Below are 72,089 nucleotides of genomic sequence, written 5' to 3'. Positions count from 1 at the left end.
CGTTTTGTGAATTGCATCTCCGTTCCTCAATTTATTGCTTCTTCTATGTTCATTTGTGGTTATGTGACTTGCCGAAGTGGTTGGATTGGTTTCAGGAAAGTTTTGGGATGAATTGGGACACTTAGTCCCAAAGTTTGAAGCTTAAGTTAAAAAAGTAGACCGGAGTTTGACTTGTATGTAGATGACTCCGGAATAAATTTTTGATGGTTCCAATAACTTCGTATAGTGATTGGACTTAGACGTATGTATGTATGTTGATTTGGAGGTCTATAGGATGATTTGGTACTTTTTGGCGAAAGTTGAAAAGTTAAAGGTTTGGAAGGTTGAGATGTTTGACTGAGAGTTGACTTTGTTGATATCGGGTTCTGATATTTGTTCCGGAAGTTGGAATAGGTCCATTGTGTCATTTAGGACTTACATGCAAAATTTGAGGTCATTCGGAGTTGATTTGGTACGGTTCGACATGCGTTTTAGAAGTTAGAAATTCGTTAGTTCATTAGGCTTGAATTGATGTGCGATTCGTGGGCTTGGTGTTTTGGATGTGATTTGAGGCTACGAGGGAGTTAGTATTGTGTTTTAGGACTTGTTGGTATGCTTGGATGGGCCCAGGGGGCCCCGAGTGTATTTCGGATGGCTGACGGATCAAATTTGGATTTAGTAGATTGTTAAATGTTTCTTCGCACCTGCGATGGATTGGCCGTGGGTGCGAAGCTGCAGAAGCGTCGGATGTATCGCAGAAGTGTAGAAAGGTTGGCAAGGCAAGGGTCACAGATGCAGACGTGGAGCCGCAGATGTGGATGCGCAAGTGCGCTAAGTGGTCCGCAGATGCGGACATGGCTAGGAGCTTGTGAGTTCGTAGGTGCGGAGGGAGTCCGAAGAAGCGGACGCGCATATGCGTATTATTTTCTGCAGATGCGGAAGGTCGGAGGCTGAAGGGGGAATGCAGAAGCGATATTTTGGCCGCAAATGCGTAATCACTAGCAAGTTCCTATATTCGAAGGGTTTGGGTGTTTTCTCATTTTGAGAGTTTTGGAACTCGGCTAAGGGCAATATTTGGAGTGCTTTTCACCATAATTGAGGAGGTAAGTGAAGTTTAATCACTTTTGTTGATAAATATTGATTGTCCATTGATTATTATACCTAGTTTATGTGAATTTGAAGTAAACTTTGAGGATTTTACAGTATGTTATTGGAGAGTGAGATTTGGTGGTTTGGGGGTCAATTTGTGGATGGAATTGGATTAAATTAATATGGTTGGACTCATATCGAAATGGGTGTTTGAAATTTGGGAGTTTGTCGGGTTCCGAGGTGCGAGCTCGGGGTTGACATTTTGAGTTGACTTTTTTATTTACATTAAAGATCGAATCTTTATTATCCGAAATTGCTTCCTATGGCTTTTATTTATGATATTAACTTATTTTGGTAAGATTCGATCCGTGCGGAGTTGGATTTGTGCGGGAAGATCTTATTAGTGTATTGATTTAGCTTATTTCAGGTAAATATCTTACCTAACTTTGTGTTGGAGAAACTACCCCTAGGAATTTGGGTTGATTGTACTATTTAAACTATGTGGAAACCGTGTACATGAGGTAACGAGTGTGTACATGGGCTTATATGTAAAAATTGACCGGTTCAGACTCTTTGGTTACTTATAAGCATTTAATTAAAGTTGTTACTTATTGTTTTATCTTTCATTGTCAAATTCATTCTCACATGCTTTAATTAAAGTTGTTATTACATGTTCTACTCCCATTGTCAAGGTTTCCTTATATGCATTTATTAGTAGTTGTTGTTACTTGCCATTCTTTCCGTTGTTGAGTTATTCTCATGCATTTAGTCGTTGTTGTTTTTTTATGTTATCTCTTGCATTGTTAAACTTATGTTTTGCGCATGAATTGGAAGTTGCCATCTCATGAGGATTCCTTAATTTTTTGGGTTATTGAAGTTGTAGTTGTGAAAGCTATTAACACATTGTGGTCGAAGTCGTTTATTATTGGGATATCTTTCCTTGTTGAGTTATTTCTCATTCATTTTGTTGTTATTGAGATTCTTGGACATATTGTGGTTGAGCCGTGGGCTATGTGTTGTGGTAAGATTGGTATTGTTGATTTGGCAATATTGTGGCATATGGGCACGTGTTGTACGAGTGGTGATTGTGTTGTGATATTGGTACACATGCAGTAGTATAAGGGTGGGTATTTAAATACATATAGTGAGATAAGGTGAGATTTATACGCGTATTGCTAGTAAAAGAATTACTTAAAGCCACAGTGAGATAAGGGGGATAAAACGCGTGTAGCTATTTCGGAAAATATTTTTAAAATAAATGCAAGGCTCACGCGGTGACATAAAGAAGGTTGTGATTATGACTTGTGAAATGTGAATATGAGGTGTGGTACCTCGGTGGTGATTCTTGTTGAACATCCTATGTGAAAAGACTTATTGATTTGAACTTTTATTGTCTTTCCTTTATTCGTTTTACTTAAATTTGACTATGTTTGATCACTTGTTGTTCCTACTATCTCTTCATTCTTTATTGTCCTTTGTTGCCTAAATCTTTCGTTGCCATCCTTATATCATCATTTTGTTTTTTGTCATTTATCTCTTTACTTTCCGTTACTAGATTATATCAATATTCTGTTTAGGTTTCTTTTTCTAGTGGGTGTCTTGACCTTGCCTCGTCACTAATCTACCGAGGTTAGGCTTGGTACTTACTTGGTACTGTTGTGGCGTCTCATGCTATGCGTCTGCACATTTTTGTGCACATCCAGGTACTTCTACTCTTACACGGATGCCAGTGAGTTGACCCAGTTACTTCAGAGACTTCAAGGTATACCTACTTGACGCTTGCAGGCCTCGAAGTCACCTTCTTCTATTGCCTTACTACTTTTTATCTCCATTTCAAACAGAGTTGTATTTAGAGATTACTAGTGCATTTTTCTGTAGAGATTATGACTCAATTCCGCCGATTTTGGAATCATTTGATTGTCGTACCATTTGGGTTTTATTATGATATATCATTAGTTTAATTATATATCTTATTCATTAAAACTATTAAAAATCTCAATTTATGTTAGTCTTACCTAGTCATGACATCCTTAGGTGGGAATTTGGGGTCGTGACAAGTGTGTATCAAAGCTCTAGGTTCATAGGCGTTACGAGTCATAAGTAAGTTTAGTTGAGTCTTACATATAAGTACAAAGACGTCTGTACTTATCTTCGAGAGGTTACAAAACTATTAGGAAAATTCCACTTCTTTGATTATTGTCATGCGAATTTGTTGATTTCAAAATCTGAGCCTTTGTCATTCTATTCTCTCATAGATGTTTAGGACACGCACTGCTGGATCAGATGATCAGACACCCGCGCCCCCTGCTAGGGCAGCGAGAGGCCGGGACTGAGGTAGAGGACGAGGAGGAGGGAGGGGTCTTTACTTATTTATTCAATTTAAGATTAACATTTATTTTATTTAAGTATTGCAGCTAGAGCAGTGACTGAGGAGCCACCAGTAGCTCCGGTTTGGGTACAGGCACTTGAGGCACCTGTTATTACCCGTAGACTTCAGGAGATCCTAGCATACTTCCTGAGTATGTTCGACAACACTTCAGCTCAAGCGAGATTGATCCCGGTTGCTTTAGCTACATCTCAGGCTGGGGGAGGAGCTCAGACTCCTGTGGCCCGTAATCTAGAGCAACGGGTCCATGTTGATCAGGTTCCGAGAGTTTTGCCATCACAACCCATTATTCCGGTTCAACCTGAGATCAGGTCAGAGGCATCTGAGGAGGAGCAGATGAGACTTGAGAGGATCAAGAAGTATGATCCTCCTACCTTCAGTGGTGCAGTTACTGAGGATGCGTAGGGATTTGTAGAGAAGTGTCATCGTATTCTGCGTACCACGGGTATTGTGGAGGTGAGCAGAGTTGCTTTTACGACATTTCAGCTCTCAGGAGCAGCATATAAGTGGTGGCAGGCTTACGAGGAGGGTAGTCCAGTTGATGTAGCCCACTCACTTGGGCTCAACTTTCAAATATGTTCTTGAGAGAGTTTGTTCCCCGGACACTCCAGGATGCATGGCGCATAGATTTTGAGCATCTGCGTTAAGGGACTATGACAATGTCAGAGTATGCCATCAGATTCAGTGAGCCATCCCGACATGCACCTAGCTTGGTTTCTACAATCAGAGAGAGAGTCCTCAAATTAATCGAGGGGCTCAGATATGGTCTTAGATTCAGCATGGCTCGAGAGTTGGAGATGGATACTTCATTTCAGCAAGTGGTAGAGATCGCTCGAATGATAGAGCGTATGCGGGGACGAGAGAGAGAGAGAGGACAAGGAGGACAAAAGGCCTTGAGATTCTGGAGGATATGGTGTGCCCGCGCTCCAGTTACAACTCATCATGGCAGAGGCTATGTGAGTCCACCAATTCATTCAGCACTCCCAGCTACTCGCAGTTCTCCTGATATTTCAAGGTCTTAGGTCACTCATTATGCACAACCACTTTCTAATACACCTCCTGCATGGGGTGTCTTCAACGATCATTCTAGCCGACCAGGCTAGAGTCAGTTCCAGCAGCCACGCCCACAAAGTGCTTATTTCAAGTGTGGTGGTACCATACATATGGTGAGGTATTGCACAAACTTAGGAGGGGTGCACCTCCATAGACTATACATGCTTCATAGATTCCACTAGGTCAACAAGGTTCCCAGACCATGGTTGTTGCTCCAGTTGCCGCTCCACCTACACCATCGGCTAAGAGTGGAGGTCAGGCGGGTTGAGGTCGCCCTAGAGAGGGAGGCTAGACTCGTTTATATGCTTTTCTAAGTTAGACGGAGGCGGTCACATCAGATGTTATTATCACACGTATTATTTCAGTCTATCATAGGGATGCATCAGTCTTATTTGATCTGGATTTCACTTATTCATATGTGTCATCTTAGTTTGCTCTGTATTTGGCTATATCTCGTGATTTTTTGAGTGCTCATGTATATGTGTCCATGCTTGTGGGAGATTCTATTATTGTAGACCATGTTTATCGGTCGTGTTTGGTCACTATTGGTGGTTATGAGACCAAAGTTGATATATTGCTACTCAATATGGTGGACTTTGATGTGATATTGGGCATGGATTGGTTGTCACCCTATCACGCTATTTTGGACTGTCATGCTAAGACTGTGACATTGGCTATGTCAGGTTGTTGCAGTTGGAGTGGAGGGGTACATTGCATTATATTCCTAGCAGGGTTGTGTCCTTTTTGAAGGCATAACTAATGGCTGAGAAAGGATATGAGTCATATCTAGCTTTTTAGGGATATCAGTGCTGATACTCTTACCGTTGAGTCAGTTCCGGTAGTAAGAGATTTCCCACATGTGTTCCCAGCATGTCATTCAATAGGAATAGCGATTTTGGTATTGACATGGTGTCGGGCACTTATCCCATTTCTATTCCATCATATCGTATGGCACTAGTGGAGTTGAAGGAATTAAAGGAACAACTTCAAGAGTTACTTGATAATGGTTTCATCGGTCGAGTGTCTCGCCTTGGGGTGCTCTAGGTCTATTGGTGAAGAATAAAGATAACTCTATGAGGATGTATATTGATTATAGGTAGTTGAACAAAGTTACAGTCAAGAACAAGTACCCACTACCGCACATTGATGACTTATTTAACCAGCTTCAGGGTACAATAGTGTTCTCAAAGATTGATTTGAGGTCAGGTTACCATCGGTTGAAGATTCGAGATTCAGATACTTTGAAGACTGCTTTCAATATGGTCACTATGAGCTTCTGGTGATGTCATTTGGGCTGACCAACATCCCAGCAACATTTATGCACTTGATGAATAGTGTGTTTCAGCCATATCTTGATTCTTTCATCATCATGTTCATTGACGACATATTGTCTCGCAACCAGGAGGATCATAAGCATCATTTGAGGATCGTGCTCCAGACCTTGAGCGAGAAGAAGTTATATGCAAAATTCTCCTCCAAGTGTGGGTTTTCTCTTGATTCGGTGGTGTTTTTGGCTCATATGGTTTCTAGTGAGGGGATTAAAGTGGATCCGAAGAATACGTAGGAGGTTCAGAGATGGCCCAGACCATCTTCTGCTACAGAGATTCGTAGTTTTCTAGGCTTGGATGGTTATTATCGCCATTTTATGGAGGGCTTCTCATCCACTGCATCTCCTTTAACCAGATTGACTCAAAAGGGTTCCCCATTCAGGTGGTCTAACGAGTGTGAGGAGAGCTTTCAAAAGCTCAAGACTACAACTCTAGTTCTAGTTTTGCCTTTAGCATCAGCTTCTTATAAAGTTTATTGTGACACGTCGCGGATTGGCATTGGATGTGTATTGATGCAGAAGGGTAGGGTGATCGATTATGCTTCGCATCAGTTGAAGCTCCATGAGAAGAACTACCATGTTCATGATTTAGAATTGGAAGCCATTGTTCACGCATTGAAGATTTGGAGACACTATCTTTACAACGTGTCTTGTGAGGTGTTCATAGATCATATGAGTGTACACCACTTGTTTAAGCAAAAGGATCTGAACTTGAGTCAACAGAGGTGGTTAGAGCTGTTAAAAGACTATGATATCAGCATTCTCTATCATCCCTAGAAGGCCAATGGGGTGGCCGATGCTTTGAGTAGAAAGGCTAAGAGTATGGGTAGCCTTGCATATATTCTAATTGGAGAGAGAATGTTTATATTGGATGTTCAGGCTTTGGCCAATCGATTTGTGAGGTTGGATGTTTAAGAGCCTAGCCGGATTCTGGATTGCATGGTTTCTCGATATTATTTGTATGAGCGCATTAGAGTGCATTAGTATGATGACCCCCATTTGTTTTTCCTTAAGGACACGGTGCAGCATGGTGATGCCAAGGAGGTTTCTATTGGAGATGATGGGATGTTACGGATACAGACTTGGATTTGTGTACCCAATGTGGATGGATTGTGTGAGTTCATTCTTGAGGAGGCCCACAGTTCGTAGTATTCCATTCATCTGGGTGCCGCTAAGATATATCAGGATTTGAGGCAGCACTACTGGTGAAGAAGAGTGAAGAAAGATATAGTAGAGTATGTGGCTCGGTGTTAGAACTGTCAGCAAGTAAAGTACGAGCATTAGATTCCGGGCGATCTTCTTAGAGACTTGAGATTCCAGAGTGGAAGTGGGAGCGTATCACCATGGATTTCGTTGTTGGACTCCCACAGACCTTTAACAAATTTGATACGGTGTGGCTTATTGTGGATAGACTGACCAAGTCTGCACACCTCATTCCGGTTGTGACTACAATAATATCTACCAATCGAGTATTCAGATGGATTCTTATGAGGCCTTATATGGGAGGTTGTGTCGTTCTCCAGTTGGTTGGTTTGAGACGGGAGAGGGATGCATGGAAAAAGTCAAGTTAATTCAGGATCAGCTTCATACAGCACAGTCAAGGCAAAAGAGTTATGCTGATCGGAGGGCTCATGATGTAGCATTTATGGTAGGGGGAGGGTTTTGCTCAGAGTTTCACCCATAAAAGGAGTGATGAGATTTGGGAAGAAGGGCAAGTTGAGACCTAGTTATATTGGTCCCTTTGCGATCCTTGAGAGAGTCGGTGTGGTGGCCTACACACTTGCATTACCACCCAACTTATTGACAGTTCACCCAGTGTACCATGTTTCCATGCTAGAGAAGTATTATGGTGATCTGTCTCATGTATTGGATTTTAGCTGAGTCCAATTGGACAAGGATTTGACTTATGTTGAGGAGCCGGTGGCTATATTGGACAGGCAGGTACGGAAGTTGAGGTTAAAGAACAGTGCGTCAATGAAGGTTCAATGGAGAGGTCAATCTATTGAGGAGGCAACTTGGGAGACCGATCATGATATGTATAGCTATTATCCTCACCTTTTCGGTACTTTGAGTATGTCTCTATACTCGTTCGAAGACGAACGTTTGTTTTAAGAGAGGGAGAATGTAACAACCCGGCTATTTGTTTTGTGAATTGTAACCTCGTTCCTCTATTTATTTCCTATTCTATTTTCATTTGTGGTAATTTGACTTGCCTGGATGGTTGGATTAGTTTCGGGAAAGTTTCGGGGTAAATTGAGACACTTAGTCCCATAGTTGGAAGCTTAAATTGAAAGAGTTGACTGGAGTTTGACTTGTGTGTAGACGACTCTAAAATGGAGTTTTTATGGTTTTAATAACTTCGTATAGTGATTTTTTACTTAGGCGTATGTCCAGATGTTGATTTGGAGGTCCGTAGGTTGATTTGGTACTTTTTGGCAAAAGTTGGAAAGTTGAAGGTTTGGAAGGTTTGGCCAAGAGTTGACTTTGTTGATATTGGGTTGGGATTTTGATTACGGAAGTTGGAATAAGTCTGTAGTGTCATTTGGGACTTGCATGCAAAATTTGAGGTTATTCGAAGTTGATTTGGTATGGTTCGGTATGAGTTTTAGACGTAGGAAGTTCGTTAGTTCATTAGACTTGAATTGATGTGTGATTCGTGGGTTTGTTGTTGTTGGATGCGATTTGAGGCTTCGTGTAAGTTCATATTATATTTTAATACTTGTTTGTATATTTGAATAGGGTCCTCGGGTGTGTTTCAGATGGTTGACAAATCATGTTTGGACTTAGGAGATTGTTGAAGTTTTCTGATACCCGATGCATTCGCATCTGCGATAGATTGGTCGAAGGTGCAAAGCTGCAGAAACGGCGGATCTATCGCAGAAGCGAAGAAAGCCTGGTCAAGGCAGGGGTCACACATGCGGATGTGTAGCCACTTATGCGGATGTGCAGTTGCACTAAGTGGTCCGCAGATGCGGACATGGAAGAGAGCTTGAGAGTTTGCAGGTGCCGAGGGAGTCCGCAAAAGCGGACGCGTATATGCGAAATATTTTCTGCAGATGCGGAAGGTAGGAGACTGAAAGGGGAACGCAGAAGCAACAATGGTCTAGATTCAGAAATCTTGTCTCGTACTGGGTGACAGTCATGCCACCCTGCTAGAGGCACTCGAACTACCGGCGATACTCCTCTCTCAGAGTGAAAGGAATGAACTTCTCCATCAATAGCTGCGAAAAATGATCCCAAGTAAGTGGAGGTGAACCGGCTGGTCTGCTCTGCACATAATCATGCCACCACCTCTTGGCAAAACCGATCATCTGGAACACTGCAAAGTCGACTCCATTGGACTCCACAATACCCATGTTGCGTAACACCTTGTGGAAACAGTCCAAATAGCCATAGGGGGTCCTCACAAGGCGTACCACCAAAGTGAATAGGAAATAGATTGGTGAACTTATCAAACCTCATCAATCCCTAAGAAGATATCGGAGGCCTCTCCCCGGGCTGTGTAGCAATAACGGGTTGAACTACCCCAACTGCTAGAATTGCCAGATTCTGATATATAGGAGCCATCTGCTTTGAGTGTGAGTAGCGGGAGTCTGTGCTCCTCCCCCAACCTTAAAGACAGCTGGTACCATAGGAAATACCCCAGCCTCGGCCACACTCTCCAAAAGTCCAACTAAGCGGACTAGAGTGTCCTGAAGTATGGTAGTAGCAATGAATCCCTCTGGAACATGAGCGAGTCCAACTGGTGCAGTATGAACTGGGACCTCCTCCTCGTGCTCGGTCTAAGGCTCTGCAATGGGTGTTGTTGTGTGTGCTCTAGGCTGAGCTCTGCCTCGGCCCCTACCTCGGCCCCGGCCCCTACCCCTGGTAGTAGTAGAAACATAGGGCTTTGGCTCCTGCCCGGCTGTAGATGATGTGTGTTTTCTCGCCATCTGCGAGAGAACAAGAATAGAATGGTCGAAACTTCAGTAATACAATAAGTCGCGTGATAGAGAAAGAAAGAAGGAAAATTTTCCTAAAGCTCTATAGCCTCTAGAAGATAAGTACAGAAGTCTCTATATCGATCCTCCAAACTCTGCTAAGCTTGCCCGTGACTCGTGAGACCTAGGCAACCTAGTGCTTTGATACCAACTTGTCACGACCCGGAATCCCACCCTCAGGATCTTGATTGTGCCTAACGTTTCACTTGCTACTAAAGCCAATGTTAGCTAAATTACTTAACTAGTTTTAACGATTTAAGATCAAAACATTAATAATAACAAATTGTAATCATTTGAAATAGACTGAATAAAATACTAGCTGACGAAGTCTAAACATATCCCAGAATCTGGGGTCACCAATACATGAACATCTAGAGTACTACAGATAAAGTCTGAACAAAATACAATTATTTGAAGCTAAATAAATAATAAATACATAATAGAATGGGGACTTCAGGGTTGCGGACGTCGAACAGCTATACCTTAAGTCTCCTAAAGTAGCTGAATCCGAGTAGTCTCACTATGCACCGCTAGGACCCACACCAGTATCTGCACAAGAAATACAGAAGTATAGTATGAGTACAACAGACCTTAGGTACTTTGTAAGTGTCGAGCCCAACCTCGACGATGTAGTGACGAGGCTATGGCAAGTCACTTATAAATAACCTGTACGAAATAATAATAATAATAGGAATATAAATAAAGCGAATAACTCATATAGACGGACCCAAAGGTCATCTACTAGAGAACCCCAGAATAATAGTGTCTCAAGTCTAATATTACAATACCGAGGATGACTTAACAATCACAAATAATTACAACATATCAAGTATGTTGCGGTGCGTAACCCGATGCCACCATATCATCATCTGTTCATATCATAATTCGTCCTTATCCTTCATATTATTTCAATACCTTTCAATTCTGGTGCATCCTGCAACCTGCTCCCCAAACAATTTCAAATCATCAACATAAACAATTCAACAATAATATTTACAAAATATCAACATGAAGAAGGTGAATGCACAAGACAGTGAAGAACCACAGAATAATCGAAGAATATCTAAGAACTCGATTAAATGACAGGTAGCATATATGGCATTGAAGTCAAGTAAAAACATGTAATAATTTAAGCATATAACAAAATGTATCATGGAATAATCAAAACATAGAAATAAATACCCAAATCTCTCATGCAAAATCCCATGATGGTGTATATACACTCGTCACCTTGCATATACGTCGTTTCCCCACATAATTCACATAACTAGTAATTCAACAAGTCCTAATTTCCTCAAGTCAAAGTTAGACACAAAACTTACCTCACTCCGCGAACAAAGCAGTCAATCAACCATGTCTTTTCCTTTTGAACAAGCCTTCAAACCAACCAAATCTAGCAAATTATCAATCAAAGGATTCAACATAAGCTTTAGAAACTACCCATTAATGGAAAAGGTTCAATTTTAATCATTTTTTAAACAGACAACAAAAGTTAACTCTGGGCCAAAACCCGAGATTCAGACCAAAACCCGATTACCCATTCACCCCTGAACCAAGTTATGTGATTTGTTTCGAAATCTGACCTCAATTTAAGGTCTAAATCTCAATTTTACAAACTTCTTAATTTCTATCCAAATTCCTAATTTCTACCATAGAAATGCTAGATTTGATGTGAAAATCTCATGAAAAGAAATGAGGAATTGAAAGAAAGCAAATTAGAGTGACTTATCAATGATTTTGGGAGAAATGTCTTATGAAAAATTGTCTCTCAAGTGTTTAGGGTTCAGAAATAGTGTAAAATGAGCTAAGTCCTGATTTTCCCCCTATTAGCCAGTTGTAGATGTCGCAATTGCGATGTCTCTTTCGCAACTACGAGCATCACAAATGCGAAACAAAGGTTGAAAAAGTGAACATCGTATCAGAAGCCCAAGTGTCACAATAATGTGAAAACCCAACCTTCGCAAATGCGTCCAGATTATTCGCAATTACGAAGATGTCCTATTTTGCCAAGGGTCGCAAATGGTACCAAAAAGCTCGCAAAAGCGGCCCTTGCTGGTTCGCAATTGCGAACCATTTCCTCACAAATGCGAGGTTACCCAATCGTAAACCCTGCTTGTAAATGCGAACTCATACTTGCAATTGCGAGATCCGCACCAAACAACAGAAGAAACACTGCATCAGCAGTCGTCAAACTTTCCAAACTCATCGTATACGCGTATGTAACTCACCCGAGCCCCTGGGCTCCAAACCAAACATGCGCACAAGTGTAATAATATCATACGAACTCGCTCGTGCGATCACCTCACCAAAATAACATCTAAAACTACAAATCAAGCATCAAAACGAATGAAATTGCAAATAGAATTAAAGAACAAAAATCACATCTAAGCGTCCGAATCATATCAAACCAACTCTGAATCGCACCAAATTTTGCAGACAAGTTTCAAATAGCAAAACGTACCTATACCAATTCCCAACACAAAACTCCTAACCAGTTAGCCATGAAGTCAACCTACAGACAAATCTAAAAAAATTCCAAACTTTCAAATTACTAACTTTCGGCGAAATGAGTCAAATCAACCTATGGACCTCCGATTTCAATTCAGGGCATACGACCAAGTCCAAAATTACGATACGGACTTACCGGAATCTTCAAAACACCAATCCGTGGTAATTTATACAAAATGTTGACCTAGTTAACTCTAGCCTCATATTTAGTCAAAATTTCCATTTTTCAAAATTTCACATAAAAGCTTTTCAAAAATGACACGGACCATGCACGCAAACCAAGAAATATCAAACAAAGCTAAATGAGGTCTCGGAACACAAAAATAAAGGCTCGTACTTAAAACGACTTATCGGGTCATCATATTCTCCGCCTCTGAAAGAAACATTCGTCCTCGAACGAACACAAAAAAGCACCTGGACTGGCAAAAAGGTGTGGGTATCTACTCCGCATATCAGACTCGGACTCCCATGTAGCTTCCTCGATCGGTTGATCTCTCCATTGCACTCTCACTAAAGGATAACACTTAGACCTCAACTTGCGGAGCTGCTGGGCTAGGATAGCCACCGGCTCCTCCTCATAAGTCAAATCCTTGTCTAATTAGACTGAGCTAAAATCTAATACATGGGACGGATTACCATTATACTTCCAAAGCATGAAAACATGGAACATCGGGTGAACTGCCGATAAGCTGGGTGGTAGTGCATGTCTGTAGGCCACCGCACCAACTCTCTCAAGGATCTCAAAAGGACCAATATATCTAGGGCTCAACTTGCCCTCTTCCCGAACCTCATCACACATTTCATGGGTGATGCCAGCATCAAAACCCTCTCTCCCACAATGATTGCCACATCACGAGCCCTCCGATCAGCTTAACTCTTCTGCCTAGACTGGTTTGTGCGAAGCCGATCCTGAATCAACTTGACATTCTCAAAGGCGTCCCAAACCAAATCAATACCCAACAACCTAGCCTCTCCCGGCTCAAACCAACCAACTAGAGAAAGACATCGTATCCCATATAAGGTCTCATAAGGAGCCATCTGAATACTCGATTCGTAGTTGTTGTAGGAGAACTCAACAAGCGGAAGAAACTGATCCCATGAACCCCCAAAATCCATAACATAGGCGCGTAGCATGTCCTCCAAGATCTGAAAGGTGCACTCGAACTTCCTGTCCGTCTAAGAGTGGATTGTTATAGTCAACTCAACCCGTGTACCCAACTCACGCTATACACCTCTCCAGAAATGTGATGTGAACTGCGTGCCTCGGTCGGAGATAATAGATACCGGCACACCATGAAGGCGAACAATATCTCGTATATCAATCTGAACCAGCTGCTCTGAAGAATAGGTGACCTCCACCGGAATGAAATGTGCAAACTTAGTCAAACTATCCACAATAACCCACACTGCGTCAAATTTCTTCAAAGTCCGTGGGAGCCCAACAATGAAATCCATGGTAATACACTCTCACTTTCACTCGGGAATCTCAAGTCTCTGAAGCAAACCGCCCACCCTCTGATGTTCGTACTTCACCTACTGGCAGTTCAAGCACCCGAGAGACATACTCTACTATATATTTCTTCATTCTTCTTCACTAATAATGTTACGTCAATTCCTGATACATCTTAGCGACAACCAGATGAATGAAATACCACGAACTGTGGGCCTCCTCCAGAATCAACTCATGCATCCCATCCACATTGGGTACAAATATCTGACCTTGCATCGGCAACACCCTATCATCTCCAATAGAAACCTCCTTGGCAACGTCGTACTGCACTGTGTCCTTAAGGACAAGAAAATGTGGGTCATCATACTGACGCTCTCTGATGTGCTCATATAAAGAAGACCGAGAAACCATGCAAGCAAGAAATCGGCTAGGCTTTGAAACATCTAACCTCACAAGCTGATTGGCCAAGGCCTGAACATCCAATGCTAGCGGCCTACCCATACTCTCAGCATTTCTGCTCAAGGCATCGGCAACCACATTGTCCTTCCGGGGATGGTACAAAATGGTGATATCATAGTCTTTTAATAGCTTTAACCACCTCCGCTACCTCAAGTTTAGATCTTTTTGCTTAAAAAGGTGTTGTAGACTCCGATGATCTGTTCACATGACACAAGGTAATGCCTCCAAATCTTCAATGCATGAACAATAGCTGCCAACTCTAAATCATGAAGAGGGTAGTTATTCTCATGAACCTTCAGTTGCCGCAACGCATAGCCAATCAGCCTACCATCCTGCATCAATATCGGGCCAAACCTAATACATGATGTGTCATAATACACGGTGTAAGGCCATGAACATGTAGGCAATACCAACACCGGAGTTGTAGTGAAAGCAGTATGGAGATTTTGAAAGTTCAACTCACACTCGTCAGACCATCCGAAAAGAGCACCCTTCTGGGTCAACTTAGTCAATGGGGCTGAGACAGATGAAAACCCCTCCACGAACCGACGACAATAATCCGCCAAACCCAGGAAGCTTCGAATCTCTTTGTCTAAAGTAGGTTTAGGCCAATTATGAATACCTCAATCTTCTTAGGATCCACTCTAACGCCCTCGGAAGATACAACATGCCCCAAAAAGGCAATCGAATCCAACCAAAACTCACACTTTGAAAACTTGGCATATAATTGACTATCTCTCATAATCTGAAGTACGATCTGTAGATGCTGCTCATGCTCCTCTCGACAACGGTAATAGACCAAAATATCATCAATGAAGACGATCACAAAATAATCCAAATAGGGGTTGAATACCTGGTCAAAAATCCATAAATGTTGTTGGGGCATTGGTCAAACTAAATGACATTACTAGGAACTTATAATGACCATACCTTGTCCGAAAAGCTATCTTAGGGACATTCGATGCCCTAATCTTTACCTTGTGATAGCCAGATTTCAGATCAATCTTCGAAAATACTTTGTCACCCTTAAGCTGATCAAATAAGTCAGCAATCCTCTGAATAGATATTTGTTCTTGATAGTAACCTTGTTCAACTATAGATAATCTATACACATCCTTATCGAACCATCATTTTTCTTCTCGAACAACATTGGTGCACCCCAGGGCAAGACACAAGGTCTATCAAATCCCTTATCAAGCAAATCGTGCAACTGCTCTTTCAGTTCCTTCAACTCAGTTGGGGTCATATGGTATGGTGGAATAGAAATGGGTTGAGTGCCCGGAGTCAAGTCAATACATAAGTCAATATCTTGGTCGGGTGACATCCCCGACAAATCTGTAGGAAACACCATTGGGAATTCGGGCACAACTGGTACTAAATCCATAGGAAGGACCTCCACACTAGGATCATGGATATAGGCCAAATACGCTAGACACTCCTTCTCAACCATACGCTTAGCCTTCACATAAGAAATAACACTGCTGGTAGAATGGCCAGGAGTCCCCATCCACTCTAATCGGGGCAACCCTGGTATGGCTAAGGTCATCATCTTGGTATGACAGTCCAAAATGATGTGATAAGGTGACATCCAATCCATGCCTAAGTTAGCATCAAAGTCCACCATATCATAAAGTAGAAGATCTACACTAGTCTCAACGCTCCTGATAGAAATCACACGTGAGAGATAAACACGATCTACTACAATAGAATCTCCCACAAGTGTGGATACATAGACAGGAGCACTCAAAGAATCATGAGGCATAACTAGATCAAAGTAGGATGACACGTATGAATAAGTAGAGCTTGTATCAAATAAAATTGAGGCATACCTATGGAAAACCAAAACAATACCTGTGATGACGGCGTCAGATGACTCTACCTCGGGTCTAGTTGGAAATGCATAAAAATAGGGCTGGGCCCCACCACTCTGACCTCCGCCCCTCAAACGGCCTCTAGCTAGCTAGCTTCCACCTCTCGGCTGTTATGGCTGTTGAAGCTGAGATAGACCCTGACGGCCCGGATAACCAGTGTAGTATCTCTATAATGGTGGTGCATTGATCGGAGTTGAAGGTGCACTGAATGCTGGGTGATCAGGACAAGACCCATAAGAACCATGAATGCCTGAAGCATCGTGGGCTACCTGAAGAGCTGACTGAATCGACCTAGGAGTATGGCCTCTACCAAAATAACCTCTGCCTCTAGATGAAGCACCACCAAAACCACCAAAATAATGAGGCCTCTTCTCAAACACCGTCTCTATACCCTGACTATGAATCATCTCAATCCGTTTAGCAATCTCCATGGCCCTATGGAAAGAAATACCATCACCCATCTCCTTGACTATTTGTAGCCTAATACCAAAAGTAAGACCATCAATAAATCTTCTCACCATCTCCCTATCTGTGGGAATCAAAATAGCTTAATGACAGACTAGATCCACAAATCTGGTCTCATACTGGGTGACATTCATGCCATTATACTGGAGGCGCTCGAACTACCTACGGTATTCCTCTCTTATAGTGAAAGAAATGAACTTCTATAGAAATAGCTACGAAAATGGATCCCAAGTAAGTGAAAGTGAACCAGCTAGTCTATTTTGCACATGATCCTGCCACCACCTCTTGGCAGAACCGGTCATCTGGAACACTACAAAGTCGACTCTATTGGACTCCACAATATTCATGTTGCACAACACTTTGTGGAAACAGTCCCAAATAGTCCTGGGGGTCCTCAGAAAGTGTATAACCAAAGTGAATAGGAAAGACCTTGGTGAACTTTTCCAACCTCATCAATCCCTCAGAAGATATCGCGGGCCTCTCCCCGAGCTGTGTAGCAATAACGGGCTGAACTACCCCAATTGATGGAACTGTTGGAGTCTGATATACAGGATCCATCTACTCTGGAGTGTGAGTAGCAGGAGTCTATGCTTCTCCCTAGCCTGAGAGACAACTGGTGCCATAGAAAATACCCCAGCCTTAGCCACACTCTCCATGATTCCAACTAAGTAGACTAGAGCATCCTGAAGTACGGGTATAGAAATGAATCCCTCCGGGACTTGAGTGGGTCTGACTGGTGATGTCTAAACTGGGAGCTCCTCCTCGTTCTTGGTCTGAGGCTCTGTAATGGGTGTTGCTGCGCATGCTCTAGGCTGAGCTCTGCCTCTGCCTCGGTCCTTACCTCGACCCCGGCCCCTACCCCTAGTAGTGGTTGCAACAGGGGGCTCTGGCTCCTGCCTGGCTGTAGATGATGTGTGTGTTCTCGCCATCTGTGAGAGAACAAGAATATAATGGTTCAAACTTCAGTAATAGAATAAGTCGCACGATAGAGAAAGAAAGAAGTGAAGTTTCCAAAAACCCTATATTCTTTAGAAGATAAGTACATATGTCTCTGTTACAATCCTCCAAACTCTACTAAGCTTCCTCATAACTCATGAGACCTAGGCAACTTAGTGTTCTAATACCAACTTGTCACGACCCAGAATCTCACCCTCAGAATCGTAATGGTGCCTAATATTTTACTTGATAGGCAAGCTAACATTAGCTAAATTACTTAACTAGTTTTAACGATTTAAGATAAAACATTAATATTAACAAATTGTAATCAATTGAAATATACACAATAAAATACTAGCTGACGAAGTCTAAACATATCCCAGAATTTGGAGTCACGTATACATGAGCATCTAGAGTACTACAGATAAAGTCTGAACAAAATACAATTATTTGAAGCTAAATAAACAGTAAATACAGAATGGAAAGGGGACTTCAGAGATGCCGACGCCGAGCAGTTATACCTCAAGTCTCTTAAAGTAATTGAATACGAGCAGTGTTACTACGCGCCATTGGGACCCATACCGGTATCTGCACAAGAAGTGCAGAAGTATTGTATGAGTAAAACCGATCGATGTACTCTATAAGTGTCAAGCGTAATTTCGACGAAGTAATGATGAGGCTATGGAAAGTCATTTACAAATAACCTCTACGAAATAATAATAATAGAAAAACAGAATAATAATAATATCTTTCAAATTATCAACATAAGTAATTCAACAATATTTTAGAAATATCAACATAAAGAAGGTGAATGCACAAAACAATGAAGAATCACAGAATAATCGAAGAATATCTAACAACCAGAAATCTCAAACCCTACAAATTCATCAGTAGAGAACAACGAAACAACCCACATAAATGAAACAACATTATAAAGTTCATCAAATAATATAAGACCAATAAAAGCAGGTAAAACATGTGACAATTAAAGTATACAGTTACGACAAGTAAAGGTACGTGTTGTGTCTAACTTTTACTTGAGGGAATTAGAACTTGTTGAATTACTTGTTATGTGAATTATGTGGGGAAACAACATATCTGCAATGTGACAAGTGTATATTCATGTTTTTGATTATTCCATGATACCTCATGTTATATGCTTAAATTGTTTCATGTTTTTACCCGACTTCAAGGCCATATTTGTTACTTGTCATCTAATTGTTACTTGCCTTGATTTGTTTATTCCTCACATATTTTTTGCTTATTAGCTACGCAAAATGAGTCAAATCAATCTAGGGACCTCCGATTTTAATTTCGGGAATATGCCCAAGTCCAATATTACAATACGGACTTAACAAAATTGTCCAATACCGATTCGAACCGTTTACACAAAATATTGACCGTAATCAACTCTAGCCTTTTTAAGTCAAAATTTCACATAAATGCTTTTCAAAAAGCGACATATGCCATGCACGCAAACCAAGAAATATCAAACGAAGCTAATGGAGGTCTCAAAATATAGAAATAAAGGCTAGTACTCAAAACGACCTATTAGATCGTCATAGTTTCCTTTTATGCATTTATTAGTAGTTGTTGTTACATGCCATTCTTTCCGTTGCTGAGTTATTCTCATGCATTTAGTAGTAGTTGCTAATTCATGTTATCTTTTGCATTGTTAAGCTTATGTTTTGCACTTGAATTGTACTATATCATGAGGATACCTTCATTTGTTAGGTTATTGAAGATGTAGTTGTGAAAGTTATTAACATATTATGGTCTGAAGTTGTTGATTATTGAGATATCTTTCTTTATTGAGTTATTTCTTATTCATTTATTGTTATTGAGATTCTTGTACTTATTGTGGTTGATCCATGGGTTATGTATTATGGTAATATTGGTATTGCTAATTTGGCAATATTGTGGCATATGGGCACGTGTGGTGTGAGTGATGATTCTGTTGTGAAATTGATACGAATGCGGTGGTATAAAGGTGGATATTGAAATGCATGCGGTGAGATAAGGTGAGATTTATACGCGTTTTGCTAGTAAGGTAATTACTTGAAGCCACGCAGCGAGAAAAAGGAGTAAAACGCGAGTAGCTATTTCGAGAAATATTTTTAAAATAAATGCAAGACTCACGCGGTGATATAAGAAATATTGTGATTATGACTTGTGAAATATGAATATGAGGTGTGGTATCTCGGTGGTGATTCTTGTTGAAAATCGTATGTGAAAAGACTCGTTAATTTAAATTGTTAGTCTTTACTTCATTCGTTTTACTTAAATTTGACTGTGTTTGATCACTTGTTGTTCCTGCTATCTGTTCATTCTATCTTGTCCTTTTTTGCCTAAATTTTTCGTTGCTTGCCTTATATCACCATTATGTTTGTTGTCATTTATCTCTTTACTTTTCGTTACTAGATTATATCAATATTTTGTTCACGTTTATTTTATATAGTAGGTTTCTTGACCTGGCCTCATCACTACTCTACCAAGGTTAGGCTTGACACTTACTGGGTACCGTTATGGTGCACTCATGTTATGCTTATGCACATATTTATGCAAATCTAGGTACTTCTGCTCATGTCGGACGCTAATGAGTTGACCCAGTTACTTTGGTGACTTCAACGTATACTTGTTTGACGCTCGCAGGCCTCGAAATCACCTTCTACTATTGTCTTACTACTGTTTATCTTCATTTCAAACATAGTTGTATTTAGAGATTACTAGTGCATTTTTCTATTGAGCTTATGACTCAGTTTCAACGATTTTAGAAATTATTTGACTGTCGTACCATTTGGGTTTTATTATGATAGATAATTAGTTTAATTTTATATCGTATCCATTAAATCTGTTAAAAATATCAATGTATGTTAGGCTTACCTAGTCTTAGAGACTAGGTGTCATCACAACACCCTAAGGTAGAAATTTAGGAACGTGACAAGAGGAGGAGGAAGAAGAAAAGGAAGAGGGAGAGGAAGAAAATGTAGAGAAGGATGAAGAAGAGGAGGAAAGGGAATAAGAAGAAGAGGAAGAAAAAGCGGCGGAAGAAGAAGAAGGAGGAGGAGGAGGCGGAGGAGAGAATGGTTACAAGGTGGAGAATCGAATTCTCACCAACCTAGTGGATCTTTTGACAAAAAAAAAATGAATTTCACCAACAAGGTAAAAATTCAGGTAGTCGATTAACTAGACTACAAAGGTTCCCTAGTATTAGGGATATTTATTGAAAAATCCAACGACATTTCTAGGTGATGCAACATAAATCTATCAGAACCATCAGTTTGCACAAATTGATGTTGGTATTCTTTCAATCTCAAGTGTTGGAAAATTTTGATTATGGAGAATAAAAATTATCAAAGCTTGAGGAGTGTCAAGGACACTATCCTTAATGATATTTTTCCTATACAATGATTAATAAAATTAGGTGCATCCCCAGGATTCAATAAGTTCTTCCAGTTATAAACTGGAAACAAAACTAGTATAAAATTCAATAAAGAAACCCAGCATAGAAGGAGAAGAAATAGAAAATAGTGTTGGAAAATCTATGTCATTATTCACTAGAGTGCCATATGTAGGAGGACGAAGAAGTTTCAGAAAAGTTTGTCTTTAGCTTTCCAAAAATCATGTTTATATAGGTGTTGCTTCAACAGTTAATTAACGATTAATTAGTGGAGAATTTCGAATAGCTAGTTTGTAACGGCTAGTTTGACTATTTCAAGCTGAGAGAAAGTAGATAAAAGAATAAGGAACATTTCCTTTTGAGATACCCACAAATTCTAACAATCCTCCACATATCTTAAAAAAATATTTAAAAAAAATAGTTGAGTACATTTTGCTGGATTTCATATATAATGGAATTTATCTGGTGTCTTATGGGCTATGAACCAGATATAGAAAAAATAAAATTTAACTTACAAAATAATTGGTGACATTGATAACTTTTATGAACCAATAAATTCTTGTGGTAAGCATTGTGACACTTCCTTTTTCCGAGGGGATAGGGGAATGTTTTCAATTAAAGTGACATTAATCGAAATGGGATTATTTATTTAATTCAGAGTCGCCACTTGGAATATTTATGGTGTCCCAAGTCACCAGTTTATTTTAAAATCCCAAATCGAGGAAATTGACTCTATTTATGTTCCGCGAACACAAAAGACCGGGTAAGGAATTCTGTTAACTCGGGAGAAGGTGTTAGGCATTCTCGAGTTCCGTGGTTTTAGCACGGTCGCTCAACTATTAATAATTGGCCTAATTATCTAAATTATTACATGTTTTAGAACCTTTTGTGCATTACCGCTTTTAGTATTTATGGAATATATTTAAATAAGTTGCAATGTCGCGCACCTATTGTTATCATGTGGAACGCATCCGCTATTCACAATATGTTAGATTTTTATTATTGTTTGACGTTCTAGTCGAGTCACGTGAAATGCACACTCGAATTGGGATTTACGTATCGTGACCATGCCACAGGAACCATACCCATGACCACGATAATTTATTATTCGCGTCTAAAGCAAGCTACGATGTTCATGATTAATTGATACATTTGAGATCAAGCGTGAAGGGCCAAGAGTTATGGAATGATTGTTGGAGAAACATCACGTGGATTAAATATGAAAAAGTATGCTTGTTACTAAAGGAGGGATAAGCCAGCAGCATGTTATCACGAAGTGGGCCTGGCATATGACTTATTTTCCTCATCGATTCATTTATGAAATGGGATCAAACTAACAGCCAGTGCTATTATAATCCCAATTCAATTTTCTGATTTCCTAAGACTAACAGATGGCCCAGCCAACGTAAATACTAACCAAACAGCGTACTAGTTTATAAAGCAACTCAAATCAACTTAACAAATTCATGGCAACTCTCACCCAGCTTCAGTTTCAAATTTAAGAATAAAACTAATAAAATTTTATAACAAAATAAGGATCTTAAAACATAACCATATAAACACGAAAGAAACAAACTATATGGAGAACTATTCGAAGATGCTAAAATTCTAAGGTAGAACATTACTCAACTAGAACTAACTGTTACACAAATGGCCACCTTCACGTTATTTAATACAAATTGGACTCATGGTCATGTTGAAACCTTTTCTAATTTTAATTTAACCTGAGAAATTCAATTTCAGATCCAGTTTTAAATGAACAAAATATCTGAATTTCAACACACTTGAGCGCAAATTAGTTGTCTTACAAGTGAAGACTTAACAGTGATTTAACAAAGAATTTTTTGCACACGGATTTATTCTAACTTTATGCATCATAGTAGTTCAACATTAATTCAAATTTGCAATTAGCAGCGATGAACTTTTTCAAACGTATAAGGAACAATCACTGCGAGTTTTATTGCAATATAGCATCTAAACAAAACTTACAGCATTTTCTGGATCGAAATTCATACCTGAATAGCAAACAAAAATCGAAAGCCAAATAAAGGCTGAAAACCAGACGTGATGTTGGAATTCAGCTACTGGACAGCAGAGAAAACAACAGCGAAATCAGCTCATTGGAAATTCGGAACACTCTTTGAAAAATTTTCAGATCTGAAATATTTGCGTTCCAGAGTCTTTGCTGCTCCTGGGTACGCGTATGTTTTCGTTGATGAATAATTGACCGAATGTGTGTAAGTGTGTGTATGTTCTTTGTTTTTTTAGAGTGAGGCTCCGTTCTCAAAAATGGGAATCAAGGAGGGGGTCCGCCGATATCTATGATGATGATGGAGAGGGAACTATGGTGTATTTTAGAGATGAAGGGGGATATTGGGCCGGCGGGTAGTGGGCTGGGGCGAATGGAAGGAAAATGGGTCACTAGAAGCATCTGGCCCAAAGATGTAATGAGACCCCATAGCCTTCTCTTTTCTTTGTTTGTATTTTGCAAGACTAATCAATTTATTTAACACTCTTAATTCCAACTAATTTGTAAAATTAACCTAATGACCTATTTTTCTACAATAAACTAATTCATTTAGCTAACCAATGCATGTAAAGTTACTAATATATTTTTTGGTATTTTAGTGTTTTACAAATGCAATTGATTATACAATTAAAATCTAAAAAATGTAAAAATTAAAAATATTTTTGTATTTTCTTTAGGATTTAAAATACAACTTAAAAATGCATCAAACATGAATACGTACAAAGCAAACTAAGTAAGAATATAGAAAAATAATTTAAAGCTATTTTTTTGGATTTTTTAGGAGTACTTTTATATTAGGGCAAAAATTAGGTGCTCACAAGCATAGGGATCTTATTCATCATATATTACACTCGCAAATATGCCATGTGCGCAAGCCTGGTTTAAATAAATGCTCTAAATATTTTGTCACAAATTTCATAGGAGCGACCGCACTTCACACTCATATAGGTACATCCATCAAGTATATTCCGCATCGCAATACACCACCATAGGTTGGGTTACCGTGTTGATATATCTCAAATTAACAAAAGTCTCATTACCCTCGATGTTTCACTTGCAAGTCAAAAGATCGGCCAAATCCTCTTTTGACTACACATGATGTGTATGAAAAAACTCTCATCTCTAAGCAATTATCTTATCATATTTTGTCTCAAAAGAATGTGTCTACTCTTTCCATTGAAAGATGATCTATTTTCTTAAAATGGTTATTGTGCCTTGGCAATCATAATTCATCGATACAAATATTGCCGATTTAATTCCTACTAGAATACTCACCAAAAGGTTGCTTAATCGGCCTCATTGCCACGCAATTCCGATACTATAACACCTCACAAAAAGATAATCACACAATCGCTAATGAGTTTTTTCTCATCTAAATTAGAGATTCAGTATCATCACTATATCCTTCTAATACAATGAAAAATTCACATATAGAATATTCACTCATAATACTTCTCAAGTAAGGCATAAAATCATCTCAAATGGAAAAAACAAATCATGACTTGCATACAAGTGTCTTTTGAAACATCTTTCAACATATATAAGAATTTATTTTCTTTTGATATATTCTACATTCAAATACCAAAATAAAATTTTCTAAACATAGAAGCAACTTTAACTACTACAAAAAAATCTCAAATTAGTAAAAAAACGGTTCATAATTCAACAATTTCTTCACCCAAATAACTAAGAGACCCAAAGCAAAATAAGTTTTTAGAGCCAAAATTACAACATACATTTTATCTTCCAATGCAGATTTTCGCCACAAAAAAAAAACTCAATTTGTAAGGCTTCAATATTATAATTTAAATAATTTTTTCTCATTTTCCCACTTATGTTCATGCTACATAACTGTTGACAATGCATTCCTGACCCCTACAGTTTCAAAAATTTCAGATTAGGGGGATAATCTTTCCATAACTCATAAGGAGTTTTACAAGATTTTCATAAGGAATTCTATTTTATAGATGAGAAGCTAATATAGCTTCACTCCAAAGATTATAAAATGAATTAACAAGCATGCAAATTATTATTTATTTTAAAAGTCCATTCTTCTTCTCACCTATCAGATTCAGAAGAATATGAAGGTCTTATCTATCTATATTATTTCTAACCATATCACTATCATTATAGTAGTTTATCCAAATTCTACAAAAATTTAATTTGACATATCCACCAAGAAAGTAGAATAAATATTCCTAGCAAAAATTAGTTACAAGGGGAATACAGAAAATAATCATGTCACTTCAATTCAATGCAAATCTACTTGTAGCTCAACTTGTTGTGTTACTCACAAAAAGACTCCACAGATTCAAGCTTTCATCTATCTGTTATACATCTTTGCAATTCCATTGAATCTATCTTATGATGTTTTAGTGTGTGAAGAACTATTAACAAACTGTACAGTTTCATCAAACATGGTTCAACTTCTTCTTCATGCTTAAGTACTACTACCCCATTCGTACTACATAGTCGGGTTGATAATGTAGGAGATAAGGGCGTGTAGTTACCTGCATTTTATACGCAGTTTTGCATTTATGAAATTTAATTTTTAGGAAGAACATCCTAAACTTTGGAGTGAACAATGCACCTTTAAAAGATGAACTTCTATCCATACCTTTGGAACTATGCAACAAAATTGTTCCAGAGAGCACAATAATAAAGCCACATATTCCTGATATAATGCTCCCGAGTCCCAACGTTCTGGTCATATCAGTCGGTGGCAAAGCCAAATATTTCTCCAAGTGTGTTCAAACTTGAAAGAAGTAAAAAAGCAATCACCGACAAAGGGTGTTCAATATATGTTATATACCTTTAAAACCTAATATTTTAATATATGCGCAGTGTATACCAGAGTGTAGGTTCACTCCTGGACTCCCAGTCCTGCAAATAATTCAGAATACAGAGCTCAAAAGGTTTTTTTAGTCAATGTGCAATTAGCTTCACTACCACCGCAAATGTTTTTCATTAGTCAGCATTTCTGAGTAAATGGAATTGTACAAACGATAATTTAGTATAGGGGAGACAACGGCAGAGTTGAAGCTATCTAAGGGCCTGAAACATGGAAAAAGAAAAGTTTTTAAAGCAGAAAATTAAAATGGTTTAATATTAAATTACATGTTATTGCACTATGAGGGTTGAAAAGAAATAGTTCTACACAAGATATATCACTTTAATCAAGAATTAAAAAGCATGATCACCAAAATTTAGCTTTTCTACGAAAATCAAAGTGTTGTCTTTGATTATTTTTTGTGGTTTCTTGGCACTTTGAGTTACCTAGAAGCTCCAACTATCTTAACTTTGATATTCGATGACTTGTGTGTACTTTTTTGTGATGTTAGATGTTTACCCAAAAAACGGATAGAATTGAATTTATACGTAGTTCTAAGGATACGTGATATAAATTGATACAAATTGGGAAAGATATGTAAATGAATATCAAAATTAGTTATAAAAGAAATGAATGCAAATCGAATGAACTAATTAGCCTAAACCTTCAAGTTTTATCACCTTCAAATTGAGTGAAGAATGATTGGTAGAAGAAACAATATGACTAAATATCAAAAGCCAAAAAAAATGATAGTATTTGCTCTCTTTTCTGTATATCTCAAAATGAATCTGTCCCTTCTACAAATGATAACAACTCTTAATATAGTGGGGGAATCCCATTTTGGAAATAATTAAAAATACATAGTGGGGATCCCATGATAGATTAATTAATTAGTTTTTTCTTGATTCAAGCCATGATTTCTGTCGAGATTCTCCCCCTAATTGCGGCTATAACGGCTTTTTTGTTTCTTGGCTCGATCTTTATCTTGGCCGATCACGATCCTGATTGATTTCTGGGGCTTGAGCTCGATCTTGGCCGATCTCTATTTGTTCGACCTCGATGTCTCGAGCTCGATCTTGGCCGATCTCGATCTAGATTAGTTTCTGGGGTCGAGCTCCACAACCAAACTCCGCATCATAGCTCGATATTACAATGACGAACCTTGGTCTATCTTGTTCCAATCTCGAAGGGCAAACCCGATTTTGACCGTATACAGATAGTCTCCTCGTTTCTCGGAAAGAAGATAGCGGGAAACGATATGAATTTTCGAACTCCAACTAGATGGGCAATGACATCAGCGACGAGCCCGATTGTGACGCATGCGACAAACATCCCGTCGGTCCAGTTACCAAGGTATTAAATGCGCGTCAATCGATGGTCGGCCACTACCAGTTTTGAACCATCATTGTGAAACCAATAAATAGGCCCCTTCTTCATCATTTCAAACTTTTACTTTCAAAACTTTTTCATTCCAATCTTCATAGATCTTTGCCTTCTCCAAAGCTTCCTATTTCCAGGCTTTCAAATTTCTTTGCTTGTTCTTCCTAAAATACCAAATACTTCAATCTCCATTCTTCTTTGTTCACAAAAACTAAATGGCCAAAACATCTAAAATCGTTCCGCAGAAAGAGTTTGCTTCCTCATCTCGGCCGGCCAACGAGAAACTAGTGGTGGAGCCACACCTTGAAGAACTTATTCCCGGGGTATGTGTTATTGATTCTGACTTTAAGGTGGAGAAACCCTCATCGGTTGCTAGTCGATGCGAGTCGGTATCGAGATATATATGCTCGATATTCCAAAGCCTTCTCGATCTGGTGAAGAAAGATTGCAATTGGGAAAACAAAAAGGTTGTGATACCGGCATCGGAGGAAGCGATCACTACCCACGTGGAAGGGTACCTGAGTGTTTACACTTATCCTTTCATGCTGGGTCCCCTCGATCCGGTCATCGTCGATTTTTGCAAGAAATACCAGGTGACCCTCTGCCAAATTTACCCTTCTTTCTGGAGGATTGTGATACTGCTCAATTTCTTCGTGAGCAAAATTGACGGGCTTCCCTTTACCCTCGACCACCTTGTAAGATTATATAGCCCTCGACTCTACCAAGGTGGGCTGATAAAGCTTCAACATCGGGCCACCAAGGCATTCACCTCGAGTACAAATGAAGACAAAGATTGGGGCTGGATAGGCCGGTTCGTTCAGATTAAGACCACGGACCTAATCCCGGCTGAGAGCATGCCATTTCTTGAAAAATGGAATATGAAACGTAAGTATGATCCCGTCTTTAATTTCCGTTTGTTGTTTTCACTTCTTCATCCTTTCTTATCAGTGTTTTTATCGATGCAGCCATTGATTGGATGACGGGTGTGGTTCCCTACCTCGAGAACTGGGTCAGGAGCCTGGTTTCAACGTCAACATACGTCGAGCACGCGTGGCGTGATTTGTCAAAGGGCCGGTGGGAGGCTCATACTCTTGGTAAGCCTTCTTCTTGGCTTACCGATTTGCCTATCGTTCAAGCATTTTTTCAAGCATGAGTTTACTCTCTTACTCTTTTTGTAGGTCTCGAAAAGGATGCAGCTATGAGACCCCCGTCCGGTGATGAAGAAGCTTTATCGCCTATCTCGAAGCCGGCGAAGGTGATTAAGAGAAAAAGGGCCTCAAACTCTGAGGGTCAAAAACCCAAGAAGAGAGTGGCCCGTAAACCCAAGGGGAACACAATCCCACTGACTATGGAATCAGTCCAAAGACTAAGGTATAAAGAAGAAGAAGAAGAAGAAGAAGAAGAAGAAGAAGAAGAAGAAGAAGAAGAAGAAGAAGAAGAAGAAGAAGAAGAAGAAGAAGAAGAAGAAGAAGAAGAAGAAGAAGAAGAAGAAGAAGAAGAAGAAGAAGAAGAAGAAGAAGAAGAAGAAGAAGAAGAAGGTGATTCTGGGTTAGTGGCCTGTGCACGAGCTAGCACCGATATTCAGAAAACTTCGGAATCGGTGGGAGTTGATACTGCTCCGTCTAGGCTCGATGAGGTAGAGGAGGAGACTCCGGCCCAAGTTCCCGAGCCGAGGGAAACCGAAGATGCTTTACCTCGGGGTGAAAAAACCATTGAAGAGGCGGTGGATGCCGATGCAGAAACCGGGCTTGAGGCTCGTCAAGACGAAGGCGGCGCCCCAAAAGACCTACTTGGGGCAATAGAGATCGGGGATTCCCCATCTTTTCCTTTATTTTCCCAGTCGATGATATGTGACACTCAGGCCGTGGAGACTTGTCACGGGGAGGGAGCCTATGGAGAGGAAGATCATTTTCGTGGTTATTTTGTTGGGGTAGAAGATGTCACTGGTCTGAGTGAGGTGGAGGCTCCGAAGAAGAGCTCGGGTGAGGTGGGAGCGTATTGTCTTTTCAACGAAGCTCAACAGGCCCTGAATCGGGTAAGTTCATATTTTCTTTGTCAATTTTCATACTTGTATTTTTCTTTCCCTGTATAATTCGTTCTTTCTATTTTTGTAGGCCTGTGTGCTTCATCACAAGCCATTTTTCTAATCCCGGGGGAGCTAAGCCGGTACGAAGCCGAAAATGAGGGCTTACTGAGGAGAGAGATGCTTTCAAGCTTCTCAGTGAGCAGAGAGAAGGAGAAGCAAAAGGACTTCGGGCTGAGCTAGAAGCAACTCGTAAAGAACAAGCTGATCTGGCTGAGTAGGTAAAAAGAATCTTTGAAGTTAATGACACTGACTCGGGCGTGATGGCTAACAGTTCGGTCCCACAGGTCCAGCAAAAGTTTGATGTGATCAGGTAGCTTTGTGTTGAAGTGGACGCAGTGAAACCGGAGGTCGAGGAGTGGAAGAAGAACATGGACCGCCTTGCCTCGGAAAAGGAGGCTGCCCGAGCTCAACTAGCCTCGGTTGAGACCTAACTCCGAAGCTTGAAAGAGAAGGCCTTGGTGCAAGCCAAGAAAATCGAGGAGATCCAGTCTCGGTTGGCCACAGAACTTGCAGCGGCCAAATCGGAGGTCGAAATAGTCACGGCTAATGTTGATCCAATGGTGGTCGTCGACCGGTCCGATGCTGAAGCTGCTCAGCTTCGAGCAAAGGAAGTTGCCGAGGCTGCTCAAGCTCTAGCAAACTGGGTTGCCGAGCATGCTAAATTCCAGTCTCGAAGGGAGACTCTCGAGGAGATCCATGCTCGTGGCTTCGATCTTACAGCCGAGATCGAGAATGCTAAGGAGCTTGAAGCCGAAACCAGCGTGTTGGCCTTTCCTGATGATGATGATACCGGGAGTATGAGCGGATCTGAAAGCGAAAGAGGCCTCGAGGGCGAAGATGCTGCTCCCGTAGAGGACTAAGTCCTTTAGGATTAGTATTTTTTGTGTTTCTTTTAAGACCGTTTCGGTCTTTTGTAGAGAAACTTGATCTGGCCATGCTGCCCTTGTAAATGATTTTTGACATATATATAAAAACTTTCTTCCTTTCCACCTTATAAAATTATGTAGTTGTATTCTAAGATCTGAGGTTTAGACAATTTGATTGGAACTGAATTAGTATAGACCTTAGACTTTATAATCGAGTGAGTTCTTGCTTGAACTCGAAGTAAGGTAACCCTTAGGTGTTTAATTTGAGCGAGGATGGTCTCTCGAACTCAAGACAAAAAACATCCCTTAGGCTTTTGTAAAAAGATTGTTTATGGCTTTGTCCCCTTTTTGGTTTGAAAAAGATTTTTATCATTTGTATTTGCGAAACTTGTAATGCCTTGTAATGAAATAAGGAATTTTTTGAGGGTTCGAATAATTTTGTACTCATTAGAGTTTTTGAGGCTTGATATTATCGAAGCCTTTTATGATTTTATCGTGGTTGGCCTTTTTAACCGGTTTATGAAAGAATTCGAAGGCTTGTTTTGTTACGGAATTCGGACGTCTCCTACCTGTGTTAATTCGGCCGTAGCTTCTTTAGTTCGGGATTTGCCTCTTGGGCTTATTTTCCCGTTTTACTTCGAGCTTGCCCGAAGTGTCAGTCCCCGAGTGGGGTGGCCGTGGCCTATAAAATCGAGGGTTGCCTAAAAGGTCTTATTATATCGGAGTTTATATAATTCGATCTCGTTTATTTTTCGGTCGGCAGTCCCCGATTGTGGGGGTAATCATCTGAACTCCGGTCATGGTCGGCCCTTAAGCTTGGTTACATAATAGATTGAGAATATGAAATTGTAAAGTAGAAAACATTTTTTGAGGTACGAGATATCGGTAAAGAAGAATACTTCTCTTTATAAATCATTATACATGCGTACATGTTCTGTGCTAGGGCTCGAGCAAACTACGCGGGCATGGTTTTGTTGACCGTTTGGCCCTTACAATTTTTTCCTATTGAGACCTTGCTGCCATGAAGTAACTTCTTCGTATCAAACTTGATATTCGAGGGCAATGCCCCCTAGTATGCGAGGTTGATTGTAAAGAGGCCTCGGATACTGTTGAATTGTTCTAAGTTAGCACGATCAATGGTTGCCTCATTAAAAACCTCGCCGGAAAACCCATTTGGGACAAAACCGTATAAGGTAAAAAGAGTGCAACGCGTGCTTTCAGACCTAAAGGCTTCGTGTTGAAGAATCCATCATTGTTTCTGGTCGAACACCTCAAAGGGTTAGTTTTGAAATATAAATAAAAATGGGAGGGGTCGTACCTTAGCAGTAGTATCGTTTTAGGTGCGATATGTTCCAATTACCCGGTAGTTGTTTGTCGTTTATCATGCCGAGCTTGTAGGATCTTTTTTCGATGATTTCAAGAACCTGATACGATCCTTCCCAGTTCGAACCCAGTTTCCCTTCATTCAGATTTAGGGTATTGATGGTGACTTTTCTTAGCACCAAGTCCCTGATGTTAAAATGTCGAAGATTGGTTCTTCGATTGTAGTACCTTTCAATCCGCTATTTTTGGGCGGCCAATCGGACGAGAGCGACTTCGCGTCTTTCGTCCAATAATTCTAGGCTCATATTCATGGTCTCATTATTCGACTCCTCTGTTGCATATCGAAACCTGATGCTAGGTTCTCTTACCTTGATCAGGATCAGAGCTTCGGCACCATAAACCAACGAGAACGGTGTTGCTTCGGTACTGGATTTCGATATTTTGCGGTATGCCCATAGGACCTCGGGTAGTATTTCTCTCCATTTTCCTTTGATGTCGATCAATCTCTTCTTAAAATTGTGGATGATGGTTTTATTGGTCGATTCAACTTGTCCGTTCCCGCTTGGATGATAAGGTGTTGATAGGATCCTTTTGATCTTGTGATCCTCGAGAAATTTAGTTACTTTGCTGCTGATGAATCATTTTCCCTTATCTTATACAATCTCGGATGGCATCCTGAATCGACATATGATGTGGTCCCAAATGAAGTTTATGACTTCCTTTTCTCTGACTTTCTCGAAAGCCTGTGCTTCAACCCATTTAGAAAAATAATCAGTCATAAACAAAATAAACTGAACCTTACCTGAGGCCGATGGGAGGGGGCCAACGATGTCCGTTCCCCATTTCATGAAGGGCCATGGGGATAGGAGCGAGTGGAGTAGTTCCCCGGTTGATGAATCATGGGTGTATGGCTTTGGCATTTGTCACATTTTCGAACGAACTCCCTTGCATCCTTGCCCATATCGGTCTAATAATACTCTGCTCTGATTACTTTATGGATCAGCGAATCGGCACCGGAATGATTTTCACAAGTGCCCTCATGAATTTCCCGTAGGATGTAGTCGGTATCTCCCGGTCCCAAACATATTGCCAATGGTCCATCGAACGTCCTTCTGAAAAGTGTTTCGTCTTTGGACAAAGTGAACTGTGTTGCCTTTGTGCGCAGAGCTCTCGACTCCTTTGGATCTGATGGAAGATTCCCGTTCTTTAAGTACTTTATGTATTTGTTTCTCCAATCCCAAGTTAAACTTATGGAGTTTATCTCGGCATGACCTTCTTCGATTACCGATCTCATGATTTGTACGACAGTCCCCGAGTTGAGTTCGTCGTCTTCGACCGATGAACCTAAGTTTGCAAGAGTGTCGGCCTCGCTATTCTATTCTCGAGGTACATGTTGCAAGGTCCATTCCTTAAAACGATGTAGAGTCACATGTAGTTTATCCAAGTACCTCTGCATTCGATCTTCTCGGACTACAAAAGTACCGTTAACTTGGTTTACCACGAGGAGGGAATCACACTTAGCCTCTACGACCTTCGCTCCCAAGCTTCTAGCTAGTTCGAGACCTGCGATCATGGCCTCATACTCGGCCTCATTGTTAGTCAATTTTGTAGTTCTGATAGACTGTCTAACTACATTACCTGTAGGTAATTTTAGTATGACGCCTAGTCCGGACCCCTTCACGTTCGAAGCACCATCCGTAAAGAGGGTCCAGACTCCCGAAGATGTTCCCGATATTATTAGTAGTTCTTTTTCAATATCGGATACGAAGGTCGGCGTAAAGTCAGCCATGAAGTTCGGCAAGATTTGAGATTTGATGGCAGTTAGGGGTCGATACTCAATATCGTACCCACTGATTTCTATGGCCCATTTGGCCAATCGACCCTAAAGCTTGGGTTTGTGTAAAATATTTCGAAGGGGATAAGTTGTTACAACACATATCGGATGACATTGGAAATATGGTTTTAGTTTCCTAGAGGTGCTTATTAAAGAAAGCTTTAATTTTTCTAAGTGTGGATATCTAGTTTCGGCCTCACCTAAGGTCCGACTGACATAAAAAATAGGGAATTGCGTACCTTATTCTTCTCGGACCAGGACTCCATTTACCGCTATCTCCGAGATAGCTAAGTACAGGTAAAGTTGTTCGTCCACTTTCGGGGTATGAAGCAGCGGTGGGCTCGACAAATACCGCTTTAGTTCCTCTAAGGCCTGCTGGCATTCCGGAGTCCGTGCCAAAATTGCTCTTTTTCTTAAGTAGCGAAAAGAATCGGTGGCTCCTATCTGAGGATCTCGAAATGAATCGTCCTAGGGCGGCTATCCGCCCCGTCAGCCTCTGCACGACCTTTACATTATCCACTACCGTGATATCCTAGATAGCTTTGATTTTATCGGGGTTGATCTCGATTCCCCGATTGGACACCATGAAATCAAGAAACTTGCCTGAGCCAACCCCGAATGCACACTTTTCGAGGTTGAGCTTCATATTGTACTCCCTCAGAATATCGAAAGTTTCCTGCAAATGCTTTAAATGTTCCTCTGCTTACAGGAACTTAACTAACACACCATCAATATAAACTTCCATTGATTTTCCTATTTGTTCTTAGAACATTTGGTTTACTAGGCGTTGATAAGTTGCACCAGCATTTTTTAGACCGAATGGCATTACGTTATAATAGTAGGTACCGTACTTAGTGATAAACGAGGTATTTTCCTGATCCCCGGGTTCATTTGTATCTGGTTGTACCCGGAGTAGGCATCGAGAAAACTGAGAGTCTCGTGGCCGGCCATGGCATCGATCATACGATCGATATTAGGCAAAGGAAAAGAATCCTTGGGGCATGCTTTATTCAGGTCTTTATAATCTACGCACATTCTAAGTTTGTTTCCCTTCTTAGGGACTACCACCACGTTTGCTAGCCATTCGGGGTACTTTACGTATCGAATGAATCCTATTTTGAGAAGTTTGGTTACCTCGTCCTTGATGAAGGCATGTTTAACCTCAGACTAGAGCCTTCTTTTTTGCTTCACCGGATGGAATTTCAGATCCAAGCTTAGTCCATAAGTGGTGATTTCCGGTGGGATCCTTGTCATGTAAAGATGGGACCAAGCAAAACAGTCCATATTAGCTATAATAAATTGAATAAGCTTTTTCCTGAGCTCGGGACTTAACCCCATGCCCAAGTATACCTTTTGTTCGGGCAGATGTTCGATTAGTGTAATTTGCTCGAGTTATTCGAGCGTTTATTTGGTAGCGTCAGAATCATCGGGGACTACGAAGGATCGAGGGATCCCATAATCATTATCTTCGTCAGTCTTCTGCTTCTCTTGTTGGGTCGAGGCTAACATTTGTGATTGCTATTTGGTATCCCGTTTTTCCTTTGAATTTGATCCCTTTGTCGATGAGAGTGATGATATCAGAATCACTTCATCAACGGCAAACATTTCCTTTGCGGCTGGTTGCTTCCCGTAGATTGTTTTGATTCACTCTGGTTTTGGGAATTTTAGAACCTAGTGAAGGGTCGAGGGTACTGCTCTCATGTTGTGGATCCACGGCCTCATGAACAGGGCGTTATACCTCATGTCATCCTCGATCACGTGGAAACTTCATTTCTTGGGTGGTCTCGACCATGTTTATTGGCAGAATTATCTCGCCCTTAGTAGTTTCACATGCCATATTGAATCCGTTTAGTACCAGGGTTGCGGGCATGACCTGGTCCTGTAGACCGAGTTGCTCTACGACCCTCGATCTAATTATGTTAGCCGAACTACCTGGATCAATTAACACGCGCTTAACTTGAGTTTTATACATAAGTACAGATATTACCAGTGTGTCGTTATGGGGTTTCATGATTCCTTCCGCGTCTTCGTCATTAAAGGAGAAGGTTCCTTTTGGTATGTAATCCTGAGCTCGAGATCACTTCTCTCTTACAACCGATATCTTAGTGCGTTTAAGCACTGGCCCCTGGGGACATCGATCCCTCTGATGATCATGTGGATAATGTGTTGTGGTTCTTCTTGTTTGTTTTGTCTATTGAACCCGTTGTTTTTGAAATTATTCTTGTCCCGGTCACCTAAAAACTCTCGAAAGTGCCCTTCATTGAATAACCGGGCTACCTCTTCTCTCAACTGCCTGCAATCTTCCATTATGTGGCCATGGGTGCCATGATACTTGCACATTTGTTTGGGATTTCTCTGGGTTGGATCGGTCTGCAGAGGTCGAGGCCATTTAGTATCTTTGATGCGTCTGATAGCCGATACGATGGTGGATGCATCAATATTGAAGTTATACTCTGACAATCGCGGTGCTTCCTTAGGTCCGGTATGCCTGTCGAAACCATTTTTGCTCATCAGCCCTCGAGACCCTTGGCCTTGATCACTTCTCATTTCACCTCGTACGGAGTTGCGTCCTGGTTCGCTGCCCCTACGATCTTCATTATTTGGATGGTATCAGTCCCTATTCGACCTTGGTTCTCAGTCGATGTCCCTTTTAATAACGTACCCAGAAGGGGGCCTCAACTGGTCGTCTTCGATTCTAATCTTCGATTGATATCGATTATGTACATCGACCCAGGTAACAGTCGGGGTACTCAATCAAGTTCTACTTTAACTGATGTGAAGCCATTGAGCTTCATTCATTTAGTGCTTGGGTGAAATCTTGAACGGCCCAATGGTTCGTGACCGGTGGTAAATCCATTCGTTCCATTTGGAAACGAGATACAAACTCTCTTAGCATCTCGTTATCTTTTTGCCTTACCTTGAAAAAGTCTGACTTCCTGGTCTCGACCTTTATGGCTCCGGCATGTGCTTTACAAAAGAATCTGCAAGCATGGCAAAAGAATCGATAGAGTTAGGTGGTAAATTATGATACCATATCATTGCTCCGTTTGACAGGGTTTCCCCGAATTTCTTTAATAATACGGATTCGATCTCGTCGTCCTCTAGATCGTTCCCTTTAATGGCACATGTGTAAGAGGTGACATGTTCGTTGGGGTCGGTCGTTCCATTATATTTAGGAATCTCAGGCATGCGGAACTTCTTGGGGATCGGTTTAGGAGCTACGCTCGGGGGGAAAGGCTTTTATACGAACTTTTTGGAATCCAAATCCTTTAATATTGGTGGTGCCCCCTGGATCTGATCAACCCTGGAGTTATAAGTTTCTATTATTTTGTCGTTTGCTTCAATCCTATTTTCTCCTGACTCTATCCGTTTTGTCAGTTCCTCGAGCATCTTTATAATTTCAGGGTTAGTCCTCGATTCTTGTTCATTTGACCTTACTACAGCTGGCCCTGTTCTGTGGGTGACCTCTCGGGGTGGACCGGGCTCAGGCCTGCTCGGTGCCTGGGTTTGGCTCTGCAACTGAGCTATTGCTACCTGTTGAGCTTGAAATATTTCGAAAATCATACGTAGATTGATCCCGTCTTCTCCAACATTTTGGGTATTTCGAACTGCAGATCGAATTCCACCATGAATACTATTTTCGGGGCCAGAATGTTAGTTCGCTTCGATGGTCACATGCGAATTAACGTCAATTGGATCCACGGCCCGAGTCCCAACGGGGTCAACGGGTGGCCTTTCATCCCCGGGTGTCACGTTGTTATTCTCATCTTGATGGCCAAATTTGTTGTCAATAGGTAGGGCCATTAACTAAGAGTTCGTCATTTTCAGCCTGAAATCAAAGACACTTCAAATAGTGTGTGTTTTATAGAGGTTTGTATCAAAATAACCACTATTATCCTTAGCCCCAAGGTGGGCGCCAAACTGTTTACCCAAAAAACGGATAAAGTTGAATTTATACGTAGTTCTAAGGATATGTGATATAAATTGATACAAATTGGGAAAGATATGTAAATGAATATCGAAATTAGTTATAAAAGAAATGAATGCAAACCGAATGAACTAGTTAGCCTAAGCCTTCAAGTTTTATCCCATTCAAATTGAGTGAAGAATGATTGGTAGAAGAAACAATATGACTAAATATCAAAAGCCAAAAAAAAGGATAGTATTTGCTCACTTTTCTGTATATCTCAAAATGAATCTGTCCCCTCTACAAATGATAACAACTCTTAATATAGTGGGGGATTTCTATTTTGGATATAATTAAAAATACATAATGAGGATCCCATGATAGATTAATTAATTATCTTTTTCTTGATTCAAGCCATGATTTTTGCTGAGATTCTCCCCCTAATTGCGGCTATAACGACTTTTTTGTTTCTTGGCTCGATCTTGATCTTGGCCGATCTTGATCCAGATTGGTTTCTGGGGCTTGAGCTCAATCTTGGCCGATCTCTATTTGTTCGACCTCGATGTCTCGAGCTCGATCTTGACCGATCTCGATCTAGATTGGTTTCTGGGGCTCGAGCTCGACAATCAAACTCTACATCATGGCTCGATATTACAATGACGAACCTTAGTCCATCATGTTCCAATCTCGAAGGTCAAACTCGATTTTGACCGTATACATTAGAGTTAGAAGATATTTTATCGGTTGCGTAAGGGTTATCAACGGGATTTGTAATGTCCACGGTCATACCACCTATTGCGATTTGTATTTCATTTGATGTTTACAAGGGAAGCAAAGAAGAGAAGAATGGTAAGGAGTAAAAATACATAAAGTCCTAAAGTTTAACTTGTTGTTCAGTTTAGCAAACAAGTTAGAAAAGACCAATAAATTTGAATACCAGCAATTAGCTCGAATTTCCATTAGAACAAACTTTGTAAATTATACATAGCAGAAAGAGAAGAAGATGGAGATCTGTTGATTTTTGATATCTTTCGTTTTGGAGAGGAATAAGATATTCATAAACTCTTTAGGTGTCTGTTAGAATTAACAGACTTATTTTGCGAATAGGCACCTTTTTAAGACAAATAATCACCTTTTCAAAACCATTAAACTGTTAAAATGTTTTGATAATTTAAAAACGTTCTTTCTTAAATAACAAAATAAGTGTCCAAGTGCCCAATCTTGACTATTAATAATATAGTCAAATTTTAGTTTCCCTCCAAAACACCTTTCAAATTTTTTAAGCCATGTAAAAAAAAAGGAAGTGGTTATATACACTCTTCCTTTCTTTATTTGTCCAAAGAAGACGAGTTTCCTCCTCTTAAAAGCTAACCCATCAACACTAACTAATCTAACACGTTCATTTGTGTAACAACACATATTTCTACAACACACATAAAAACCCAAGTCTCTGGGTAAATCAACCAGTTCTTTCACTAAAAAGTTAATTTTAGTGAAGTACCAAGAGCTTTAACACTCATAACCTGCATAATAAACCCAATGAAAACTATACAATCGAAAGTATTTAAGAAATTTTTATTTCTTGAAGAAGAGAAAATAGATTCTCAAATTATAAGCATTATGGAAAGGCAAATACACAATGGAAGAGAATCCAAATAGATGTTATATTTTTTAATCATATTCAAATATCACTGGCTAAAGTAATTCCAAAAAGTCAATAAGTGTAAATCATGTTTATTTGAATAAGGTAAATATACATTCCGATAAACATATTTATTTTTAACCTATTAAAACTAGCCCTAGGGTAGCCATTAGAGAGCTTTGGGTTGCTAGTGAAGAAGAAGAAGATTCTAGAGAGAGAAAAAATGCAAAGCTCTTATTCAGTGTAATCAATCTCTGAACAGTGATTGTGCATATATATATATATATATATATATATACACTAACGCACTCATCTAACTAACAAACCTTATACACATGCGCTAACTAAGAACTCTAACTAATTCTAGAAGTGTACACCATAAATAGCTCACTGTACAATCACTACTTATCTCTATACTCCCCCTCAAGTTGAGAATGGAAAATATTTTTCATTCCCAACTTGGAGACTAAAACTACATGTTGACGATGCCCCAATGCCTTTGTCAAAATGCCAGCTGGTTGTTCCTGAGTAGCTATGTGTGCAGTCTTTATCAACCCTTCTTGTATCTTCTCTCTGATGAAATGACAGTCAATGTCAATATATTTTGTTCTCTCATGATATATGGGATTTGCAGCAATCTGTAGAGCAGCTTTGTTGTCACAATATAAATCCATAGGCAGCTTGACACTAACTCCTAGCTCTTTCATCAGCCCATTCAACCATGTTAGCTCAGCTACAATGTGAGCCATGCTTCTATATTCTGCTTCAGCTGAACTCCTGGATATGGTGCTTTGCTTCTTTGCCTTCCATGAGATTAGTGAGGTTCCCAGCTTGACACAAAAACCTGTAATTGACTTTCTAGACATGCGGCAAGAGGCCCAATCAGAGTCACAGAATGCCTCTACCTTTTCTTCACCTCTACTTGACATTAGTAACCCAAGACCTGGTTGTTTCTTAATGTACTTCACTCTGTGTATAGCAGCTTCATAGTGGGATGTCTTTGGTGCATGCATGAATTGGCTTAGGCATTGTACTGCATACTGGCCTAGTAATGGTCAAGTATAATAACTTGCCAATGAGTCTCTGGAAGTTGTTTCTGTCCTTCAATGGCTCATCTGTATCAGTTCTCTGCACACATTCATCATATTCTGTGCTTGTTAGCTTTAGGTTTTGTTCCATAGGTGTGTCTTTAGGTTTTGATCCTGACAGTCCTGCTTCTGATATCATCTCTAGAGCATATTTCCTTTGAGACATTAGAATGCCTTCTTCGGACCTGGCAAACTCCATTTCCAGAAAATATCTAAGCTCTCTAAGGTATTTCAATTTGAAGCTTTTATGGAGGGCACTTTTAGCTTGGTGTATTTCTTTCAAGTCATTACCTGTGACAAGCAAGCCATCTACACAGACAAGAATAAGCACAAACTTGTTATTAGTAGTCTTAGTGAACAATGAATAATCATGTTTGCTCTACTAAAAACCAGAGGATAGCAAGGCCCGTGTCAGCTTCACATTCCATTGTCTAGAAGCTTGTTTCAAGCCATATAATGATTTGAGTAGTCTGCACACCTTATACTCCCCATGACTACCAAATCCCTCAAGAAGAGTCATATAAACTTCCTCAGTAAGATCACCATTTAGAAAAACATTATGCACATCCATTTGGTACACATGCCAATGTCTAAAGGCAGCAATAGCTATAACAGTCCTTACTGTGGTCATCTTAGCCATAGGGGAAAAAGTATCATGAAAGTCAATTCCTTCTTGTTGGGTGTAACCCTTAGCAACCAATCTAGTTTTAAATCTCTCCACAGAACCATCAGTATTATACTTGATGTTGTAGACCCATTTGCAACCTATGGGGGACCTTACCAGGTGGTAAGTCAACCACATCCCAAGTATGGTTTTGTTCTAAGGCTTCAATCTCAAGGTTCATAGCCTTAATCTACCTATCATCTTTAATGGCTTGTGAGTAAGAAGTAGATTCAATATTAGCTGAAAAAGAAGCAAGAAAAGACTGGAAATGAGCAGGGAGATGAGAGTAAGAAGCAAAGTGATGAATGAGGTAAAGGCATACAGTAGAAGCTGAAGGTAAAAGATGGTGAATGTAATCAGTTAGCCAAATAGATAGTTTAAGTGTTCTACCAGATCTTCTGGGCAACAAAGAATCAGTAGGAGGATCAATGGGAGGAATAAGAGGAGGATCAGAAGGATCAGGTGAAACAGTAGAGGGAAGAGAATTAATAGGATCAGGAGAACAAATAGGTGAATTACTAGATTGAGCAGGATCATTAGGAAGGGGAATGATGTCATTGGAAATGGATTGGTGGTCAGGTGTGTGAGATGGTAGAGGAGCAGAATTGGGAAAGAAAGGAGATGAAGTAGAAGATGGATCATAAGTAGCAAGAAACTTACTCGTGGGATGTTTGAAGAGATATAGATTTTCATGAAAGACAATATCCCTGCAAACTATGAATTTGTTGGCTTCAATGTCATATATTCTATATCTCTTTTGAGTAGTAGCATAGCCCATAAAGACACCAGGGACAGATTTAGGAGTAAATTTGTCATGAAAATCTGGTTTTGTGGCATAGCAGAGGTATCCTAAAGTTCTGATGTGAGAAAAAATAAGAGTTTTACCATGAAAAATCTCATAAGGTGACTTTCCATGTAGAATAACACTTGGTAGTCTATTAATGATATAAGTAGCAGTAAGAATCCCCTCATAACTTCAAGGGTATGTTAGCCTGAAACCTCAAGGCCCTTCCTACTTCTAGGATATGTCTGTACTTCCTCTCCACAACACTATTTTGTTGTGGAGTGTGAACACAGCTACTTTGGTGGATGATCCCCTTAGTTTTTAAAAGATTATAGAAGAGGTTGTTAAAAAAATCATGGCCATTATCTGATCTAAAGGCTTTAACAGTGGTTGAGAACTGATTTTCAACAAGATGTAGAAATTCAGTTAAAATGACACACACATCACTTTTTAACCTCAAAAGAAAAGTCCAAGTCATTCTTGAATAGTCATCAACAAGAGTAAGAAAATATTTGAATCCATTGTAAGTACAGACTCTATATGAACCCCACACATCCATATGTACCAGTTGAAAGACACAATTAGACTTGGAAGTACTAACAAGGAAAGGTAGCCTAGTTTGTTTAGCTAGTGGACATACAGGACAGTGACAAGTAGAAATACAGGACAACTGTTTATTTAAATCATGGATCTTTTTCAATACTGCAAGAGGTGCATGACCCAACCTTTAGTGCCATAATGAACTTGAATTTGACTGAATTGAAGCGGACACACAATTAGAGGCAGAAGTAGTAACAAGTGTTGAGGGATTGAGGATGTAGAGACGACCCTTGAGTTTACCAATCCCCTTCACCATGCCACTGAAGAGGTCCCGAAAGACACAAAAATCAGGATAGAAATGAACTGAGCTGTTTAACTCTTTTGTATATCTAGAAACAGAGAATAGATTAAATTGGAATTCAGGAACATAAAGAACATCATAAAGGATTTCTGAGTTAGGCAAAGTACATGATCCAGTATGAGTAACTTTAGTACTATTTTCATTTGGTAAATGTACAGTAGGTGATTTGAGTTCAGGTACATGGTATACTGATGATAGTAGATGTAAGGCAGAAATAATGTGATTAGAAGCCCCAGTATCTATAATCCAAGGTCTTTGGTTAGTAGTAAAGTTACCTGCCATGTTGGCTGAGGCATCAGAACCCTTTTCCTTATTCAGTAGCTTGAGAATTTGTTGATATTGTTCAGCAGTGAAAGGATGGATAGTTGGAACAACATTCCTATGCACACCAGCGTTAACTTCCTCCCCAATAGTCACATTATGTGCTACAGCTGATGATTGTTCATATGATCCTATTTTCCTGTTGTTGCATTTGAATCCAGATGGGTATCCAATCAATTTGTAGCAACCTTCCCTCGTATGACCCTTCATTTTGCAGTAATCACAGTATAACCCAGCATTTCTCTTAGGCTTAACATTGAAGGCATTTGCAGAAGCTAGTGCAGTATGATCAATATCCACAGGAGCACTTCTTAATATACCACCATGTATTACTAAATCATTGTTCTTCCTCTGACTTTCTTTCTGAATAATCATGGAGTAGGCTTGATCAAGAGAGGGTGTTGGATGCATCATGAGAATTTGGCTCCTTTGTGGTATATAAGTGTCATTTAATCCCATCAAAAATTTCATGAGTTTCTGTTGGCATAAAAATTCAATGAATGGTCCTGACCTCTCACAATCACAAGGTTCTGGAATCAACGACTCGAATTCATCCCACAAATCATTTAGATTTGAAAAATATACTGATACACTAGAAACTCCATGTACCAATGAGCTAATCTCTATATTCATGTGATAAATTTTGGTTGAATTTACCTTATCAAACCTGGTCTTCAACATAATCCAGACTTTCTGTGCATTTTAGGAGAATACAATTCCCTTTCTAAGCTCCTTCGCCACCGAGCTCATTATCCACGATTGAACAATTACATTGCATCGATCCCACTGACGCAATTGGAAGGTATTGTCGACGTACAAATCTCTAGTGCAGGTTCCATCAATAAACTCCAATTTATTCTTCCCAAGGAGTGACATTTTCATAGATCGACTCCATTCCGAATAATTTTCAGTTCCTATGAGTAATTGTGGGACGATTTGTAAACCAGGTGTGTAGGAGGGATGTACATACAAAGGATCATTACAATCAATGTGTTGATTGTTTGCATGTGAAGATCCTACTGTGTTTTCAACTGTTTGATTCGCCATTGAAGACAATTTTTAAAGTTTTGAGATCAAAAATTGAGCTTGAGAGACGATGATGAATTGAGAAATTTTTTAACCCAAAACTGAGAGAAATCAAAGAAGAGAGGAAATTTGAAGATCGGAGTCTGTCGCTCAGAATCGTCGAGCATCGTGGCTCTGATACCATGTTAAAACTAGCCCTATGGTAGCCATTAGAGAGCTTTGGGCTGTTAGTGAAGAAGAAGAAGATTCTAGAGAGAGAAAATAATGCAAAGCTCTTATTCAGTGTAATCAATCTCTTAACAGTGATTGTGCATATATATATATATATACTCTTGCACTCATCTAACTAACAACCCTTATACACATGTGCTAACTAAGAACTCTAACTGATTCTAGAAGTGTACATCTTAAATAGCTCAATGTACAATCACTACTTATCTCTACATAACCTATTTACGTACATAGCATAAGAAGTTTAAATTAAGGGAATTAAATTGAACCCCCTAGCTCAATGTAGCTTCTGCCGGAAAATAAGTAATACTAAGAACAAATGTTGTTATGCCTAGTCTCAAATAAGTTGGGGTCGGCTGTATGAATCATCACTGACCATGTTAATCCATTTAAGTCCTCTCATGCCAATACTATGCAGATTAATAAGTAAAAAATCAGATTTTAAAAATTAAAACTTTGAAACTTTCATAAAAGAAAGAATACAAAATTGGAAACACACAAACCAAAATAATCCCACTTAGATTATCTGTAGAGAAACCCATAACTAAAACTTCTCTCTTTTATTTTTCTGTTGCTTTTCTTCTTCTTTTTTTTTCATGGAAATCTTCCAATCATCAACTTTTTCTGTTGGAGTATTTTGGTATATTTTCATAGTAGTTAAAAATTGAAATTTGGATCATGGCGTGAGTTGCATATTGTCAGATCCAGCTCATTTAGTCAACCTATATTGTTACTTCATAGGACAATAAGTTCGAAACTAAAAATACATGATGCTGTTATAACCATCAACTGTGTGTTATATTACAAAAAAAAAAGAAAAAAAAAAAGAAAGAAAGAGCTAAATAACCTATTTTGTCAGTCATCCACAATCATTTAGGACAAAATGGTTGATACTTTTGAAGCCGTGTATAGAAATTTCAAATTATTTCAAGCTAGCTGGAGAAAGGCTAATGGTAAAAGGACTCAAACAATAAAATGATACAACTTATATTTTGTTGTTGGTTAGGTGAGTGGTTTTTCACATGAGAGGCATGTGATCAATTCCCCTCACCAGCAGCCTCCTCAGTCAAAGCTCGTCGCACTGGGCTTGCCTAGTGCAGTGTGGTTTGCGAGCTATTACACAGTAAGCAGGTTACCCACTACGCACCCAAAGGGTAGTCGGGTGCGGGTTTTCCTTTCCCTGGGAATTTTCAAAAAAAAAAAATACAATATTTTTGTTAATTATAAAATGATTAAAATTCAATATTCAAAGTTATAACCCCTGAGGTGTGAGTCTTGAAAACAGTTGCAAAGATACAAGATGAGTGTCAATACAGTAACTTTGTAAAGTTGCAATGGATAAAAAGACAAGTGCAAAACGGAGTAGTGGTTTGCTAAACAGAGAGAAAAAAGAACAATTTTCCTCTTCAAAATTGCTACATAACTTTACATGTTTGGAGGGTGATATTCATAGTTTTTGGCACCTCCATCTCTACCAAACACAATTCCTCACTTGTTATCTCCCCCTTGGACCAAAATAGGTTTATACAAAAATGAAAAGGGAAGGACTATTGTGGTATTCCCTTTCTCTTGCCATGACAAACTATTCTAACATTTTTGACGGATACAAAATGTTTTGCCTCCAAATGCAACACCTTGGACATTCCAAGCTACTTAAAAGGACGAAATTGATCTTCCACGCTAAACTTTTTCTACTCGAGGCAAGGATGTGTATTGAAAACGGAAATGTTCCTGAGTAGGATGGCTCACTCCTCATCATCGTCGTCCTCCTCCTCCTCATCGTCATCGTCATCGTCATCGTCATCGTCATCGTCATCGTCATCATCATCATCATCATCGAGCGTTGCCTTCCCCCTTGGGGGCGTATATGAAGGACAAGTAGGAAAATTATCCATGTTCATTCCATGGTAAAGTGCCATAGTTCGTAGCATTTCAGCAATTCCTTGATTGTGCTTCACCTGATAGGCTTGAAAATGGCGTATGTGATCCAAATCCTCCTCGATACTTGTTATTCGGTTGGGTATTGATGAAGATGCATAGGCCGAAGAGCGGGGTATATGAGATGGACCTGCAACATTGGATGCCTGCCTCTCATCAATGTGTCGGGCAGCCATCAACACTTCCTCACTAGGATCATATTGGACTCCTGATTGACTACGTAAAGCTGCAAGAAGTTGTTCCTTCAAGACCTGAAATGCATTAAAAAATTCATCAGAAATCTCATATTTCACATCTTTAGCTAATAAATTAGAGAGATACTAAAAATGATGACTATTGTTCATTAGGTCGTTTGTGATGGGCCCATAAAATTTTAGGCGAATTTTGGAAGGATCTTGAGATTATGGATAAAATCAAGAATGTCCAAGGTACTCCTAAGGTACTGACGCAAAAGGTGGCAAATGCATTCAACATTTGCCATATACACTTCAATGCCCTATGCGGAGAACCTATGTCCGAGAACTATACTTTCTCGAACAATGAAATAACATTTCTCCCGATTCAAAATAAGTTAGTCCCTTCACTGCAATGCCGAACTAGAATATAAGTGATGAAGCCGATCTTCAAATGTTAATCACACAATATCCATGAAAATTATTTTCCATAACTTTTCTAATCACATCATAGAAAAAAGAAAATTGTCATCATATACCTTTGAAAAGATGATCAATGCAATGATCAAAAGACATTCTCCTATATGGTAATGTGCCATAAGAGCATGTGAATATGGTCTTTCTTGTTCCTCTAAGGCACTAGACAATACTTATAAGTAGAATATCCTTCAAAAAAGCAATACTCCTAATACTCTTGTCACTCTATTAACACCAAAATTTTGGGCATCAAATTGGGCTAGATACAAGATTGGACCTGGGTAGGAGACTCAGTAACTTATTAGGTCTTCAACAAAATGAGCTTAGTTCCAAGCAGATGATATGCAGAAATCAAATCCATAGCATTCCCAAATAAAGAAGGGAAGTTATCATTGCTGACTTCATCACACTAGGTTCTTACATAGTCCGACTAAATCAAGTAACCACCAGCCCTAAGAGTGTAGAGCAAGCAACATCTGCTGAACGTGAGAATATCATGGTTAGCTGACTGGCAATGGGAATAGCCCGATAAGCAGTTTGCCACTACGGTACTAGGACACTTTGAGTAGCTTAGAAGCTTGTAGTGCAGAAGCAGAGTCCCTCTCCATGCTAATCATTTGAATAATACGTTGAGTAGCTTATATATTAGTTTGAAATGCCCTTATTCTTTTAGTTACATATAGAGTTCAATGTTTCAAGGTTCTGACAGTTCAGGAATCCTATTTTATATATAAAACCTTGTTATATTTCGTTAAGAAAACTTTGAAGACACTTAATAAATAATAATTTGTGAATTTGATCTTTCGTTCAATTCTTTTCGATTTCTCTCCTCTTCTGGTGCTACATCACCATCTAATAACAAGGCATTAGGAAGATTGTTCATGATCACCAATGATAATATTATATAGCAAAACATGATAACTTGACCAACCTTTTTCTCAGCAGCTTCTCTTACTTTGCCCCAAAATGCACCTGTAACATTTAAGTTAATACAGTTACTAAACTTTTAGCAAAAGGTTAAGAATTCACCATCAAGGCAAGCTCAATATAGATTAAGAATTCACACTGAGCAACATGAATATAGCTAAAAACCTTAAGCACCACCGATTTGGCATTCAACTGTAAAAAGGATCAAAATAAACAGGGTTTCAAAGAAACATTTCTGAGAAGAAAAGATGTAGGCATGTTACTTCAGTCAGAAGACTTTTTTCCATAAACAGATATTTAGTAAGGAAAATTCGATGAATACTATTTGGAGTTGGCTATATAAATTCTAGATATCTACTCTGCTCCAATCAGGTCAATCTATTCCATTATTAAATAATCTGTCATTCAAATTGTGTGTTCTATAAATCTCACGCTTATTCTTGCATAAGCATACTAGACTGTTACCAAACTCAAAAGGATCTTGACAAACACCATACTTAGTGTAAGTGTAACGAACTAAAATAACTATAGCTTTGTGTCAATTAGTTGGTATTGCCTACATGGATCCTTTCCTTTCATTGTGTTATCTTTTTGGCTAAATCTACAATGATTTTGAAAAGTTTCAGTTATTTGAGATAACTTCCCCTATGTGACATTTGATCTACCTCATCCCCTTTTACTCCATCAATCATCATAATGTTGCACATATAGATTGGTACATTCAAATGTCTTCATATTACGTGCTCAAACGATGATCCTTCTCTTATTTTAAACTCTATATCTGCTACTTGCACCCTCTATCTGGTATGGTCATTTATTGTATGTCCATGTATTCAGGCTAATGTTCGCATTACTACAGCATCCATTTTTTGGTATAGGTTCACTCCCATATAACAATATAACATTACCACTCTCATAACTTGTCCTACATAACTTCTCTTTTACTTGTTAGGTATCTTAAAATATAAAACTCATATAACATTTCTCAAGTTCAGTCATTCTATTGTACTTCTTTGTACGACTCTTCATTTATCATGACATTTTATTGAAAGGCTTCAACCTGAATATCAGAATTGCGTATAATAGGTCCATAATCTCGTCTTATCACACATTTTTCTTTATTTGGGCTAATTTGTCATGTAAATATGTGTCTTACTTTTAACTTATCTTAAGATCCTTATTTGCTAAAGTACTACCCAATGGTCTTAACTTCTTATTGACTCTCTTCTTCCTACTTCATAGATAGAAAAAAGAACTAGTACGTCTGTTATTTGTGGTACCCCCTCGTTTTATCAATTAACACATTATCATCTACAAAAAGTATGTGCAATGTAACCTCATCCCATATATCATTTGATTATTTAGCTCGTCCTATATATTGTTGAGTGGCTCATCCATAACCACAATGAACAAACCCGAGCGTAAGGTAGATTGATGCTGTAAAACTTTAGTTGTTGGAAAAACTATTGTTGAGGGAAAATCATTTGTCTCCTCTTTTTCACACTTGATACCAATTTTCTTACATATCCTTTATGGCCATTCTATATTTATATTAATTCTTTTCTTTACAAGCACCCCACAAAAGATTTTCATTGGCACTCTATTATGTAATTTATCTATGTCGATGCACATTATATGGAGATCCTTCCTCTCTCCCCATAATTTTTCGCCAATCTTCTTCAGAGTGTTATAATCTTTGCTGTAGATCTACCAGGGATAAGTCCAAACTGATTCTCCACCACCTTTATCACATCACTAAAGCTATACTCCATCACTTAATTCGAAAGTTTCATCTTTGACTCATACGTTTAATTCCGATGATTCTCAAAACTATGAATATCTCCTTCATTCTCATACCACGGTACTACTTTTTCACTTGTTTGGTATCTTTTCACTCTTAATTAGTTAACATGAAGCAGCTTAATTGCAAGTTGTGTAACAAATAAGTTTTACAAAAATGGTCAAGAATATTGATCTCTAGTCATTTTCCAAACAAAAATAATTGATAATGTCCATACCGCCACGATGCATTGCTTGAATCCCAGTCTCTTGTTTATGTCCCTTACTCCATGCATCTTTCCATTGCGTTACCTGATGAAACTTTTACAGTTAGGAAGGAAAAATCAAGAAATGAATGCAAAGGTTAACACAATGTTATGTGGAAAAGCTTCTCTTATACCTCCTCTTTCTCTAAAGACTGAGTTGTTGTTCGTCTTGATGTGTCTGAATCAATCTGTAATACAAGAACAATTCAGATGAGAGTCCGGAGTTAAGAGGATATTGAAAAGCAGGGAGCGCAGAACAATTAATGATACAGGGGTTGGAAGAGCAAAATGATTGGCATGAAGCATGAGACAGATGAATTCAGTTTTCACTTTTCAGCAATACCTCCTCCATCTCAGTCCCCCCTCCCCCCACCCTAACCCTTTTTTTAATGACCAACAAATTCAGAAGGCCAGTGGTGCATGGTCGAAACTCGGTAAATAATGTGTCTGCCGCTCTACACTTCTCCACTCTATAACAGTCCAAAATTAAGCTAGCCCAATGCTCTGGGTTTAGAATTCCTCTTGTTTCACTTCTTCTTTACTTACATCCTTATCAAACAAGGTAAATGTAAGTTACCTCAACTTGTAACTCCCATTTATATCTTCCTTTCCATCTTAGCTAAAAGGAATGTGATGCACAGAAACATATGAAAACAATATGACCAAGAAGTCAGGACATGAAATCAGCTCATTTAATTTTGTCCATCATACGCTAAAAAACAGAAAAATATTGTTCTCGAAAAAGAACAGAATACTTATAAATTCAGACTATAAACTAATACTTATGGAGTTATTGGCCTATTGAAGTGACCTACATATTAACGACCATCAATGAAATTAAGCACATATCAGTACTGAAGGCAATAGACGTAGAGGAACAACACTGGCCGGTGAAATCTACCAAAATATCCTTAAGCATGAATCCCCAAAGGAGACTTGCTTCAAGACGCTTCTTACCATAACTCTAGCATGGGATTCAAAATGTATATGACTTCACTGGTCGTTCAGTTATATCAAAAATTTTAGAACAACAAGGATCAACTAAACATATTTGAGCATCCTAATTAAAGTCACAAGGAGCACATGTAAAGTCAAATTCTGCCAGTCTCAGAATTATTACATAAATTATTTTCATCATTGTAGAGTACAACAACAACAACATACCCAGTGTATTTTCACAAGTGGAGTCTGGGGAGGGTAGAGTGTACGCGGACCTTACCCCTACCTTGTGCAGGTAGAGAGGCTGTTTCTGATAGACCCTCGGCTCAAACCAACCATCAATACAGCAGTAAGAAAAGGAAATACAACAATGAAGTCATGGAAAAAATTGCAATAATAACAGCTAGATAATAACAACAGAAGCAGCAAGAGATAGTAATTGTAGTCTAAGAACAAGACAAAACTTAGACTAATACTAAAACTACTGGTAAGGAACAGAAAGGAAGCACGGTCAGCTACCTACTAACCTACAGGCTACAACCCTGATTCTCGATCTCCGCAACCTTCTATTATGGGTCATGTCCTCGATAAGCTGAAGATGAGTCATGTCCTGCCTAATCACTTCTTCCCAATACTTTTTCGGCATTCCTCTACCTCTCCTGAGACCTACCATATTCAGCCTCTCACACCTACTCACTAGCGCGTCTGTGCACCTCCTCTTCACATGCCCAAATCATCTCAGCCTCGTTTCTCGCATGTTATCCTCCACAGGGGCCAGCCCCACCTTATCCTGAATATCTTCGCTCCTGACCCTATATCTCCGAGTATGCCCACACATCCATCTCAATATCCTCATTTCCGCTACCTTTATTTACTTCATCATAGTAAAGTATATAATGAAATATATTGTAATGGCGAGCGAGGGCACAATGTTAGAATTTCTCCTATCATGAGCTATATAAGATTGAATCGAGGCGTGCAAACAACCTCTTTGCATTAAAGTAAGGGAATGGTTTGCGCAGGTATTCAGCCACTCTACTCGGGTCCTACACTAGCTGAGGAGCAGTTTATGCACAAAGTAAGCCCTTTTATTATAAACTAATATAACAGACTAATTCATGTAACAGACAGATGATAAACCAGAAAATGAGATTGCTTCAACAAGCTCTGAATCCAAGAAAAGAACAACTTTCCACATTGGCATGTCTACTGAGCAATGTCTTATACCAAGGGTGATACCTAGTGGTCGATGAATGGTCGATGAAGTGGATGTAGTGGCAGAGCTAGGAATTTATGCAATTGATTCAAAAAAATGTTAAAATCTCACACTTGGGACTTGAACCAATGACTTGAAGCAACTTTTTAAACCCCTCTACCACTAAACTAGAATCATTTCTTATATCAAGAGAATTCAACAGTTCATATAAAAACATATAAAAAGTTTGTTGTATCATCCGAACAAAGGGTATTCAATAGAATCACAGGGTTCAAACCATAGGATAGACAAAAAATTGTATGGGTATTCAATAGAATCACAGGGTTCAAACAATAGGATAGACAAAAAATTGTATGGGTGATTTATTCTGTCTAAGCCGTGGTGTCAAAGTTAGTCTAAGCCGGACACCTCCAATATCATAAAAATAAAAATAAAAATATATGGACAAAACCTTAAACCGCCCAAAAAGCACAAAAACAAAACTGGCATAAGAAATGGGACATTAAGGGGAGACACATGGGGTTCTCCCATTTTTTAATCGGAAAATGCCAACCACTATCAAATAAACAATTGTTTTTTGCATGTAATCACGGTATGGATGAGAAAGAGAAGTTTACATGATAATCACGAAACCTGACGATCGGGAATCGTTCAAGAAGCCGTCGAAATTCTAGCTCGTCCATGGCCGTAAATGGATTATTTTTCCTTTAATTTGCCTTCGTCAGATTTGTGACGAAGTCTTTGCCTTCATCAGATTTTGATACCAAATTTCATTTGCCTTCTCATCAGATCATAACTAAGTTTCCATTGGCTTCCTCAGATTTGTGACAAAAGTTTCCTTTGCCTTATCAGATTAATAACAATATTGTTTCGTTTGCTAATTCTTCAGATTTTCACAAAGTATTTGTAATAATTTTGTGAGATTTTTGACAATATTGTCAAAAAGGTAGCAGTGCTTTGGTTTGAAAATTGAATGGAAGAGAAAGGAAGGGAAAATAAAAAGGAGAAGAAACGAGAAAGAGAAAGAAATGAAAGATTATTTTCTTTCCCTGCTTCGTTTGAATTGAAAATTCGAATTAGTGAATTTATTCAAAAAACAAAAAGTATTTAGTAATAGAATAACATGTGTTCTAAAGTTTTTTTTTTCTATGAGTATTCAAAGGTTATATAAGTGTCCACTTTTATTGAGATGGTATGCAAAAATTAATAAAATCGAATTAGGGTGTGTTTGGCCACTGCTACACAATTACTAGAAGAAACATACGGAGTATGTGTTTGTCAAAAAAATTAAATAAGCATGTTTTATATGAACAAAGCAAGATTTAATCGGTGATAGATATTAATGTATTTAGGAAATATTAAATGTGTTGTTACATACTTGGTAAATAAAATCTTTTAATTACCAAATCAAATGTTATTAGTTACTAGCTAGTATATTATAATGCATATTTTCTTTTTTAACTTAATAAGTATTAAATAATTATAGTTCGATATAGCAAGAGTAATACCCCCAACACTAGATTGAGAGCATAAGTTGTACGGACTGGCGTTGTGAGGTTGAATTTGTGCACCAATAGCGCAAGACGTAGCGATTCGCGCTGCTGGATAGAGAGCATAACATGATTGTCATCACAGCTAGATAACATCGGGACGGTTAGGAGTGTACATGGACCGGGTTGGTTCGATTTTATCAAAATCAAATCAAATCAACTATATCGGTTTGGATTGGTTCGGTTTTGTCGGGTTTTTTGGGTTTTTGAATTTTTTGTTACTTAAATATTATTTCAATCTTACTTTGTTAAATATTTGATAAATAAATATATATTTAGTAAAAATATAAAAATTTGACAAACATATTATCGATTAAAATATTCTTATGGGAGAATTCTATTAGTAACACATAATAGTTATTTTTTTAGTCATCTCGCAATAATTTTTCGTTGATGTACATTTTCAGGTTAAACCGAATTTAGTAATTAAACATAAAAACCAATATGATACATAAATATTAATAATCACTTCACATTTGAAAAATATTTAAGAATTTAATAGATCTTAACATATGATATGAATATGGAAGAACAAAGAGATAGACGTATTCCAGTAACACTTGATAAGAAAGTGATCATACAACTGTCACGACCCGAAATTCCCACCTTCGGACCGTGATGGCGCCTAACATTTGACTTGTTAAGTAAGTGTGATGACCCAAAATATCATCTTTAAATTTAATAATTAATTATGTGATCTAAGCACTATTTACCATTTCTCGACTTCCGTGTGCAGTCCGTAAAAACTTTCCGGAAAGTTTTCAGGTGAAAAATGGATTAAAATGTGAATTAGATGTTTAAAACATAATTGAGTTGACTTTGGTCAATATTTTGAGCAAACGGACTCAGATCAGTATTTTGACAGTTCCGGTAGGTCCGTATCGTGAATTGGGACTTGAGCGTATGCCCGGAATCAAATTCCGAGGTCCCTAGCCCGAGATATAGAATTTTGATGAAAAATTTAAAGTTTAAGTTCAAATAGTGACCGGATGTCGAATTATGTGCAAATGACCCCGAAATAGAATTTTGATGATTCCAACAGCTCCGTATGGTGATTTTGGACTTAGGAGCGTGATCGAAATTTTATTTGGAAGTCCGTAGTGGAATTAGACTTGAAATGCCGAAAGTTGAATTTTTGGGAAGTTTCACCAAGGGGTTGACTTTTTAATATCGGGGTCGAAATTCGATTCTGAAAATTTTCATAGCTCCGTTATGTCATTTATGACTTGCGTGCAAAATTTGAGGTCAATTGGACTGGATTTGATAGGTTCCGGTGTTGTTTGTAGAAATTAAAAGTTCAAAGTTCATAGATTTTGATTTGAGGTGCGATTAGTCGTTTTGATGTGGTTTGAAGCCTCGACTAAGTTCGTATTGTATTTTGGGACATGTTGGAATAATTGGTTAAGGTCCCGAAGGTCTCGGGTGGAATTCGGAAGGTAAACGGAATGGATTTCGGACAAAGAAGGTTGCTGAAAATTTGCAGAAATTTCGCGAGAAATTTGCAGAAATTTCGGAAATTTCTGGTGTGTGAAGCCAATTTTGGAAGCTTATATCTTGTAATTCATAAGGAATCAGAAAAGTTACAGAATATGAAAGTTGTAGTCGGTTGATTCTAGTTTCCAGAAAGTTAAACCATTTATCATTTGGACATTTGTACATAAAGTTATGATCAATTGAAGGAAGGCTAGTAGAGCCGTTTCTGGTGGACTTTTATTAACGAAAAATGGACTTTTAGTGACGGAAAATAGACTTTTAGTGACGGATTGGCAGAAACTTAAGGACCAAAAATGGTCATTTCATTCATTTCGTTTTGGATTTTTGGAGCACGGTTCTTGGGCGATTTTTACGGGAAAATATTGGGGTAAGTGTTCCTTATTCTATATTAATTATATTTCATGATTCCATACTCATTTACATCATGAATCCGTGAATTTATGGAAGAAAAATCAAGATTTTTGCAAAATCTTCCAAAAACGAAAATTTAAGATTTGGAGGTCGAGTTGTTATCGGATTTTGGTAAAATTGGTATGGGTGGACTCGTAATTGAATGGGTTGTCGGATTTTGCAAGTTTCGCCGGATTCTGAGATGTAATTTTGAGCTAATTTTGGATTTTAATGAAAATATAATATTTTCTTATGAAATTGATTACTATAATTTTTGTTGACTGTATCGAATTAATTATGACTAGATACGAGTCGACCGGAGTCGAAAAATCGAGAAAAAAGCATAATACTTAGTTAAATTGGAGCAAGTCGAGGTAAGTGACTTGTCTAACCTTGTGTGGGGGAAATTTCTCCTAGAATTGATATTAATGTGATTATTGAAATGTGTTGAATGTCGTGTACACGGGCTAAATTGTGAAAGATTATATTTTTAAATTGTGTAGATCAATGTTGCGCATTTATTAAATTATTTTATCTTGTTATATTCTTCATCATTGATCTGAGATATATACTTCAAATTTGTTTGATCTTTTCTTACTAATTATTTTACCTGTTTAATTGAAATTTGATTTCTTTTATTCTGTGCATTATTTGAAGGTTGATTTTCTTTAAATTAAATATTATTAATATGAAGTATTTGATATTTTTAAACTTGATATTGAAGCAACGTATTAAAGATTTTAAAATAATATTTTCCTAAATTATTTACTTCTGAATATTTTTATACTCATTGTGATGGAGCCATGAGCTCTTTATTGTGGAAAAATATTATTGTTGAATTATTTTGACATGATCCGTGAGCTCTTTATTGTGGAAAAATATTGTTGTTGAATTATTTTGGCAAGTTAAATTATTTGAGCACCTGAGGTGCAAATTATGATATATTGTGATATTGATACGCATGCGGTGGTATAAGGTCTGGGTGTTGAAACGCATGCGGTGAGATAAGGGTGGCTTGATACGCGTGGCTAGTAGGGGAGACTACTAGAAGTCATGCAGTGTGATAAGGGTGGCTAAAATACGAGATGCTATTTCGGAAAAAAATATTTTCTTTCAAATAAATTGTGAAAGCTCCCGCGGTGAGATAAGGAAATGAGATATTGTGAATTTGTTTATGATTTGGGACTACGAGGCGGTACCTCGGGAGTGCCCTTGTTGATATTGATTTATGGCCGCAGTTACCTTTGATTATTGTTGTGATTTTTTTCAAGTTGAAAAGAATTATGTTTTGTTTTCACGAGGTATTTATTTGCCATTATTTGATGTAATTAAATGTGACATACTATTTGATTCATTTCCATTGTCATTTTAGCTTGTAATATTGTTTAAACATTTTACCATGCCATTATTTATTCTCCAGTAGGGCCTGACCTGACCTCGTCACTACTCTACTGAGGTTAGGCTTGGCACTTACTATGTACCGCTGTGGTGTACTCATACTACGCTTCTGCACATCTTTTTGTGTAGATCCAGGTACATCTTATCAGACCACGCACCAGTAAACTAGTTGTACGAGGAGACTTCAAGGTATATCTGCCAGCGTCCGCAGACTCCGGAGTCCCCTTCTATCTTACTATGTTGTCTTCCTTAATTGCTTTAGACTCTGATGTATAGAGACATAGAGAATAAATTCTTAGAAGCTTGTGACTTATTTCTACCGGGTTTTGGGAGTTGAAATTGTTTGAATTATAGTTTATTTATTTCAGATATTTATTATTATTCCGCATTGATAGGCTTACCTAGTCTTAGAGACTAGGTGTCATCACGACATCCTACCGAGGGAATTTGGGGTCGTGACACCAAGCCAACGTTAGAATAATATTAGTCATTTTAAAATAATTTTTAAATTTATTAATAACAAAGAAATAAATACAGAAGTAAAGTCTGAAATGTAGTAAATAATCCATAAAACAACGGTGTTTAAATACCATCCCAGAATTAGTATCACAAGTGCACGAGCTTCTAGAATAATACAAATAAGGGTTTGAATAAAATAAAGCTGTCTGAAAATAAACACACAGCTAAAGTAAATTAGATTCGGACTTCAGAACTGCGGACGCCGTGCAGTTATACCTCAAGTCTCCTCTGGTAGCTGAAATCCGAGTAAGTCTATGCTACGCCGCTGGGACCAACTCCGAAATCTGCACAAGAAGTGCAGAGTGTAGTATCAGTACAACCGACCCCATGTACTGGTAAGTGCTGAGCCTAACCTCGACGAAATAGTGACGAGGCTAAGGCGGTTCACTTACATTAACCTGTACGCAATATTAGTAACAATAACAAATAATAAAAATAAATCAGATAACTCATTTATTATAATTGAAGCCAACTCAGCAGTCATAAACCATTATTATTTCAACCAATCTCTGTTATAGCGTGCAACCCGCTCCCACAATATATTCATTTTCAATATTCTCATATATTTATTTTAATCAAGTATATATAGACTTTTAAATAAGTATGTTGCGGCGTGCAATCCGATCCCCCAATATTGACTTTTTCAATCAATTTTGTTGCGGCGTGCAACTCGCTCCTCCAATATATATATTTACCAATTCAATTCTGCTGCGGCGTGCAACCCGATCATCCAATATATTTATTTCAGTCAATTCTGTTGCGGCGTGCAACCCGCTCCTCCAATATATATATTTACCAATTCAATTTTGTTGTGGCGTGCAACCCGATCCTCCAATATATTTATTTCAATCAATTATGTTGCGGCATGCAACTCGCTCCTCCAATACATATATTTACCAACTCAATTTTGTTGCGGCGTGCAACCCGCTCCTCCAATATATTCATTTACCAATTCTTATAGAAGAAATTTCCCCAATAAATGCAACAATTAATATAAAATTATAAGACAACAATCATAAAATAATTATGATTTAATTATGAAATAAACAATGACAAATAGCAAGTTATTATGGAAATCAGGGAAAAAAATAGGCAGTTTAATGTTTAATATGCTAAATGTCAAGTAGCAATTAATACACATAATTCAAATAAGATGTAACAATTAATAAAGGAATTCAGGAATTAATATTTGACAAAGAATAGGAGAGAAATAATTATTATAATAATTAATTCATGATTTAAAATAATTTATGATTTTTTAAGTAAATATGCAAATAATTAATTTGACAACGTATAGACACTTGTCACCTCGCCTATACGTCGTTCACGTGCATTTCACATAACAAATAATTTAAGGGTTCTATTTTCTCAAGTCAAGGTTAACCACGACACTTACCTCGTTTTTCAAATTCCAATCAATTACTCGATCAAAGCTTTTCCTTTTAAATTTGTCTCCAAAAGCTTCAAATCTATTCACAAACAATTCGATATACTCAATACGAATCATAGGAATTAATTCCATATGAATTTAATAATTTTTCAGATAAAATTCGAAATTCATTTAAATATTTGACAGTGGGACACACGTCTCAAATCCCGAAAAAACTCGCGAAATCCGAACACTCGTTCTACTGCGAGTTCAACCATACAAAAATTATCCAATTCCGATGTCAAATGGACCTTCAAATCTTAAATTAAAATCTTTGAAGATTTCTACCATTTTCAACCCAATCTTTACCCATTTGAACTCAAAAATCTATCCACAAACCTTATTGGTATAAGCATATCAACCATCTTCTCCCAAATCCGAAATTGAAAAACTAGGGTATGAAACTTTACCTCTTAGATGAAGAACTTGAGAGATTTATTGTTGGATTTCAAGGTTTGAGCAAGATTTGATGAACAAACACTTGAGCTTCTTCCTCTCTCTAGAACACTCTCACTTCTCTCTAAAATATCAGTTTTTAGCTCTAAAATGACTTAACCCCGCTCCTTACCCGGCCTTAGTAGTATTAAATGATCTCCTACGTGCGCGGCCGCCCACCTGGGCAAGTGGCCGCGCACCTGACGCAGAAAGTCTCAAATATGCGCGGCCGCGCATCAGCCGCGCACCTGACACAGGTCCAGTAAAATGGTCATAACTTTCTGTATACATATTCAAATGACAAACGGTTTAAAGCGTTAGACACTAGACTCGAAGATATTTCATTTGATAGGTTGTCCATCACATAACACCTTATATATATGTAGATATACTCGTCCAAAGTTTGGTCTTGTGCGTACTCATTTGGAACTTTAGTCTATTATAAAATTTTCCAACTTGGCTTATACTTAGAACTTTTCTTAGAGCCCATATCACTTATAATATGCCTCGTACACTTATTATCATATCCAATAGGTGTCCATCATGTTAATAGTCCTCGAATGAGAAGCAGAGTCTGCCCTCAAACACATAACATAACTTATCTCTTCTTTCGCATATTTCAATTTTCCGAATTTTACTAACTCCCAAAATTTCGCCAGAGTTTCCTTTGTAACTGGGCCTATCCACCTGTCAGAGAATCCCAGAAACCAATCCTATCAATACATACATAATCCAATCAACGCAACATAATATGAAAACAATATTAACATTGTCCTCATAAGCAATATATTTCTAGAAAATGAACGACATTAACATCAACTATTCAGGTGATACGTAACTCATAGCAGGTAAGCTCCCAACATCTTCATAAAACACAGAAATTAATGTTTAAATTAAAGATGACATTTTTGGGTCATCACAACAACCCATTATTTAAGGTCAATAAATATGGAGCACTTCATATTCTATTAAAATTTATATCCCGCAAGAGAATCCCAAATATTTCTAGACACTTTTTAAAGAAAATTCTATATAAAATCTTAAAAGTATATATAAAAATTATATATTTATATATCGGGTTGGTCCGAATATTTTTACTCAATACCAAACCAAGTCGGGTTTTTTAATCGATTTGGTTTGATTTTTCAGTTTGGTGCGATTTTCCGGTTCGGTTTATATCCCCCGTTAGCGAGAAGTTGAGCGCGAGGCTAGCATAGTAGGGCACATATATTTGCCGTTATAGCTAATAGAAGGTTGAGTACGAACTCAGCAAAGCAGTGAGTACTTTCAATTATAGCTAGTAAAGATATTGAGCTTGAGACTTATTACACCAGGGCATGACTGCCATTACATGAGTTTGGTAAGATATGAAGTAGAGATACATCTCTCTACAGACCACCACACGAATCAGGGGCGAAGCTATGTTGGCCCAAGGGTGGTCAGGAGAATTTGGTGTTTTTCTGGTCAGTAATGGAAGCAATCGTCCTTACTGTCGTAAAATAAGAGCACCTGGCTTTGCCCATTCACAAGGATTCGATTCTATGTCCAAACATCACATGCCAGCAGATGTGGTCACCATCATAGGTACTCAAGATATTGTGTACGAAGAGGTGACCACCCTTCGCCGAAAAATTATACTACATATAAGGTAAAATATAATTTGTTATTGATTAAAAATAGATTTTGAACACCCTTGCATAGCTTACTGGCAAAGGATTATTTAATTTCCTAGCTACACTACGGACACGAATAGAAGTACAGCTTTATGTGTTTATCCAACTATGAGAGATGCGGCAATAAGGATGACTTAGAAGAATGTTCAGTTTCGAAGAACAGTTGGGGGTGAGATGAGCTCTCAGAAGTTTTACACTGTATTGATGCAGCCTCAGTATCGGTATTGCCTAAAGGTTCAGAAGTGTGGATCAGTTGCCCTTACTTTTAGTTAATTGAAGAAGTATGAGAAGAGTTTCCTCAATTTTGGATTCTGCTAATAGTAATCTTTACAAGATTTCTTCCTCTTTGTCTCAATGTAAGTTCTTTCTTCTTTTTTATTTTGGATGTTTTTAATTACTCTAGGTATTAGTGGCTTCAATCTTGAGTTCTTTTTCTTTTTAGGGGTGTAACATTTGGTTTTAGTTTTATGTTTGCTTCTTGCATACATGATTATTTCACCGGGTTCTGCTATCTCCCACTCACCTAGTGTATACGTTGACTAGGTTTTCTCATACGGGCATGCAGTGTCAGTATTTTAACAAGATTTGACATGAGTGTAAAAGAACCATGATCTGAGCTAGACATTGTACATTTGTACTGAATTTTAGCACATAGGTTTAGCTAACAAAAGTAGTTTTGTATTTGGCCACATGATGTCATTGTTACACGGTAGGTCATGTAAGGTTTCAGACAGATCACAAGAGCTTACAACTAATTCTTAAGAGAAAAGGACTAAGTCATAGTTAGCAAAGAAGTGAAATGCATAGTTCAGCACATGTAAGAGTGTATCATATGAACGGCTTGTTGATATGCATGTGACCCAATGAGATTATATTTATGAGTGGTTACATGTATATCTATTGTTTTCCATTTATATATATATGTATCACATTTATAATATATGTTATACCTTGTTCATAGCATGCATGGTATTTTGAGAGACTTGTTTCACCAGGGATGAAAGAGGGATTGGGCCTAGGCTTACCCTGTTGTTATTGTTTCTGCCTCGTCCATATTCTACTTCTAGCATAGTTGATGGGCATCCTTGATTTCACTTGTGGCGTTTAGAGATTCTAGTTGAGGTGGGGCAACAACATTCAGATCGTGGTGTCAGGTACCGTTACTTTTATCTATCTTTTTTTCTGTTATTATCGTGTTGTGTCCCTAGACCTCCTTGACTAGTCTGTTGGAGGTGAATTTTGATACTTGGAGGTTTTGGGCTTCGAGTCATTATCTTTATTTTTTTTGTACGATTATGGATATTTTACATTGATTGGAGACTACAAGTATTAATAGGATGCTTCTCTTATAGGGGAAACTCCGCAAAACATTTATTGATATTTGGTACTCGACTAAGATGAATACCAATTCACTTGACATGGGTAGTTACTCGGAAAGTGTCAATCACGAGCTTCAAAATTAGGTTGTGAGTAAGGAGTGGTAAACGGGCGGGTCGGGTTGGATATGAGTCGGGTCGAAAACGGGTAATGAAAAAACGGATAAATTATCTGATCTGACCCATATTTAATACGGATAAAAAATGTGTTAACCGACGGATAATATGGGTAATCATATTATCCATGTCTTCATGAATATGATCACTTTTGGAAGAATTCCTAGACTTCCAAATTTGGGAAACTCCCAATTTGACGCTTTACAAATGTAAAAGTTATACTCATTAATTATCCATTTGTTACCCATTAGTTATCCATTTTCTAAATGAAAAATATGGTTCTTATCCATATTTGACCCATTTTTAAAAAGTTCATTATCCAACCCATTTTTTGATAAATAATATGGGTGGTTAACTATTTTCTTTTAACCATTTGTCACTCCTAGTTGTGACAATACATGAATTGTTACACCATGAAATTTGCGAGCACATATGAAACTCTCTATGTTTTTTCTTTATTTTTGTTTTCTTCCTTTTTTTACTTTAAGTATTCGGTAATCGAGTGCAACTAGCTTGATTAACTAAGAAGGACAAAGCACGATCTCCCAAAATGTTTTCTATTCTCAATACTCCATTAATCTTACTTGATTATTATAAGAGAATAACTTCATGAATGTCATATAACTTTTATTACATCCTTTAAAAATTCATTCCATTCCATCGAATTATTCGACTTTTGATGCAAAAGATTTATAGATGGAGTTCATATTCTTTAACATATTTTTGAAATGAAAAAGTCATTCAACTTGCCAATCACTAAACTATTTTTGACAATCGAAAAGTAACTTAGCTTGGCGTAAGTATCATAGAAAATGTCTCATTTGTTTCTTTCTGGTGACTTTCTGCGAGATAACAGCCTTTCTACTTGAATCAATATCAATTAGACAACAACTTTTCTACTTGAATCAGTACATGTATGTGTAACCAAAATGAGTAGTGCATGACAACATTTCATGCTAAACGTGCATTTTAATACAAAAATATAGACCAAGGAACTAAAGGTTTCTAATTTCCTTCCCCAGAAAGTGAAAAATGAGGCATCTACACTAATCCTGCAAATCTAAATTAAGATACAACATTACAACAGAACTGGCAATTAAGTTAACACGGAAAGGATGAGTTCGACTCCGCGAATGTTCACGACAACTATACCTCCGTCCCAAATAAATTGGAGTCGGCCATAAATCTTTACTGACCATATTCCTCCATTCAATGCTTACATTGAGATCTCATGGAGTCAGTCAGAAAAATTCAGAGTTGATTGAAAAGCCTCGTCGATTAATTGTTTCTCTTTTACTGCATAAATCTTCCATGGGAAATATGTACGCCTAGGGCAGATATCCAGCAACAACTAAGTGTTGGAGCTGATAAAAGACGAAGTCATGAACCAACTTTTCTCCGGTTTCTAAGACAGCTAATTTTCCACCACCGAAAAAGAATCGGAATTTATCTTGATGCCCTTGCCATAAGCAGCAATGAGAAGAGCCTCCGCTCGACCTGGAAGTTAAAGAAAGAATCATGAAATAATATGTTGATGGTAAATGGAAAAATATAAAAGTTATTAGAAAATAAGATTTTGATGCAACATCTGTTAATTATGGATATGAAAATATTGACTTAGAGGCCAAAAGATGATCAAGGAGTGTATTTATTTGATACAAATTCAGAGATTTGTGTGCAGAAAAGCTTGCTATAGAAGAGGTCCTAAATAGGAATTTCACCAACTGGAAATGTTGGAAAATGAGTTTCCAACTTAGTGTTTAAGGCCAAAACTACAAATTGTAAGAAAAGTAAAGAGGGTACCAGAAGCCAAAATTTGAATTATCGGAAAGAAGAAAATAAGAGACAAACTTATAAACTAAAGGAGCAAGTATAACATATTTACAATTCTCATAAATCGCATTGTTTAATTTTTTTTAATAACCAAGAAATCCTCGAGGACCAATGGCGCAAAGTACGAAACTTAGTGGATAATGAACCCCGTCCCTCTACCCTTCTCCTTTCAAATACCAAGCTTTTGTCTACGGCAAGGTTCAAACCTGTATAGTACACCTAACCCACACATCACCGCGCACCACTAGACCAGGCAATCACACTGTATAATTGTTTGGTATCAATATGAAGTTAACTCATTTATAATAGCTAAGGAATACAAAGTCATTATTGCTAGATTATATTAAAATGTGAAATCCTGAGTTATCATCTTACAGCCAGACAAGGGCTATCAAACCCGTTATACTCTTTCTTGATAGATGAATAGTCTGCTTAAATGATCCCTTATGATTGACGAGTTACAAAAAGCAGTAAAAAAAATTAGAAGCCACAGGTCTTTTTACAAAAATATAAAATGTTTAGGAGATTGGGTCTAGTATACCAACCATGATCTTTCTTCCTTTTCAATAGAGAACTCAAAGAGGGAAACAATTCAGATGCAACTTCCCTGCTGTAATCCTGCCAAGACATTTAATTGGATGACAGATATTAGATGATGACTACAGGAAATTTTGGAGATGCTGCAATTTTTGCAAGAATTTCTTTTTTTCTTTTTTTTAAGAGAGAAAAAATCTTTTTTAGTATAAATTTGCAAGAGCCTCTTTACCTTCTCAAGGAAGGGTAAGGTCTGCGCACACATTATCCTCCCCAGACCTCATTTGTCGGATTACACTAGGTTTGTTGTTGTAGTACAAATTTGCAAGAGCAAACAAGAGCAAAGCAAAAAATCTAACTAGACGGACTTTTTAGTTCATGAAAGTGCAAAAGCAAAAGGCTTGAATAATAAAGTACATCCAATCTAGAGGATAGTTTTATTTTTTTTATAACCATTCTAGAGGATAGCATGTTTTTATGTTCAACTAAGCGGCGGAACTATAAACAAACCTTGTTTGAGCGTTCTTTTGTTAGTTGAAACTCACTCTTCCATGCACTTGATGGCACTGGAATGACGGAGAATCCCGAAGCAACTAAGATCCCGATCCACATTCCGTAGCCGAATCCTCCACTCCACCATCCCTTGATAGTGCAAAAATATATTGATAAGTGATTAAAAAAAACAAAGAAGATATGCTAGAGAAGTTCTATCCACCTAAAAAGAGGTGATGTTAAATAGCATCTCATTACCCAAAAAGAAAGGTCTTCCCACCTCTTTAGCATAATAAACAAGGCCAAATTAACAAATGGTAGTTGCTAGATGATACCACGAGCACATACTTGACTGACACTATCTGGTTGAAGCTCTGGAGGGACTGATATGTATGGCCCACTAAGTGTAGATGCATATGTTATGCGGTCCATTAGTAATAAACACTCGTGAATGCAGATTTATTTGATGGTGCAAGTTTTAAAGAGCAATTGGATATGAAAGTATCTATCATCATTTGAACAAAATTGATAGCCTAGTGAGTACGTACTGGCATTCTTGTTAATGATATTGCTAACCTGCTTACCATCTTGTGGATATGGCGTTGATTGTTCAACATACACAGTTGTTCCTGAAAACAAAATGAATATCTCATGTGATTCTAAGTACTTATCCAAAAAATTCTTTTTAAATAAAGTACTTATCCTAGTGAATTTTAATAATTCAACTACATTTGATAAGACCATAAACAGGAAAAGATAGCTCATCTGCAAGGAAATTTACGACTAAACAAGTTAGAATTGGCTAGACGAATCCTCAATGTTCATTCTGCTCCATCTGGAACCGTTTCATTCCAATACATCAGCAAGGAAATTTGCAGTCTCTAAATCCTCTATGTGACTCCAAGAAAGGACAGATAGCTTCTTCTCAAAACCAAGAAAGCACTACAACCTTCTACGTCCGATGTAATTATTTGAACCACAAGAAAATGGTCCGAAGGATGAGGTCAGGAAAGAAGACATCGCACCATATTAGCATATATTTTAGACTAGTTTTAACCTAAGTTTGCTCGGACTCAGACTCGGGTGCGGGTGTCCGATACGAGTGCGGATCTAGATGTCGGATTCTTCATGATCTAAATGTTAAGATTCGGGGCTACAGATACAGGTGCAGGGATTCGGCTAAAAATAATTCAAAATATCTAAAAACAAAGTTATAAAAATATGTCTAAATTATGAGACATTATGTGGAAAACCCATAAGGTAGTCCGGGAAGGAGAATATATTGATCAAGAGGATAATCGGAGAAGGAGATAAAAGGAAAATGCCTAACATGGAAATTTCTACATACAAGGTATTCCATTTTCTTCAATTTCACCCTAACTTTTGTTTTGATTTCAAAAGTCATTGTATCTATCCCGAATTTCTCGTCGATTTTGGTCAAAGTACCCAAAATCGGTTGGCCAAATCCGGCACGAACCTCCAAACCCAGGTCGTGTCGACACGGGTGCGGTACCATAAGTGAAGAATCCGAGCAACTTAGGTTTTAACTATAAAAGATATCCATCATATCCGTTCAACTAGATGAATTTAAGTCTCAGTACATGGACCTTTACTTTACAGAAGACATTAGAAAATATAGAGGACTTATTCTCTGAATATCAAGGCCTTTCTCAGATCAAAACTGTAAGGCAAGTGTTTCTGAAGTAGCAACGAGGGTGTTTTCCAATAAAACCCCAAATGAGGGAGAGGGAGAGAATGATCAATTAAAATCTTTCATTCCGTCATATATATGGATTTTTTACTGTAATTCTCTCCAATATTACATGTATCACTCCTAGCAATGTTATAAGGATGTAGCACAAAGGACACTCAATTCAAACAACCAGCTACTGCACTGAAGAATCAATGACGAATATACTTTAATTACATTCATAGTTATCCAGCAAAAGTGATTAACTTATACGATGTGTATGCTTCAGAATCTTTGCAAAACCCAATAGAATTCATATAAAAGATGCACCAATTGCCTCCCCACCCCACCCCGTAGTCCAGAAGCAGAAAACAGGATAGTAAAATAACAAAGCATACCTAGAAAACAAATACTAATATTTAGTTTATTGGTGAAGGAAAAAAGGAAAAAGAGAGCATTGTCACCTTCAATGCCAAACAAACAAACTAGCACAAATATCTGAGAAATGGCAGAATCTACTGCACAAGTCATTCACTCCAGATAACTGAGGAAGTAAAGAACAGAGTTTTGAAAGATTTCCAAGATGACAGCTTCTACGTACCTATAGGAGCTTCAAAACTTTGAAGCAACTGAACAATAGCTTTTGCATCTAACCGCTTCCGCACTCCTTTGCCAACTAGTACTTTCAAGTGAGGAGAATCAAACACCTGAAGATTGGAATAGGAAGTCAGCGACCGGTAAGTATACTGCAGTTTTAGAAGTAAAGAAGTCAATGAACAAGGTATTAACTTCTTAAAGCACAAGAATATTTCTTTCTTTCTTTCTTTTTTTATTTTTCCTTCTTTGGTTTGAGATAGATGGATATACATTTCACCACTCACTTAATTCGAGTGGACAATTTTCAGACAAAACTCCAATAGCAATTATTAGTTGTTTGGTTTACCCAGTGTTGTGAAGAGCGTGAAGCGAGGAAAAGCGACGAAGCGCTCGCTTTTTTGAAGTGAAACGGAATTTTAAAAAAATATATATTAAAATAAGAAAGAACAACTGAAACGAAAAACTAAGAACACCTAAGAAGAAGGCCATTAAAAGAACAACTACATAACACATAAGAAACGCAATAAGAACTAAGAATAAAGGATATGAAAATAAGAAGAAGGGCAGTATAAGTATAACTGAAACGAAAAAATTGGGCAGCATTTCAAACGAAAAAATTGGACAGCATTTCAAACGAAAAAACAGTGCAAGAAAATGAAGAAGAAGAGGAGGAGAAGAATGAGAAAGAAAAACTGAAGGGAAAAAATATTTCCCAGCATTTCACTGCTATTTGGACGCTGAAACAGTGAAAGAAAAAGAAAAAGAAGAAGAAGAAGAAGGAGGAGGAGGAAGAAGAAATCACATACTTGGACCAAACTTGATGATCTTGAAGTTGAAAAGTGTAGAGAACTTGAACCCTAGGTCGCCTCTTTCTTTCTCTGTTGCTGCTCGTTGATGATGTTTTAAAAAAAGAACAGTTTTTTTAATTAAATAGGTTGGCAGCCCTGTAATACAGAGAAACGCTCGCTTCTTACGCATCGCTTCGCATCTGCGCTTCTCGCTTTTTAATGGGAAGCGAGCGCTTTTTTAAACCTGCTACGCTTCAGCTAACAGAAGCATTCGATGGCTCGCCTCGCTTCGCTTCTCGCTTTAAGCAAGGAAGCGCTCGCTTTTCACAACACTGGGTTGACCCAGCCCGAGCAACCCCACACAAACCCCAGGAGAATCATCAGCAGTTACCCATTGTTTCTCCATCTTTGGTTACTCAAACTACAAACCTAATGGTTAGAATTGGAGCGACTCTTATCACTAGAGCAACCATCACTGGTCTCGGCAATTACTAGTTGCCGTTTCAAGATTTTAGCCAAGCACAAAAGACAATGAATTTGAACTCAAAGCCTGAAAAGAACTATATTACTACTAGCATTGGCAAGGAAACCGTGACTGCCAGGTATAACGCTGGCTTAGAGACAATAAGCCCATGTATGCTAGAAGAACAGACAACCCTGTGCATACAAGGGTGTGGCCTAGTGGTCAATGAAATGTGTTAAGAACCTTTAAGTCTCAGGTTCAAATCCCAACAGAGGCAAAAATACTAGATGATTTCTTCCCATCTATTCAAGCACAAAGTTACCCAATACCTATGCTGGTGAGAGGTAACATGTACCCGTGGAATAAATCGAGATACGCGCAACTTGGCCCGTATACCATAGTTATCAAAAAAAAACAGACAACCCCGTATCAAAGATATAAACAACATCTAATTTTGGCCCTCAAAAGCAACATAGAAATGGAATAGAACTTATTACGACTCTCGCTTAAAGAAGTTAAAAAAGGTTCTTGAACTATGGAAAACAGGGCAAAGGAAAACATCAGTACTGTTCAAACCTACAATAAATATAAAAGCTGAATTCAAGTCTTAAGCTATCCATCAACAAAAAATATTTCCACGTGCTTAATCCCTAAAAAGTATCAGGTCTGCACGTGAGGGCCATGTTGCACCTGTAATACAACAACAATAACTACGCCTGCCTTAATATCAAGTAAGTTGGGGTCCGCTACATGAATCCTCACTGTTCATGTCCCTACAATTAAGCCCATCTTTTTCTAATATTACATATCATTAGTTCTCTACATTTTCTATTGACAAACAAGTCTCCCATAGGAAGGCGAACCTTGCGCGAGGTAAAAGATGCTGTCGAGTCAGCAAGAGGTCACATGTTCAAGTTGTTTCACATAAGACCCAATACCCGGACCCCGCGCATAGCGGGAGCTTAGTACACCATGCTGCCGTTTTATATAAGTCTCCCACAACACTAAAGAATTCCAGGCTAACCTTGGACCTAAAATAAACGAACTAACATGACTAAACTTAATTCCAACTAATTGGTATCGCCTACATAGTATCTGTTTATTCCATTGTGCAGTATTTTTCGCTAGGTCTACATTGATTCCAACAGATTATAGGTTGCAACAATAATAAAGAACTAAAATTTAAAAGTTTTATACTTACCTGAGGAGGTTGATTTGGTTTCAAGAGAGCCAAGGCACCAGAAGTATCTGGGTCAACCCCAATAATCCAACCTGCATTATTCAAATCCTTAGTATATTGAAAAGGGCAAGACAAAGAGTCCAACCAATCCATTTTCAGCTGAGCTTCCACAATTCCCTTACTACCCCTGGCCACCTTTGGAGCTCCGTTTCTTGAAGACTTAGCTGTTTCAGAAGATGTGTTTTGCTCTTCTACGACAGGGGCATTTGTGGTAATGGCTGCTGAAGATGAAACTGAAGCAGAGAACAGCCTCTTGAATGCTACAGAGGAGGAAGCAGTAAATCGAATTGTGGGGATGAATTTTGAAGTCATTGGGTGAGCAAATTGGAGCGGTTGGGTTTGTATGAGGGTTGATTCCATGAGAAAGGAAGGGCCCCAGTTCGCCTGAGAAAATACCGCCGGCGCCGGATTATCAAGATTTGCGAGTTCTTAGTTTTAAAAAAAAAGAAAAAAATCTTTGAGTTTTTGAAAAAGATGACCGGAAGAGTTTTTGGGATTTTGCTTTGAGGGGGTAAAGTGCGCAAATAGTAATTGTAAGATATACAATTTAGAATTAGATAATACTTATTTTATCCTAAAAAATTTAACTTAATAATAATTCAAAATATTTTTGTTCTGAAAAATTAAAATTAAAATTCATGACACAGTGATTAATTTCTAAATAGCAATCCTTTAGAGTAGCTACTTAATGTCATTTATACGACTTTCCGAAGAAACTGAGTTCGAAAGTTGGTAACGAAGTAAAAAGGTATGGTATGTGAAATTATTTAATTTTGTCCGTAATTACGTTTATGATCTATTTATAACTTTTGTTATTAGAAAATCATCTCGTGTTTATTATTTATCAATAAAAACTCCAATATATAATAGGTGGATTCTAGGTGTTCAATTCTACAAGAAAAAATTATTCTAATTCAGCTCTCATCTTTTCATTGTGGTGGAGACTTGTAAAAGTTTCAAAGTGTTGGATTTTTTTCCATATTTTAGTTAGGAATATAGATTTTGGTTGTTTTTGAATTTTTGTGATTGATTTGAATGAAAATTTTGAAAAATAATTTTTTGAAATTTTTTAAATTTTTGAAAAATTTTAAAATTTATTTTCAAGTAAAAATTGAAAAGTTTACGACCAAATTCTGATTTCGAAATAAGTGAATTTTTTTTTAAAAAGGTGGAAAAAAGTTTTATGGATAAACGGGCTCTACGTTATTAGAAAATCCTCCCCGCTTCTTATATGTTTTTCTCCTCCCCGAGAATGGAGGTGGTGAAGGATGGTGACAAAAGTAGACCTATGCTTCAAGAACTATCAATTGAACATCTTTTATTAAAAAATAATATTATGTATATATAGATCAAAAAAGCATTATTTATAGATACATTTTAAAAATCCTTAAAACAAGAGTTAAATCCACTTTACTCCTTAATCTTTATGGGTTGGGAAATAATACCCCTTCACGTTTTGAATAGGTAAGAGAACCCCCTTGTGCAATAGCTTTCTGGTGAATTTGTTTTTTAATAAACTCTTTTTTTTTCAATAGATATTTTTTAGAATAACTAAGTTCTTTTATTATAGTCAAAAGCTCAAGTTATGACAAACAATTAGGATCTATATAATTTATCGAGTCTCCCTTTAGCCTTCTTCGCGCATAGTTGAAGATATGATGTAATGCAAAAACGCCTCCATAATAAATTTTTAAATGTGCCATTATCAACTATAATTCCTGTTTAATAAAGATATTTTCATTTTTTTGGTTGAAATAAGTAAAGTTAAATGATAAAGATATTTTCAAAATAATTAAAGTTTAATAATGGCTTTACTATAATAATTTTAATATACAAAAAAATACATAAATAAATTAATACTCATAGCAACAATTCTTTCGTCTAATATATATGTCAGAGAATTGACTATTTCAGTGTATATTTTTCTCTTCAAAATGAAATGCTAAAGCATCCATGGTGAATGTGCGTTCAGCATATTTTTTGAATTTTGTATGCAAGATTTTTTTCTTTATTGCAAAAATTTTAACAATAGCCTCAATATAATAGAAAAATATCTTAAATTTTACAAGTAAGAAAGACAAAATTCAAGTATTGGTTTGGATAAAAAATATTATACTTCACCTTTGAAAGGATAGAGAAAAAAAAAATTATCTTAAAAAAGAAACTCTCACTAAATACCTATTGCATAAGGGGATTCTCTTTCCCGTTCAAAATGTGAGCGGGCAATTACTTCCCAATCCTTAAAGATTAAGGGGATAAAGTTGATTTTACTCTTAAAATAATCGAGTATCCAAAAGTAACGTGAAAGCCCTAGGTTTGATCCTCACATCATACATTGCCATATTTAGTTTTATGAGCATTCACGATAATCAACAAATTACAAAGAATCATATTTAGTACAACTATCTTGGAAATGCGAATAGTACCTAAAAAGGAAAAAAAAATTGGTACTTCAAATCAACTGAAAACAAGAAAGAGATTTGGAACATGTTTAGCCAAGATGACAAAACTTCTTATTTTGAATGTGCTTTTATTAAAAAT

General features: G+C 38.0%; 3 protein-coding genes and 1 long non-coding RNA gene across 4 annotated transcripts; all 4 read right to left on the bottom strand.

Annotated features, from left to right (window-relative positions):
* Nucleotides 1-17,817: 17,817 nt before the first annotated feature.
* LOC107797079 (uncharacterized) lies at nt 17,818-23,223 on the bottom strand. The gene is made up of 2 exons (XR_001650584.2): nt 22,919-23,223; nt 17,818-18,091 (listed from the first exon to the last, which is right to left on the bottom strand). It is a non-coding gene; the product is annotated as an uncharacterized LOC107797079 (long non-coding RNA).
* Nucleotides 23,224-42,063: 18,840 nt separating this feature from the next.
* Nucleotides 42,064-43,191, bottom strand: LOC142173359 (uncharacterized). Its single transcript, XM_075238940.1, has one exon. It carries the CDS (start codon nt 43,189-43,191, stop codon nt 42,064-42,066), a length of 1,128 nt encoding a protein of 375 aa, XP_075095041.1.
* Nucleotides 43,192-45,344: 2,153 nt separating this feature from the next.
* LOC107797081 (uncharacterized) lies at nt 45,345-52,480 on the bottom strand. Its single transcript, XM_016619938.2, has 5 exons — nt 52,148-52,480; nt 49,510-49,563; nt 49,349-49,421; nt 47,335-47,375; nt 45,345-46,004 (listed from the first exon to the last, which is right to left on the bottom strand). Exons 1-5 carry the CDS (start codon nt 52,211-52,213, stop codon nt 45,561-45,563), a joined length of 678 nt encoding a protein of 225 aa, XP_016475424.1. The 5' UTR covers nt 52,214-52,480; the 3' UTR covers nt 45,345-45,560.
* A 10,312-nt stretch (nt 52,481-62,792) lies between these two features.
* Nucleotides 62,793-70,072, bottom strand: LOC107809858 (Holliday junction resolvase MOC1, chloroplastic). The gene is made up of 6 exons (XM_016634552.2): nt 69,510-70,072; nt 67,062-67,167; nt 65,347-65,399; nt 64,789-64,920; nt 64,290-64,362; nt 62,793-63,408 (listed from the first exon to the last, which is right to left on the bottom strand). Exons 1-6 carry the CDS (start codon nt 69,906-69,908, stop codon nt 63,326-63,328), a joined length of 846 nt encoding a protein of 281 aa, XP_016490038.1. The 5' UTR covers nt 69,909-70,072; the 3' UTR covers nt 62,793-63,325.
* Nucleotides 70,073-72,089: the final 2,017 nt, after the last annotated feature.

This window comes from Nicotiana tabacum, chromosome 19 (genome assembly GCF_000715075.1).
Source record: "Nicotiana tabacum cultivar K326 chromosome 19, ASM71507v2, whole genome shotgun sequence".
Taxonomy (NCBI): domain Eukaryota; kingdom Viridiplantae; phylum Streptophyta; class Magnoliopsida; order Solanales; family Solanaceae; genus Nicotiana; species Nicotiana tabacum.
Note: the sequence above shows the minus strand (reverse complement) of the source record. Positions and strands in the feature narration are given on the sequence as shown.

Bases quoted from the DNA above. Each gene is read 5' to 3' on its own strand.
- LOC142173359 (XM_075238940.1), bottom strand. From the start codon at position 43,191: ATGAATATAGAGATTAGCTCATTGGTACATGGAGTTTCTAGTGTATCA.
- LOC107809858 (XM_016634552.2), bottom strand. From the start codon at position 69,908: ATGGAATCAACCCTCATACAAACCCAACCGCTCCAATTTGCTCACCCA. The intron at 64,363-64,788 runs GTTTGTTTATAG...ATGTCTTGGCAG, and splicing joins CAAAAGAACGCTCAAACAAG to GATTACAGCAGGGAAGTTGC. The intron at 63,409-64,289 runs GTTGGTATACTA...TTTAACTTCCAG, and splicing joins GAAAAGGAAGAAAGATCATG to GTCGAGCGGAGGCTCTTCTC.
- LOC107797081 (XM_016619938.2), bottom strand. From the start codon at position 52,213: ATGGACGAGCTAGAATTTCGACGGCTTCTTGAACGATTCCCGATCGTC. The intron at 47,376-49,348 runs GTATGGACATTA...TAAATGTTACAG, and splicing joins TCAAGCAATGCATCGTGGCG to GTGCATTTTGGGGCAAAGTA. The intron at 46,005-47,334 runs GTTGGTCAAGTT...AATGCATTTCAG, and splicing joins GAGAAGCTGCTGAGAAAAAG to GTCTTGAAGGAACAACTTCT.